Genomic DNA, 63,025 nt, shown 5'->3' with positions numbered 1-63,025 from the left:
AAGAAGAACAACACATTTTTTCTTGTACGTTCCTAACAGAAAGAACCACTAAAGAAGACACACAGCTCTTTCACATGGTATTGTGTAGTCCAACATGGTTAGGAGGCACTGATCTGATATAAAGGTGTCGAAATTAAGATTGAGCAAGGCTGCGCTGTGCCCTTTCTTTTAAAGAAAGAATGAATGAATACTTGTTTTTACATCGTACTTAACTATTTTTCAGTCATATGACGACGATATATTTTAAAAAGATAGACATAAAAGTATTATATTATCAAAGGCAAAGTTTAGACGTTTTACTTGAGTTTGCAAGTATCATGGTCAGAAATGGTTAACAACCACACTATCAACGCCCCCCCCCCCCCCCCCCCCCCCATCTCCCCATCCCCCAGTCATGCGCTCTGACTCACAAGAGACCTGGAATATGACAGCTTCAAAACACTTTTTAGAGTTACAAACTACGACCTTTTCTCTAGTAATATAGTAATGCCTTATATTGGGCCACCATTTTACTTTTCGTTGGCCCTTTATTTGTAATAATCAGTGACCAATAAAGATTATGGCAAAAAGAAAAAATAAGAAATATAATAAACATATCTAATCTAATGATTAAGATCCATGTGGCAAAGAGCGAAAACCAAATATCCTCAAATCTATATCCCGGCTTGTGTATAGTGCAGTATCAAACACGACACCACCCGAAAACAAATCCGGGGCTTAATGCCGCATCCGAATCAGGAAGAAGTGGATTCGAGTCTATAACCTTTTTGGTCAGGGACCTGTCTGGTTGTGCTTTGTTCGATTCAGCTTTTGAGGGGCATGCAATGCTCTAAATATAACCCGTATTTCATGTACCCATGGATAACCAGTTGGTATCTATTGGAATGCATGCTGTCAACAGCCATGCGCTGACTTCAACTGTTACATCGTTGTCATCTGCAGTAATTGTCAGAATATAGGCCTGAACGACTAGAGCCCATCTTTACATCGGAGTTAAACGTGCAGCGGAGTTTTCTTCCAGTGTGGGTAAAACTGTAAACTTCGTACGGCATAAACAGACGTACAACATAGAAACTAAAACCAGAGTAGCAACAATAGTTCGATAGCACATAAGCGGTGAAATACGTCCTCATGTCATTTTACCTCAGGGTTTTGTTCTAACTGTTCATGTAAATGCATGAAATATATCAACTTATCTGTTCCCTGGAACCATGACTCAAGCAGAATAAGTTAAATAAGGATGACATTTTGTTTGACAGTATTTAAAGGATTAGTGTCACAGTTCAGATTTTCAACCCTCTCTGGGTGAACGTGGTCTGGTGTTGTCTAGGCGTTAACCTTAAGGTTAAAGAAATGAACACGTTTCCACAAAAATGTCACAGTTGTGTCGGATAAGCTTGAGGAGATATCCCAAAGTGAAATGTTACTGATAAGAATTTGTCACCAGCGAAAGAAACCTAAATGTAAGATAATCCAAAACCACCTTTACCAAGCTGGTCATGATAACCCTATGTTTGGGAAGAGAAGGGTGGGAAAGGAGTCGCCAATTCAATGTTTTGGTACACACGCATCAAATCTGTAAATGTATATCTTTGAATTTTCCAGCATACGTTCTTTTCAGTTTGTTGGGCGTCATATGGAAGTGTTTTGTCATCATTTTTCAGTATAAGTTCTGTCACCATTTTCCAGCCATTGTGTGCTATTCATTGTGTTGGGGACTACGCGGATCTCTGAAGGTATGTATTCCAACAGGGCTTGGGCGCTATGTGGACCTCTGAAGGTATATATTCCAACATGTGTTTCGCTATCATTTTCCAGCCATTGTGTTCTGTTCATTGTGTTGGGGGCTATGTGGATTTCTGAAGGTATATATTCCAACGTGTGTTTTGCTATCATTTTCCAGCCATTGTGTTCTATTCATTGTGTTGGGGACTACGCGGATCTCTGATGGTGTATATTCCAACGTGTGTTTTGCTATCATTTTCCAGCCATTGTGTTCTATTCATTGTGTTGAGACTACGCGGATCTCTGAAGGTGTATATTTCAACATGTGTTTTGCTATCATTTTCCAGTCAAAGTTCTGTTGTCATTTCTCAGCATTGTTTCTGTACACTACTCCACATACAGCCTGACATAGGCGCTGTACTATGATACTGATGAATGAAAATTCGCTCTTGTATCTCCATGTTTGGTTTGCTTGAGGTTCGTTTCCAACAATGTGTAGGTCATATATAAATACATCCCTCTTTTGACAGGATGGTGTCACTAACCGGAGTAGATAGTGACCACTCGTTGTTAGGGTAGCGCTATGGAAACATAATTCATCCTGAAGAGCACACGTGACTCCTGTTAACACGTTACAGCTGCCATTATCTAATGCCACACTAGTGACAAGATGATAATCCTGATGGAATTTCTATAGTCGCTATCAGTATGATTGGACATTATTCGAGCGTGCAACACCCGTAAAAGCCAGGTGTTACTATATTTGCCTTCCTTATAATATAGAAAATTTTCCATTTCTACAAAAAGCGATTCTGTTGGTGAGCTGTAAACTTCTTCACAGTAAAGACGTTCAAGCTCTATGATTGTGAAAAATAGCACAGAGAGTAAAACCAGAGCAGCGAAGACAGTTTGAGAGTTAGTAAATGATAAAATACCAGTAAAATTGCTCAATCAAATATTCCCTTTTAACACCAATGAAATAAATAAATAAATCAGCATTAAATTAGCATTTAGCTATCAGACAAATTAATCGTTCAATGAAATAATAAATTCTTTATTCACGCACTTTCCATCCAATGTAAGAAAAGATGAGTCAGCTAATAACTAATTATGAACTGTATAGTGAATAACTGCCATGTTACTGAATACTTTCACAAGCTGGTATACTCACTCTCTGTAACTTAACACTCCACGGAAGAAAGGCAAACATGGCAGGCAATCAAGATGACAACTGTTCTGATAAACATTTTGACCTTTCGAAATCAAAGTTTTTCACTGTGGTAATATTACAAAATCTGCCAAAGGTAATCCACCAGTTTTCTCTCCCAGTCAGACCTTCTGGTATCAGATATTCATCGTAAAGTGGTCACCTCGTTGTGGTTTTTGCCCGACGCTCTGTTACCAAACGTTTACGCTATTATTGGTCTAACCTGACCCAACGTTGTCCCGCCTGGGACGTATTCTTGGGAGAGAGTCGACACTCCCTCTACCAGAAAGCACTGGGACTCGTCGATGTTATTATGAAGCACCGTGTTGTGGTGGCTGGTGTGACGAGGGATTAAGCTTTGACGCCCTCGTCTGTGTTGACCCGTTTAAGCGAGACGCTTTATTTAGAACTCTTTTTAATAACCCTGACATGGAAAACTCGCCCAGATTCTTTGAGTAAAACCGGTAGGGGTCTAGTCAGCCTAATAACTTTTTCGTATACAACCTGGAATTCATAAGAACTGACAGGCGCATTGTAGCGGTGCAGTAATTGCTCACAATACATCATTGCCCTCAGCTGGTATACCCTCAGCTGGTCAGATTGATACCAGCTACATAAAGTACTGTTCAAATATTAAACTTTTGGAGGTCAAGTCTCCATTGTATTACGTTTCCTTTGTAACTGAGGCCGAGTTGAAATTTTAATGTAAAAAGTAAGCATAATTCTCCTCTTGGTTGCTCGCCTTGTATGATTGCCGGTATGTTAAAAGTAGACGCACGGAATTCTTTCAGATTCGCTGTACAATTCTCGTTCACGGCAGCTTACCTTACGTCTTCTAATTCTGAACCAAAATATTAGTGTAAAATAATATTTTCCATATCTCCAGGTAATTTAATGCACATTGTCTATTTCATTTCAGTTAAAAGAGAAGCCGTTTATGGATAGATCAATTGCAAAAGGGGAGTTTCGAATTTGAACTCTTATCGTCAAAAAGGTCAAAAAAGTCCTGCTGTACGACATGACCTGTCAGAAATATTAGGTGGTTATTTTTGATTACATATACTACAACCTGAGGCGTGTGAAAAGTAATTTCGAACAGACCATCGATGGAGAAATTCGAAAAGCCGGGTGTTTGTGAACACCAGAAGTTCCCGAATGAGAGACGTGTTATTTATGATATAGTGAAATAGGTGAATGGTTAATTAAGGTCCTCAAAAGTTGCCTTACACCTTTGGCAAGTATGGTATAGTATGAATTCTTCTAACATTTAACATTTAAAACAGTTCACTCTCAAAACTGCCCTGTTGATTTTAAAAAACTGATATATTTTTTTATTTGATTGATGTTTTACGCCATACTCAAGAATATTTCACTTATATGACGGCGGCCAGCACTATGGTGGAAGGAAACCGGGAAGAGCCTCTGAAAAACCCACGACCATAAAGGTTGAAAAAATTATGTATGATCTTCATAAAAATATATGTCACTCTTCAGATGATAAGGCGTTTCTTAGCTTTACATTATAGGCAGTCATTTTTGTGGCACAATATGGGCGGGATCTAACATGAAGATTTGGCCTACATATGCTGTACGTTTCAAAAGCCCAAATGTCAAAAAAGCACAAAGTGTTTTGCTGTGTGTAGTTTATGGGTAGACATTCTTGAACAGTTTATGTTAGTTGTGTAGGCGTTGTTGGGTAAAATATTGTTGGGTAAAATATTTGTGGGAGCGGAGAAATTCGCGTTTCTTCAGAGTATGATAGCAACGCCTTTGATTTGTCTCCGGCAACATATAGACATATACACATACATTTGGCCAATATCATCCAAGAAACTAAAACGCATGATCCACTCAGCTCATACGCATCATCCACCCAGCCCACACCCATGATCCATCCAGCCCACACCCATGATCCACTTAACCCACACCCATGATCCAGTCAACCCACACCCATGATCCATCAGCCCATACTGATGATCCACTCAGCCTACACCAACCATCCACCCAGCCCACACCCTGATCCATCTGGCCCACACCCATTCTCTACCCATCCCACACCCATGATCCACCCAGCCCACACCCATGATCCACCCAGCCAATTCTGATGATCCACTCAACCTACACCATTATCCACCCAACCCACTCCCATGATCCACCCAGCCCAAGCCTATACACAACTTCTACCCAGCCCAAACTCATCGTCCACCTAGCCCACACCCGTGGTCCATCCAGTCCACACCCATCGTCTACCCAGCCCACACCCATCGTCTACTCAGCTCGTACCCATCATCCACCCAGCCCAAACCCATCGTCTACCCAACCCACACCCATTGTCTATTCAGCCCACATCCATGGTCTACCCAGCCCACACCATCGTTTACCCAGCCCACACCCATCGTCTACCCAACCCATACCCATCATTCACCCAGCACGCACCCACAATCCACCCAGCACACACCCATCATCCACCGTCATCCAAATTAACCTCCAGGTAACCGGGAAGTCCATGTGGGAAGCAATCATACCTCAAAATCAAACCAAGTGTCTGACAACCTGAACCACTGATCTGGCAGCTTGTTCCAACACACTACCACAGCGATGGACTAATGCTGGTCTCATTATACCTGTTTGTAAGCAGACACAGACGGTTTACATCAGTAATAGATCCATCAAATGCTTTTTTGCAAATAAATCGCACAGAAAACTCTAACTTAAATAATATATATTTCTCCACAGGACGAATTTGAATAACTTAAAGAACAGTTTTATACGAGAACATATTTCTTTCTCTCGTAGATAAAGAATCATAAACAGATTCTGTTAGAATCCAAACACTATGTGCTACTGTTAATTCCGCTTAAATGTAGATGCATGTATATAGTAATATTTACAGGATTCATCATGTACGGCATTAATTTCTTGAAAACCCCGCTGTTATAGTAAGGTGGTTACACTCCGTCAGTTCAGTGCAATTATGTGAGGGTCATTAGTGGGGTAACGGCGCTTATCTTCTTGTGGACTCACTGTAAATTCTGGTTCTCCATGTAACACTAAAACCCTGGTTTGCTATTTGTGGACTGTCTCTGTCGAGTTTTGATTCAGGAGCTTAACGGAGGGTTGTGTCATCTAGTTGATATACATGTATCTGGAGTATATATCAACTGAAGTTCTGGCTAAAGGCTTTTAACGTCAGTTTACCCTTAGTTAGTTCTGATTTATACCATATATGCTTTAGTACATGGGTCCGTTTCACAAAGTGATTTAGGCTTTAGTCTAAAATTGTAGTCCAAACTAAACTCTTTAATATATACATGACCTATAAAATGTTAAGCCCTGATTCTGTGTTAAGCCAGATTTGAGCATCCAGCACATCTGGTTGGAAAAATTAAACTTCTGCACTTATCCCAAAATGACATTGCGAAACAGACCCTGTAACATCTTTCATGTGTTCCCTGAGGACACAAGACACATGCTTTCCCTGAGGATACAAGGCACATGTTTTCCCTGAGGATACAAAACACGTGTTTTCCCTGAGGACACAAGACACATGCTTTCCCTGAGGATACAAGGCACATGCTTTCCCTGAGGATACAAGGCACATGTTTTCCCTGAGGATACAAAACACATGCTTTCCCTGAGGACACAAGACACATGCTTTCCCTGAGCATACAAGGCACATGTTTTCCCTGAGCATACAAGGCACATGCTTTGCCTCAGGACATAAGACACCTGCTTTCCCCGTGGATACAAGACACATGCTTTCCCTGAGAGCACAAGACACATGCTTTCCTTGAGGACACAAGGCACATGCTTTCCCTCAGGACATAAGACACATGCTTTCCTGTGGATACAAGACACATGCTCTCCCTGATGATACAAGACACATGCTTTCATAAGGATACAAGGCACATGCTCTCCCTGAGAACACAAGACACATGCTTTCCCTTAGGACACAAGACACATGTTTTCCCTGAGGTCACTAGACATACTTTCCCTGTGGACACAAGACACATGCTTTCCCTGTGGACACAAGACACATGCTTTCCTTGGGGATACAAGGCACATGCTTTCCCTGAGGATACAAGAGGCATGCTTTCCCTAAGGAGAACGCATGAAAAATACTTGATCTCACAAGCAAACAAACTCTTATGACAATCTTTCAGTCATATGAGGAGGAGGGGTCATTAGCTATGTGTCTGTATACTATATCTTCTCGTGGCTGTGCTGCCGCCACTGAAGTATCATGCCGAAGACACCAGACATGATTGCCATCAAGTTACACTATACTGACACCGGACCAACCACTCATGTTTCCTTGATTTAACCTCTCAGTGATTAGCGCAAAGGAAGGTAGCAACGAGTCTGGTATGACCCGACCCGGGTTAATCCAATGTTTCTTGAATTCAAGATGGACGCTCTAACCATTAGGCTACGGAAGCGGTCGAGACTATCAGAGAACAAGGCTGAACAAACAACAACATTACCTGGTAGAACCACAGAGGCAAGTAGATCGAAACTATATTAAATTTAATCCAGGCTTAAATTAATCTTAATAGCAGTTACATCCCAATACAAAGGTGATGGCACTTTAGTCCGGACTAATGTTAATACTGGGATTAAATGGGAGTTCCAATACGCTTTTGAACAACTCAGCTTAGCTGTTTAAGATCAGTAGCAAAAAAACAAAGGCGCTGATCAGATGACGATATGAATACATGTATACTGATACTGCCATATTGCTCATGAAAGATCTCCAGATGCGTGAAACATTTCACCATGTTTATTTTAGGCAGTTTCAATGTTTGCTGTGGCACTATTTTCAGATAAATCCAGGTCTTGGATGTCAAGTAATTTTGGGTCGGGTTGGTAAGATGAGCAGTCTCAGCAGGGGTTTGTTAGCCTTTTCTATAGTGCCAATCATCGCTTCTCCGCCACTTTTAATGTGTGAGCTTGACACCGCATGTCAATCATCAGCCTAACTTGATAAGAATGGTGCCCAGCAGTCCTAATGGTGATCCCCCGGATATCAGGCTGACGACAATATGAGCTGCAACGGAAAGTATTTAGTTAAGTACTTCAAATAGGAGACAATGTATCTTTGTGATAGAATGATTAGACCTCCAGGGTTCGTATTTACCAAAAACTTAACTTTAATCATAAATTGCACGTGCTTAAAAAAGACAAACTAAAAACCGGAAAAAAACTAATATTGTGTTTGGTGCATAGTTCTGCAGTAAATAATCAGTGTAAAAATATTGTACTTAATTCCTAGAGCAAAAATGTGAATTGTAGCAATGTTTGAATTTTTGACTTGAATTAAATATGGGTACTGTCTCGTAAAATTCAGTCTAAGGCTCAATAGAGGCTCAGTCTCAATGCAGTCAATAACAGTCTACGATACCGAAATATACTTTCAAGTTTTAAATATTTTTGGAACAGAATTACACGCATTAAAATATATGAATTTTAAAACAGGACTTGATGTCCACACATTTAATGCTGGTTATCCATAAAGTCACTAGAACTTTCTTAAATTTATGTTTGGCCATTCACAAAATTACTTTGTATCGAGTAACGTTTATTAATGCATGTAAAGATCTATCCTGAGCGTGCATACAGTGTTTAGAGGAACAAAAAGGAAACAATTTGGAACGTCATCGATGCTTAACACGGTCAAGATGACCCATAAAATAAATTTTAGAAATCAAATCCTGTGGATATTGGATACTTCCGAAAATGTTCTTAGACGAATATTCCTCAAATGCTCGTTGACCTTGTGTCAATCTGCTTCTGCTCCAGCAAGATTCCTTATCAGAGCATCGGTTACTTACTGCTGTCAGGAATCTCACGGTCCTCATTCAAGCCAGGTATCGGTTGTGACGTAGGTGATGAGGTGAAATTCGATACATAACCCCACGTAGAGACAGGCGTCGACTTTCTAGTGGTGACAGTTGGTAACGTTGGAGTCTCAGGGGTCAATGTTGTTGTTGTTTTAATTGTCGTCGTTGTTAGCGTTTTTGATGTTGGTGTTTTTGTTGTTGGCGTTTTCAACGTAGGTGTTTTTGTTGTTGCCGTCCTCGACACCTTGGTTGCAATGGTTGTTGTGGGACCTGTTTGGAGAAGACATCACTGGCAATCAAATATACTGGCTTTTTCACTTGAACAGTAAAAAAAAAGAAATGAGGTGATTAGGATTACCGCTTTAAAGAATGATCCTAGACGCATTTCTTTGCTTTTGTCATTATAGAAAACGATTTGTAGAATACAAGCCGCGTGAGGCTGAACTCTTGTGAACACTGAAAAATGTTGACCTAAAATCAAACTTCAGAGAGTCTTTTCCACGTGCAAACGTACAGACCGGTATTTTTAGCATGACTGACAACGACAGGGAAACATGGTAATTTTATAGCAGAATAAAAATGACAGAATACCTTCGTAACAGCTGTACCGGACAATACCGTAGGAACTTAAATATTGCATTCCATTGCAGAACATCACATAGCCTGTCAAATCTATAGACGAGCAGGCCGCTTTGTTGAGACAAATATTTCGCTGAATGCTCAATATTGGACCCGAGACTCGCTCTACGCAATCTGTGCCGTCTGCTCACACGGAACGGTTTTCGCTGCGTATTGGACTTCTATCACATTAATCAGTTGTCCCCTAGGGCAGGTCATATTAGCAGGCTCACAGTAAGTGCTGGCAACAGGCATGGCAGTGGCTACAATAGAACAGTGGTTTGAAAGTGATATTTTAGAGCGCTTAGGCAGATATATCAGATCTGAAAACTTTTCTGTCTTCAGAAGGCTATTATTTATTTATTTATTTATTTCATTAGTGTTTTGCCCCGTACTCAAGAATATTTCACTTATACGACGCCGGCCAGTATTATGGTGAGAGAAAACCGGGCAGAGCCCGAGGGAAACCCACGACCAGAAGGTGAATTAAACATATTTGTAGGCTTGTGTCACACGAAATCTCTAATAAACTCAAGAAGTGTGTTAATAGAAGAAAAAAACCCAAATCGATTCGAATCTGCAATTCACTGATATCTATAGGAAAAACAAAGCACTCGTAAAATGCGAAAACAAGATTAACAACTAACAATAAGCAGGTTTCAATTTTAACAGAAAAACACAGCTGAAACTCAGTTTTTAAATGACATACAGGTAGACACATATGTCCGCATATTTTAAGCAGAAATCAAACATGTCATTTGGCCTTTAAATAAAGCTGTTCATATACATACAGTGAAATTGCTACCCCTAAAAATACACAGGTACAAATCCCCCGTATAAACTGGATGTACGAAATTTTAGTAATGTGGCCTCTGCGCTTTGCTGATGGATGCGCCAGTTTGTGTAATTCTGAATATACTTGTCATTTGTCGTCCTAAATTTGACTTTAACCCGGGACATTTGCTCTATATCTAATTTCATATGTAATGGTTTTAATTGCATTTGTTGATTTAAAACAGTTTTACAACGTGACTTGGCTTCTGCCTGTGAAATTAAGAGCAGGAAACCGCCCAATAGCCCAAAGACTAACCAGTGAAACAACAGATATGGGACAAACCTCCTGACTATAAGCTGCTACTGAGTTAACGTTACCTGGATTAGAACTTCCGATCTCATTCATCAAGAGCTGTAGTTGTATAAATCGAGGCAATATAGGAGGCTCAACCATCGTTGGTAATTTCAGAATGACACGAATCAAAAATATTTGTTGTTAATTATTACTTGAAAGTGAATTATCAACTCACCTGTGAAATAAAGCAAATAATGAAGAGACATCGTAGTTTTGTTGCATTACGACTCTATAAATAACCCGACGAAAATTCGGCTATTGTCTTATAAAGTCTTGCGATGGGCATTCCATTGACTTTTTCATCTATTTCTGGATACCTCTCCGGTCGTAAGTGGGAAGGTCTTCCAGCAACCTGCGGATGGTCGTGGGTCTCCCCAGGGCTGTGCCCGGTTCCTCCCACCATAATACTGTCCGCCGTCGTATAAGTGAAAAATTCTTGAGTACGGTGTAAAACACCAATCAGAAAAATAAACATTTCTGGATATGTGAACGAATATTTGACGCAGACTTGTAAATATAAGCCATTAGTGTACGACAAAAACTGAATCACAAGAAACAGAAAGAAAACATAAATGCATACTCGCTCGTCTATAAAAATGATTTGCTTGTATGCTGTAACACTCGCTCTGCTAGCTCCACCCTCGACGTTAGCAAAGCTCTTCTGTTGTATACGTACTGAAGTTACAGCGGTAGATAATGATCCCAAATGTGGTAATGCCGCACTCTGTCTGATAACCGCTCACATCAATGATGTTACACACTTGCACACCGTTACACAGAGATTGCTGCATAGTCAGTATTATAACGTTCATGCGCACTTGGCAAGTACAGGACTTTCCGTGGGACAGTTGTGGTCTGTTGTCATGTACAACTCATCCACCGCGACCTCAAAGCCGACTGGGCACTTGGCGAGTTTGGACTGGCACGTGTATGTCCATTTCTCTAGATTTGCTGACCAAGTGAAAAAACACAATCATAAGGGTAATACTATAATATGTTTTTTGCGTATTACTTGTACATTTTTGTGTGTGTGTGTGGGGGGGGGGGGGAATACTCTTCATTTTCCTTGGTTTAAAATAAGCTGTGCGACTTCAATTTTCCCCCCCAAAAAATCGTCATTTCGTAAAAAGACTATGAAATGTGCCATAAATAGACCTATCATTAATACATAGGCCTACCATCATACGTAGGCCTATCATCAATACATGAGTGTATTCTTAAACATGATATTGCGAAATCCACGTGCCTATAATCATATGAATAAATGAGCGCATAAGTACGACGTGAGACTATGGGACATGAACCGTAACCCAGTCCATACAACACTGGACTGATATTACACAAACACTAGTCTATTTGTATGGGCATAAACGACAAGCCTTTTAGTCATACATTGGACTGTAATCACACAAACAGGAGCCAATTCGTTGTAGATGAAGCTATATCACACAAAACCACGCATCTTCTCGTACCACTTAGGACTATTGCGACTTACGGAAGCATTGATCTGTTTCTTTACAAGTGACACTGGTGTAATTGATACCATACACATGGTACAGATGTTTAGTGCACGATAAATACTAAGGTAAAAAAAAACTAATGGAATAATCGTCGACAATGTATATATGTAGTGAATGATAGATTCAGAATACTTGGCTGTTGTTCGACAGATTTGAGCACTCACCTGGTATCGTTGTTTGACCACTGCCACAAAGGAATGTCCAAGAAATCAGCAAAAGCACGATTGGACGCATGTTTCTGTCTAATATGCCCGTGTATACGCACGTGTGTATGTGTTAGATCTAACCGTCTGGAATCGCAACACTCGACAAGCCCTGAAAGTACAACCAATAAGCAACACGTTTAGCGAACATCGTCAAAAGAAGAACACACTTTTCTTTCTGGTTCAGTGGGTCGAAAAACTGCATCCTACTGACCTCAACAACAACAAACATGGAATTTCCCATGGTATATTTCTGGTTCAGTGGGTTGAAAAACTCTATCCTTCTGACCTCAACAACAACAAACATGGAATTTCCCCCATAACAGGCGAAACACGTTCATAACTACATATATCTTAACATAACTTTTTTCAGAATATATCGATCTGGATTATAAGGTTTATACTTTATGTACGAGAACTGGTTTATTCCTGTCACAGATTTGTCAATGACAATTTCGTCATTATAAAATAGGAACACATTCTTTCTTTCTTTCTTTAATCAGGTTTACCTGCAGAGGCATGTGAAAATACTTACAAACATATTAAACTTTTTTCTCCTCTTTTCTGAAACCATTCAAACAGGGCGAAAGCGTGATCCATACAAAGGAGTTCCGACTGTGTTAAATATTACTTTTACGATTTAACCATTGTTTTTTGAAACTTACCAGTCTCGAACCAACAAGTTCGCTCTTCTCAGGGTGGAGATGGCCAGACGGTCAAATTATCTATATTCAGTCCAGTTTAGTATAGGTTTTTTTTACCTATAGCTATGAGCATCACAGTTCCTACTTGCGTATTACTGTCAGTTTACGGATCTAGACAGTGCAATGCAGGTCTTCTATTCCCTATCACTTTTTGATGTCTTGTGAACCTTTTGTGAACCTAAACTGGAAAGACGATGGAATTTGATAGATTTAACACCTTTCAAAGATTAAAAAACTCAATGCATGCCTCGATTTAGAAAGCCTACAAAACGGGCGTGTCTCCTCCCGTGTTCGTTTAGCACAGATTATATACACCAGGGGGATATTGTCCGTTTGAAAGAGACACTGTATTACTGAACTCGAGCGTCAGGTTTAAACCGGATACCATATGTACTGTATAGGCCGTTTTATCTTCTTCTCGTGTAAATTGTTCGCTATTCTATGAGGTTAATAAATCTCAGGCCGCAACAAAGGCATAACGGTTGTATATATCATTGAAGATGTATATTTTTAGATGGTTATACGCTCCTCTTTGTAAAAATTAAATAGGTAGATACTCTTCGCGAATGATACCGTTTACTAATTCCGCCTTTTTTGTGACGTGATCAAATTGAAGGCAGGTATAGATTCCCTTATATGCCTTAGTTACAGCTGAAGGTCAGAGAAACCAGCCGTAGACTTCCCCTGAGAAATAAATATAATAGTACCACCTATGATACAACATAATTGGTGTTACGGATATCTCAAAAACGACTATCGATTTTTAAACATCTTTACAGTTTACAAGTGATACAGAAATATAGTCGTTTTGAAGATTGGATTTAAAATGAGCAGCTGTATAAGAAAACCGCATTTACAACTGTATTCGGGTAATAGCATACGCAACCAATTAATTAAACCAGTTTTGTCAGGTATTCAGACTATATATATATAATGTTCTGCCTGTCTTCTCGTGTGTCTCATTCTGATCTAAAGATCAATGTATCCATCAGTCTTCTCGTGTGTCTCATTCTGATCTAAAGATCAATGTATCCATGTACATGCATTCCAGCTGGTACACACCTGCATGTAGCATTGAAGGATTTCAGCGAATTCCAAGAGAGGCATGCTGTTGATCCACATTCGTCCACGAGTCATAAAATAATTGTCAATATTTATATGATCTTCGTGAAAGGGGATACTTCAGTTAAGATCTTCTGCCGTCTCAGGTCAGTATGATACTTCTGCATTGTTTTCTTTATTAAATTAAATGATAATTTAATACAGTGATGACAATACAGTATTTTGATCAATTCTACCCGAATGGCGTCTAATATATTGCAATGAACATCACTGCATACTTTTTACCTACCTGCTTAAGCCATGGTGCCAGGGGCTATACACGTTACTGCTTTTTAGGCATTTACACGAGCAATTAGAATAAAAACCTATCTGAGGATGATAAGTGATTGGATTTTACCGGTAACACGTGTAACCATTTGCCAGGTATCACATTGTAATCACTTTCTATGTTATTTTATTATATATTTGGTCTTTTATTGTATTTTATCACATTATACCATTTCTAAAGAATGGATATTTTTCTCTTAAGAATAAACGTGGGGCATCCGCCGGAACATTCATCTATAAAGCCTTTATCTCACCGCAACTTATGGGCCTGTGACCAATATGATCGCTGGATCGAATCCAAGTTTTGTTAGTTTGTCTTAACAGCGAATAGTCCATGGTGATTTACTAGGGACACGATATATTACTTTATTCATTTATTTATTTGATGAATTTTTTATGCCGTATTCAAAAATATTTCTGTTATATGACAACGGCCAACACTATGGTGGGAGGAAACCAGGCAGAGCCCGGGAGACACAAACGACCATCCGCAGGTTGCTGTCAGACCTTCCTATGCACGGCTGGAGAGAAAAACTTTTACTTTAACGGATTATATGTGATTCAGCCCCAAAGGTAGCATTATATATACACAGTTTGGAAGTTGTCTAAAAGCGTAAGAAAAACACGTTTTAAAGATTTGTAAGTATAAAAGAATTCATATCATCTATTGGCCATTAGAACTTCCCTGTCGACGTGGTAACAGTCAAAGTTTACAGCAGAGGTTCTATTCGGAATGGTAGTTCCCTGTAGTCAAAGCACACTATATTTTGTAATTCTAGCCAAACAAATTCATTCCGCATGACTGGTCTCATAAACTTCTACTATAGACTTATGTGTTACATCCTTAACAACCTGCTGACAAGAAAGAACTTTATAAAATGACACCATATGTGATGCTTCCATATATAATGCATTTTGTTTACATTCAGGAAGGATGAACATCGTCATTGTCAAGCCCTTTCAGGATTTCGATGATTCTCATTGTTGAACAAGTTGTATAATTGAATGCCATTTAAACATGAATTCATCGGGAAGAAACTCAAACTACGGAAGCCGAAAGTTTTCACCTCTACAGCGTGGTACACATTACCGTATTGCCCCAAAACGATACACAGAAGACACTACCCAGACTTCCGTATATTTAAACACAGATTCGTGCTCTTTATTCGGAGTAGTATTTGTATTTATAATCGACCGAGCTTGAATGCAGCCTGGCTAGAACATTCCTGTACTAGTTGCTTTTTCGTGATAAAAATAAATGACATAAGTGGCCCTCTCTTGTGTCACTTGCCAGCTGAGGAACACGTCTTCAAGCTGTTCACCAAGATTTTGGCCCATTTTTTGCTTGGTATAGATATCAAATTGTCCGCTGTTTCCAAATATCTTCCTTAATCGCCTCAATCAACCAATGAAGTAGCTTATCCCGTGTAATGTTGATTCGGGTCCAAGCTGAACAGGCCATTAGCTCTTTCACTTAATGAGTAATATGCTATCAAAACGTCATAGCAAAGACAGACAATGAATAATACCTTACACAGCTTGAGGTCTATTTACATTAAGTGAAAGGGTTCCCCATTAGTCCGGGGTTCAATTACGCATCCATCCATCATTAAACGAAACCATAGGTCAAAATTAGCTATAAAATGATTAAATTATGTGCATGTCGATGTTTTTTCTGCAGCTCATGCGTACTTAGTGAAAAGTTTTCTTCTAGGAATCGTGTGTGAAAATGTGCGTAGAACTGGCTCTAACGACCTATACAAAGGCTATTCCACTTTGTATAATCCACATAACACATATAACCGCTCATCTCTTTCGCACATAAAAAACATAACTTGATTTACCGGTTTAGTATCTTTTCACCGTTTCAGCCATTGTATGTATACAGGTGTACCGTCTAAATGCTTCTGTTATATAATGAATTGAACTTTTGTACAGTACTGTCAGGCATTTGGTATCTCAGACTGACGGTGTTTCTCTGCAAGGACTGGTACCCCTGAATGCTAATTCAATACATCAAAAAGTTTATAGCAACATCACATATTTTCAACATAAAACACAATCTGCATATGGCACTATTATCTACTATATAGCACTATATACATGTTCAGCAATATATACGCTTTACATAGCGAGAAATAGCGGGCATGAAGGAGAAAATAATAGCAAACATTGGATTAACCACATATTTTAACATCTAAACTACTATATATTTTGGTACTACTTCAAAAGCATAACCATCACATGCAGCAATAACTTCTATAGTCATTTATATACAGCAAAACATTATATATGTATAAGCACTTATTGAAACAACTGTTGATTTGGTCAAATGTACAAAACTTGACCGTCATCACATGGCATAAGGGACTATGGCACAATTATGTATATTTACACGTACTCCATCAATTCTGTTCTGGAATACTTACTAACACTAATTACAGAATACACAGCCCAGTGTTTGCCACATCGGACACGTTTACATTTCATCGATGTTTATACGGCATCCTCTACAACTTGTACCATGTACATTTAACATGACACAACACGATACTCCCCGACAGTTGCACAACAGTTTCGAACTGTTCTAGAACGCTTACCAGTATTAACCACAGAATGCCTAGTCCAGTGTTTGCCATCTTGGATATATTTACATTGGGTTCTCTGCTGGTTGAACCATGTACATGGAATATGACAAATCAAGAAAACAAGACAGAGTTGTCAAACTATTTCAAGCAATTCTGGAGCGTTTACCAACACTGACTGCAGGACAGACATTACAGTCTTTCCCATATATGACACATTTACATCTATTTCATCAGTATTTACATAGGGTCCTCTTTTAGTTGTACCCCTTGCTTATTGACCTTAGCGTACATTCCACTGATCACCTTGTCCCTGTCCTCGGAGAGACCCTCGCGCAGTGTGACCTGCTCAGAATGACCACCGTCCGGACTCCCTCTGCCGGTGTATTCGTCGTCGGGAGCAAATCTGACGCGATTTCCGCCAGGAGGAGAGTTTTTATCGGGATCGTGAGAACCCTCGTCATCACTGACGTCATCGGGGGTGAAAGCCACGTTGGTGTAGGTTGAACCCTCGTTGCTCAGCTTAGCTTTTTCATAGTTCTGTCTGATTAGAGGCTTTCCCGGAGACGTCTCGTTCTCGGGTGAGACTGTCTCGTAATGAGAAGGCGGTTGGGGCTCCTCCGTCTCTATGGTAACGACTGCCGCCTTAGCGCTCTTATGAGGAAGCGCGTAAAGGCCTTGAGGGTAGGATGGATTTTCTACTTGTCCATTGTCGTCAAAAGTGCTGGGGGTGAGATCAGGACGGTTCCAGTTGGAATCCTCTTTGAATCTGGGCGCTGTTTTCACCCTGTTGTCGTCACCTCTCTTGACGATGTTCACTTCTGTGACGCTCTCTTTCCTGACATCTGGACGATCTATACTCGTTTTGCCTCGGTTACGCCTGTGAAACAATAGGTATGTTGAAGCAACAGAACACGGCAAAGCAGTCGAATGCACACTAGAAAATAATCTGCTAAAATGACAGGCTATGTTTTCTGAGAGATGGCATATCGCTACAAACTATTATGTTTTACAGGTCTTGTTCTTTTGTCGATGCAAAGGATACTGCGTTGTCTGTAACATAATACTATGTTCAAATAACAATCTATTGTGAGGTCACTCAGAAAAAGCTTTATTTTAAATTTACGACATTAGTTTTTAGAATGTGGCAATCCTGGTTTGACAAAACATCGAAACACACTTAATGTTTTCAACAGTAAAAAGCACGACTTGAACTTCACCCCTAAAAGGACTCTTCCTGTTGACAATATTGGCACAGTTTTTGATTCATTGTTGCCGATAATATCTGTGCTCAGAATAAGCTCAGGAAAAATTCAAAAAAAAAAAAAAGAAAAAGACAAACATACAAAAACAAACAGCAACATACTGCAAAAAACACAACAAAGTAATAATATAAGGTTTAACATGCCGTAATTTCTTTCCACGGATGAAATGTATGCAAATGAAAACTGATATCAGAACTGATGTTCCCCTGGAATGAGATTAGCATGACAACTTCTACTGCGCTGCTTACCATATACAGCAGATTATAATACAGATGATTAGAATAAGTCCCAGAGTAGCTCCAGCCGCCACAGCGATCGGAACTGAAACAGCAAGGAATGAAGGGATCATTTGAGTTGAACACCACATTGGCCATACTTCAGCCATATTATGGTCATAAGGCCTAGGTACACTTGTACTTTTAATGATACTTGGGCAATAAACAACCCAGGAACAATGTCCCTCTGACCGTGTAACAGTGATGGATGGACGAACATAGGTGGGGATTGTCCAAAATGTGATTTAAAATGTGACAGAGGTATTATGTGCAAACTTGACAAAGTGTCAAGAAGCTCTTGCCCTCAGCAAGTTGACGAGCCATTATTTATTTATTAAATTTTCTGACTGTTATTTAAGGCCATGAACAAGATTTTTTCCCTGACGGGAGCCATTAACATGAAGATATTAACGTCTTAGACCCGATGTTAAGATTGGTGGGTGGAGGAATCAAGATTGGAATTTGTCGAAAAGGACAAACCGAAGTTTTAGACAACACTCTCGTACAAAGCCCACTCAGACTTATTTGGTATACTGAAACATGGATTACAGAATTTGATTGGTGTTATACGTCGAACGGACAAACATTTCACTTGTATGATGGCTTTCAAGTTACTGAATGAAGAAAGACTGGTGAATCCTGGAGAAAACCACCTGTGAAGAAATTGCAGGCGAATCAACCGGGCTTCTCATTGGTGGCCTTTCCAGAGGATCCATCAAATGAAGCGGTCACTTTCACACAAGTCGACAGACAGTAATCATCATTTGTTCTCTTTATTTAACGAATTTATATGGAAGTATCGCAAGACATTCAAAACTATACATATAAAGAGAGAAACTCACTGATGTATGGGAAGGGTTCTGTAGCAGAAGCGGCTGTTGTAGGCTGTGGGGATGCCGGGACTGTACTGTTTGGTGTCTTTGTTAACTGGGTAGTTGTAGGAGGATTCGGATCTGAGGGAAAATTAAAGATCAAAATAACATTGTTTTATCATCTGCTAACAGGCGTCATTGTCATCCTAATATTCATAAAGCCACCAAACACCATATGCTGAAAAGGCATCAGGTATTGATAAACGATAGTAAGAATGTTCGAATCAAAATGAAGTAGAGGAGCAACACGCAAAAATGTCTTGAAAGGAAAAGAGATAATACTTAATAAAAAGGAAAAAGAAAACATATACTGAAACGGCGGCAAACAATATTTTCTGGAAATACAGCAGACAAAACTGTACTTGTAATAACGAAGTGTTATCTGATTTAGCTAATTTTATTATTCTGATATTGTTATGCATGACACGTGAGACTGTCATTGTTACTATTATTTTAGATTTGGAACTTTCTATTTTCAATTAAAATGTGTTTTTCTTCCACATTTAGAACAGATAAATGTGCACAGTTTTGTAAGATGTTGAAAAGCACATTACTGGAAACCATGATATTAATTTTGTTGCATACAATGGAAGTCAGAAAATATTTTGTCTATATACTCACCATTGTAACATGTGTAACTGACGCCTAAAAATTTGGCCATAGTGGAAGTAGGACATTGTTTGGAGAACACTTGAGTCAAAGTCAAGGTCACAAAAACGACTACCGTTACACCGGAAGCGTGTGCCAGATATAAAAATCCCTTTTGCAGGGAAAGAATCAGCTATTATCAACACATTATTGGAGGCCATGGCATTAACTTTGTTGAGTAGAGTAGAAGTCAGAAAGTATATTGTATATATACTCACCATTGTAACATGTGTAACTGACGGCTAAAAAATTGGCCGTACTGGAAGTAGCACACATTTGGAGAATAGTTTGGTCAAAGCGAAGGTCACAAAAACGACTACCGTTACACCGGAAACGTGTGTTAGATACAAAATTCTCTTTTGCAGAGTAAGATTCATAACAATCAGCAACAGAATCCACCGGATCAGTGAGGTTACTGGGACAGAATTCTGCTTTATAAGCTACGGATGCATCGGTTATGTTGAAAAGGTGTCTCTCCGGACAGGCCACTGTCACTGCAGTGCTTAGGCATATATATGTCCATCTTGTGTCGTCTGTAAACATAAATAGAGTTTTGTTATAACCAAATAGAATACAAGGCACTTCAGATTTTGTGGAAGCGAAAGACGTACACTTGTGTACTGGATTTAAAGTTAACACCAATGTGCTGTTTCCACGGATTGGCAATTGCTTAGCGATTACTCGCACGATAATTCATAACATAAGGCACGCTGCGGTGTTTCTTTAACACACGCTGTAGTGCAGAGCCAATGAAATATGACCCATTTTAAAACATTGGGAAAGGATTTTGCTGGGGTGGTTTGATGAAGGTATTAGATTATACAGGGATGTACAGTCGTCAACGCAGAACAGTGACGAAAGAACAGTGACGAATGCGCTAAGCAATTGTATGTCCATAGAAACAGGGCTTTACTCAAGAGGTTTCATTTACACGACGGTTCTACGCTCGTTATTGCAATGGGCGGAAAGGAAAACCTGTTAGAACTTTGTTGTATGAAGCAGTTGAAGTCACAATTCAAAGCTAAATGATACTTTATTTCACCTTAAGTTTAGCTTTTCTCACGTGACACTTTTGCTTCATTCGTGATTGAAGTCTTGCCTTATAAGATCACTCAACGAATTGTTAATTTCTTATTGGCAAAACTTTGCATCGAAGGAATCAGTTACGGTGTTTATATGCAACCAAAAGTACATTTTTACATACCAAAATTTAGGTGAAATACAGTATTGTAAGACAGTGTAAGACAGATGGAAGTTTTACATGAGGACAGTTATGTTTCAAGAATATGACAGCATATTGACCGCCTCTTTAAGGTCAGATAGTTTTTGGCATAAAAAGAAATGATGAAATCTTACTCTGAGAAGCTACCAGTTTCGTCGACAGTCCCACTACCAGCAGCAGCGACAGCTTGTATATACCCAGGTGGTCCATTGCTTGGGGAAAACAGAAGTTTGTTTGTATGTGTTTGTGCCTACAACAGTCAGATGATTATGGCTAACATCCACGAACAGAGCTGAGCGTTACATGTCAGCACAAACACAAAAGTGAAACCTTTTACCAGGAAGTAGACGAGACTAGTATCCCTTGAAGAATAGATGTTAACACGACCTTTTTTCTGTGTAAGAGTTCAAAATCCTGTATCAATGGTCCTTCCTTGTGCCACCTTTCTTGTGCCAAGATGTCTTTCACAGGTGAGATGGTTATTTACTGCTGTCAACTGTACATTTCTTCGCTTTTGCACCAAACGTCTTTACTTCCTTGGAACGGTCTTCGTTGTAAGGTTAGCCCTTCTCTCAGCCTCTTTGCTGTCACATTAAGCCAAATGTCAACTGCCGGTTTAACCACGTTTTAAACGGCGTCAACAGCAACCGTGTCTCCCGAGTTCCTGTACGATTACAAACAGACTACAACACGTCATGTGGGCGAGGTTTTACGTCATCTGGTACCTGGAACTTTAAGCTCAATCTGCTTCAAACTTAAACACTCTAGCCGTCTACCGCTCTCTTCTGCATATTCTTACCACCCTTCACATGAGAGTTGTGACTTTAAAATAGTAATAAAACGGATTAAAACATGTAATACATACAATATTGACTAGTACAAATGACACAGGCTGGATCAGTTGTCCTACGTAAGACTTGGCCGTCTTAGTCACAGTACAGCTGAGAGAAGATCAGGGCTTGTATACCATTATACCCACATTCAGGTTTGCGACAACCTACCTGACCAAACGTAGACACGCTTTTGTGGCACCCAGTTGTGTGTGTTTTCAGTTATAAAGTCATTAATCAAAAAAGAGCTGAAAGGCCTTTGGAATTCTTCGCCAGTCCAGTGACAAAGGCGAGCAGCCAGTAAGGAACAAGTATGTTCGTGTGAGCGCAGGCGTGAAGAGTAAGTATAGGCCTAGATGTAGTAGAAGGAAATACAGTGTGACTGGTTCGCTATGAATACTATATATGGAAGGGTTTACCGAGCAAACTGTAAAAAAAAAAAATCTGGGTAAGTGTATGTATTTTGTGTGCATACTGTACCGAGTCTGTTTAATTTTAATGTACTAATTAATACACACGCATCTGGACTGGATGAACAAAATGTGGTCAAGATGGTTAAATGGGGCAGCAATTACCACGACGCGGTACTGGTTAAGAAAATTTGACATTAATCCCAAAGACAGGCCAATATCTGCGCAAGACACGTATACGGTGAAGTACAACCACTTTACATTATTATCTCCCTTGGTTTATTCTGCATGACCATGCATGACAAAGCGGAAGTTTAAAATTGTAAATGTCTTTCAGAAACATCGGAGACAAACTGTAGAAAACGTGTTTTGAACGTTCCTGTGACGCGTTATATGGAACTTTGAGATGAAGTTTATAATATATTCGTCAGTTGAATCAGGAGTTGAGATGACATATTATGTCGGATGTAACACTTTATGAACATTTACGTCATCGTCAAAACTCTTTATAACAGAAATTCACGTTTGTCAAAACACTACTGCGATGACCCAACAAACACAGTTCCAAATTTACGATCGAAATATTCCAACCTCCCCGAATTTACCGTTAAGCTCATCCTTTTTGCCCTTTCTGTGAACCCGAAAGCTGTGTTAATCGAGCACAGAATGATATATCGTTTGTATAACGATTGTCACAACAATTAACATTATGACCATTAGCTCCCGGTCAAACGATCGATAACATAAACAATCAACCAGTGAATGGCTTGTGAATTAAACAGTGTGATTTTTGCTGACCATAAAACACACTGCCCAATAACCTTATACCAAGAGGCTATTATACTCCAACGGAGTCAGTGTGGAAACACTAGCATGCCAAATTAATCACAGACGTCTAAATGATGCGGCGTCTGTATCAACGTCTATTGGCTTTTGAGCGCAAAGTGTCGCTGCTAAAACATCTAGGTAGCAAATTAATCAGTTTTCGGGATAAGTGTCAGCCGGCAGCATGTGGAAATATTATACTTGCAAAAGTGTACGTAGGCCTTGCATGGTGACTCGGTTAATATGTTGTTCTTGTCAAAGCGAGCCTGCTTATTAACAAATAAAAGCCAAAAGTTTCATGTTTCATTAAAAAAATTAAGAGGATAATTTCTGCATGCTCTAATCAATAGCATTATGTTCCAAAATATGACAGCCTTAGCAATGATTTAATTAGAGTTTAATCTATAAACTAATGCATGAGTTCAGATGATTGTTTTGATGGGTTGGTTTTGGTCGTGTGTAAAATAGGGACAATGATAGTCAAGTACAGATCTGTAAATTATCAGACAAATGCAGCATATGGACACCCTTAAAGTCTTTGCCTTTCCAGGTGATAGGTCACGCCAGATGTTCGTTCAGTCCCATTCTGACATTGAGGATTTTCGAGATTCCTCTGCTTCGAATATCGAATACGATTTTAAACAACAATCAGACCAAATCATGTCTTCGTGCAAATTAGACTAAATGACATTTAGCTCTGTCAACTTTTAAGACAGACAATCATGATTGGAGGATTTTCAGTGACTATCAGCACTCTACCACTTTAAATCAGACCTCTGGAGAATAATGAAAATCAGCTTTCCATTCTTACTGCATCTGTTTCCTGGAAAGATCCCCTCCTTCCCCTCTCCCCCAATAAAAAAGACAAAGAAAGACAACAAATTTTTGATATAATGTTGAACAGCAAACAACAACATTTGAGCAAAACGCGACGTATGTACAACATACTACTCACATATTATATCTTCCTAAAGTTATATTCAGCATTGTTAGGTAGAATGTAGGCCTACTTGTCACGATCTGAAGTCCGACATTGGTATAACACTCTCAAACCAAGAATAGAGTTTGAGACGATTATCACAAGATCCATGTCCAAAAATAACCTATAACACCAATTCCCAAACAAATACCAAAGAATTAATTATATAAATAGTAAACAAAACTGGTAACATGTAAGAGAAAAGAATTCTTCGATTTGATGGAAAAAGTATAATACATATTCTAGGCATGATATCTAGTCAATTTTAAACTCATAGTGGATAATGTACAGGTCGAATACCAATGCAGATATCACAGTCGCGCGTTGGTTTCAACTTTGGAGATACATGTCCATACATTTGATGTATTTGATGCAACTACAAAGTTGATACATTTATACAAAGGGGTTTAGTAACTGAGCGTGTTCATTATCCAAGATGTAAACATATGTGTTAAAGTACACGTTTAATCGTAATGCACATATATGCGCTGTGTGTTACCACCAAAATACACTAACGGAAAAATAGCAGATTGGAGCTGTCAAAAACAAGTTGTCCTTTCTCTCGATTCCATTGAAATCTAATTTGCAATTATGTTATCTGGCGCATTTTATTGTATAACACGGCTAGTTCTTTTTCCACAGTTGTTAAATAGGTTTAATCAAACGGTATAGCGAGATGCCCAAGATCAAGTTTGCACTAAGGTGGAACGAACACAGCTGTGACTGGGAATGGTCAGGTTTTATTTACGACCAGTGTAAATGCATTCCGCCACGCGTAAATTTAGGTGTCTACAACATCCGTGAGCCATTCTGGCATGATTGAAAACTGTTGATTTGGAAACTAGTCTTTGAATTAAAGATTTGAAACGTCCACAATGTTTTTGACAACAGGTATAAAGATGTCTGTGTTGACGCTTTGATCGGAACGTTTTATTATACCGTTTCACTCATAAACTGGTTAAGCACAAAACAACGAGGACACACAGGTGCAAACACACTGTTTGAAAGCTTGGAAACATATACAATTTTTACAACGTCAATTTATGTCCACATTAGAGGACAGGCCTTCATCGATAGTTCGTCACGTGTTCAGTGGTCTGGATTGTCTGGTTCCAGGAAGCAAACTGGATGCGATGCCCACAAGTCCCCGCTCTGCGTCCACTTTGTCCAGTCAATACCCTTCAGCGTTGACGTAATCAGGGGTGAAGGCCATACTGGTGTATGCCGACGTCTCGTTGCTGACGCTAATCTTCTCATAGTTGTGTTCTCTGAAAGGCATTTCATTCTGTGACGAGATGCCCTCGTAATCTGACGTAGGTTGGGGCTCCTCACTTTCTGTAGATATGGCTGGACTGTTCATGTTCAATTCAGAGTCACTCCGGCCTGGTGGGTTGGGCGAGTTATCTATTTGCACGTTGTAATACGTGACACTCTCTTCCTGGGCTTCCCGACGTTCAACACTCTTGTCCCCTCGGTTGCGTCTATAAAACACCAAACAGTACCCGTCATCAGGCTATATACAATGAAAGGGCCAGTGGAATGCACTTATATTTCAAACCATAATATTTCCAAGATATTAAGCTGTATGAACTTAAATAAATTAAGCTTGCCTGCAAGTTTGAGATACAAGAGGTGCCGGTGCAAATCCTGGAATGGACATGATACGAACCCACTCACTGTTTGTGTGGTCTTAGTGACGATAAGCGATCGACAACGCTTGCCAGGCCCATTGTGCAATCTAACGTCCATTAAAGACCGCTTGTCTTCCACCATTATGGTCAACATATATGTAGCGGTTCGTCACATGTTGGAAAGCTTTCCAAAGTTCTTAAGTATGGCGTGAAACACCAGTCAAATAAATAATAAATCTTTAATCATTCAAACTTGTCTACAACATTATAAGAAGCTCCGAGGCTTCTGTGGCCGAGGTTGTTACCGCGTCAGCGCGGTGCAATAACCCAAAATCCTCTCGCCAATGCGGTTGCTGTGAGTCATACTGGTTTCCTCTCCAGCCGTATGTGGGAAGGTCTGTCATTAACTTATGGATGGTTCTGGGTTTCCCCTGAACTATGCCCCGCTTCCTCCAACCATAATGCTGGCCACCGCCGTGAAAGTGAAATATTCTTGAATACTGTGTTGAGCATTAATCAAATGAATAAATAGATGTAACAAGCTCTACAGGTAACAAAGATGAACAACAGTATTTTAAATTTCTAATGTATAAATGATATCTTCAATTGTACCGCCCAATTTTTCAGGTTTACTGCCTTTTATATCCGTGCCTTTCCAAATCTCAACACAAATATAGAGGATTATCCCGCATCAGACAAAATACGCCACTTTCCATTAGACAGCATCGGTCACGTGGGCAACGATAATAATAATACATTGTAGACAACGGCATTTGTGTCTGCTGACTAGGTTATCTCCCTTTGTTCGGGTTTGAAAACAATTGTCACACGACTGAAGCAATTCACCTATACATCGATTTTTGACTCTTGATCCTTCGCAGCATAAATTCGTCACATGGTTACTTGATGATAGGATACGGAAATTATTTATCGGCTGATGCGTCAACCAATATGAGGGTTACTGACACCATGTATTTCCGTATCATGTCACTTAGTAACAATGTAAGCAATAAACTGTCGCAAACTATTTCATCGGATACAGATGCTAGGGCAAGACTTACCGTTTTCGGTAGATAGTGATAGATACGAGCAGGATGAGTCCCATCAGTACTGCTACAGTTACAACAGCGATCGGAACTGAAACAGACAGACAGATGTTAATAGATTCATATAACAGTATAGAGTACTTAACCTATGTTGTAGTGAATAGGTTTAGTGAGGAAGGAAACGGAATCATGAACTTTGTAGCCTTAAACACCTGAGCGCCATCGAGGGTCAAAATAGTAAACAATGCCAAAGACTGAAAGTATTTTCTAATTCGTAATGATCTGCACGGTAGAACAGAAATTGCTTGGTAGACCGCATAATTACAACACAATAATGTGTCTGACATTTCAAGTTCGCTGAACATCTCTCGTCGTCTAGACAACAAAGGGGGGGTAACATCAGGTGTTCCAAATACAGCGACTTGAATGAATTGGTGGTCGATGGGAAACCTCGAAACCACCTGGATTTTTGGATTGGTGTTTTACGCCGTACTCAAGAATATTTCACTTATACGACGGCGGCCAGCATTATGGTGGGTGGAAACCGGGCAGAGCCCGGGGGAAACCCACGACCATCCGTAGGTTGCTGTCAGACCTTCCCACTTACTGCCGGAGAGGAGGCCAGCATGAGCTGGACTTGAACTCACAGCGACCGCATTGGTGAGAGGCTCCTGGGTCATTACGCTGTGCTAGCGCGCTAACCGACTGAGCCACGGAGGCCCCCCGAAACCACCTGGAAGCCTGAGCTTTATATAAATTACGTCTAAAATAACAGCACATTTTTTTCGACGTCAGCGGAATGTCCCTTTAATACCAACGTAGTCCTGCACGAATCATAGAAAATTCGGTAACAAAAAGAATGAAGACACTAACTTATGGATGGTAAAGGCTCTGTAGCAGAAGCGGCTCTTGTAGTCTCTGAGAATGCCGGGACTGTACTGTTTGGAGTCGTTGTTGACTGGGTAGTTGTAGGGGGGTTCGGATCTGAGGGAAAATTGACGACCAAAAGAATATTGTGTTGTCATCTAGTAGGAAACGTTGCTGCCTTTCTAATATTCAGAAAGCCCCCAAACACCATATACTGAAAAGGCATCAGACATTACGTACCGATAGTCAAAATGCATTGGGGGGCCAGCAAGGAAAATATATTGAAAACACAAAGGATAATACCTAACAATTGGCAAACGATTGAAAATATGTACTGAAAAGGCCACAAACAATATTTTCTGGAAATTCACCAGACTGGGATGGCACTTGTAACAGCGGTGTTTTACATAATTTAACCGATTTTATGTTTAGAAATACCAGAAGCATACCATGGACATATTTCGGTTAGCCTACACAGGCGGTATTGTTATTGTTTTTTGGGGTTTTTTTTTAAAAAAACTTTTCGGTTGGTCAATGAACAAAGAAGCATATTTTGGCCACGAATTTAATTTAAACCACAGCTGAATAAGTGAGAGTTAGATTCGATGAACGGATTAATTATAGACTTGAACCTATCGGTAGCCAGGGGGGACGCTTTAGGAATGAGTCAGCAAGCAATATGAATCCGGGATTATAGCCATCGCCATTCAGGCAACTCAGAGCTGCTCAAAGGGAAGAATACTGTAATTCCCCGAGAAAACAGGAAGATATATTTAATACCGTTGTAACAGTACAATCGCACCAAGAAAGGAGTGAAAAGCCAGAAAAAAAAGTTTGCTCAAAATACAGATGTGATAATGCACTTCATATTTCTTGATAGGTCAGTTGCTCATTTGTAAATCAAAAACACTATAATGTCTTCTTTATCCCGTACTTGGAACAGTCAGTACTATATGCACATGTATTATACTAGCATTTATCAATGTATTTATTCATCCAGTAAAGTGGCCGGTTGCTTCCATTTCACAACGAAAAGAGGCAGTTCCCAAATCTTGACACGATGATACTGAGACAAGTTGACATAACTCACCCCGCTATAACACGTGTAACGGACGGCCAAAGAGTTGGCCATAGGGACAATGGTACATATCAGCATGACAGATCCTCCAAAGATAAGATTACAAGAACGTCTACCGTTACACAAGGAAGGTTTGTTAGATATAAAATCCTTTTTCCAGCATAAAATTCAAAACGATCAGCTAATATCAGCACATTATTGGAGGTCATAACATTAACTTTGTTGAGTAGAGTAGAAGTCAGAAAGTATATTGTATATATACTCACCATTGTAACATGTGTAAATGACGGCTAAAAAGTTGGCCGTACTGGAAGTAGCACACATTTGGAGAACAGTTTGGTCAAAGCGAAGGTCACAAAAACGACTACCGTTACACCGGGAACGTGTGTCAGATACAAAATTCTCTTTTGCAGCGTAAGATTCATAACAATCAGCAACAGAGTCCGCCGGATCAGTGAGGTTACTGGGACAGAATTCTGCTTTATAAGCTACGGATGCATCGGTTATGTTGAAAAGGTGTCTCTCCGGACAGGCCACCGTCACTGCGGTGCTTACGCAAATATATATCCATCTTGTGTCGGCTGTGAAAATAAAGGCAACATCAGTGGAGCAAAAATCAAATCTGGAAGATAAATCATAATAATAGGTTACCCTTACATTGGTGTATTCGCATATATGTACCCATCTTATAGAATTTGCAAAACTAGCAAAGACCGGTCGGCTATGGAATAGATGAAGCTGCTTCACCGTATTATTACGTTTGTCGTTTTATCCAAACTTGTCATCACTAAGTAAGCATTCTATAATACCGATGAAAGCTTACATCCAGATTGTCAATCCAAACATAGTAGTAGTAAAAAAAAAACTATTTATTTGTTTGACAGGGGTTTAATAATCCAAGGCTATTTGATTTTAGCAAGGTACATGGCAAATCTGATTTGAAGCTCCAGCCAAATGAAAGCCGCGTTTATATTAAAACAGTATACGAACCAATGAGAACAGAGTTGTGTCAGCTTTTTCTTTTACTCAAGAGCATTTGAGAGATCCAGCTTCCAGTTAACTCAGGTACTCAATAACACTACTTAATTGTCTGTTTACCTTGTGAAGCCACTAGTGTTGATAAAAGTCCAGCTACCAGGAGCAGGAATACCTTGCACATGTCCTGGTAGTCCATTGCTTGACAGAGTCGGAGAGGTTTGTGGAACAGTCACTTTGTCAACGTAACAACCCAGCAAAAAGCATGATTAGTTTTAGCTCTTGTGTGAAAATAGCAGGAAGTGGTTTGAATTAGTTCATTTATGGCCCCAGCGGCTTTCTATAGGCAATGGATCATATCTCCCTTCCATTGGCAGTAGTCAAAACTCGTGGCAAGTATATACACTTTGTGCATTTTTCAATATTGCAAATGTTCTGTATCAGTGCACATACCCCTGTGTAAGACATCTTAATTGGCTTCTACCGAATAACCTCCGATGTGAAACGTCCCAAGAGCACACCGACTGCTATATACAGGTCAGTCTTTACGTCATCTGAACCATTCCGGAGAATATAAGCAAAAGTGACCCAGCCACTGTTGTAAAACTCTAGTCTTCTGCTTCGCATATATGTAATACAAATCTGTCGCCTAGATGGATAATAGTTGGCACAGTTACTCTAGAATCCAGGACAGCTCACTCTGTCAAGGCGCTTCATGCATGACTCTTACATTTAAACCAGACCTATGTCTGTATTTCTCCGCCTCAGTTATGGAGGACTGTATTAACTTGTGTATCAAATTATCTTAATATGACTTACTTTGCATATTTGTGTGCAATGCGGGTCAAAGTTTCCTATTTTAATGCAGACTTTAATAAGTTTATACACACGTTTTTATAGATAATGCAATTTACATGCTGGGATGCTATTTTATATATGTAACTTTACTGACTACATCATCGACAGCTCTATTTCCATAAAGCGAAAGGGCATTAATTTAATGGTAATATGAACACGATGTAAAAAACAATCAAATGCTGGAAGATAAAAAAAAATTAATTACATTAAGAAAGGAAAACAGACTTGGTCTCTCTTTCCGAAACTGATCATTAATTTCCTCAGAATGGTTGAATACGTATTATCCACTGTATATATCACGAATGTAAAGTGTGTAAAACTATCACACAGGAAGTGCGACCTGACATGATTTATAGCACACATTAAACACGTATATCCACAACCAGTCAATGGAAGCCCTCAGCGCCGGTCGTTGTAGCGTTCAACATAGGCTGATGTAAGTCGTGATTTATGCTAAACACAACCGGATCTGTTGGTTTTGACCTGTTTTCTTCCAAAAACCAGGATCTATGGTAACCGATTAACTTTGTCACAAACACGTGTGTTTTCTTTCAAGAAAAATGCAATATGCATGGGTTTTCCGAACGGACAGTTTACACAATCATTGCATTGAAAGCAAAATATACATATCTATACCAGGCAGCTTTAAATAGAATATCTGTGCATTTGGTACTAAACTTGATATAATGGAGACAGACAGTACGGGAAAAGATATGTTGACCGTGAAATGGACCATGAAACTCTCTCTACAAACATGTTAATTGCAACGTATCTGTGGTTAATAGTCAAGCCACAGAAACGCACAGGAACACCTGATATTCAAACGACTCTGTAAGACTTGTCGAAATCCAAAAAAGATTAGTATAACAACGCGACATTTTGACGAGATTCCAGAGAGACTTCAGTCGAAATTCTCGTGCAAATTTCTCCTTGCGAACAGAATCTCGCGACTTTTTTCCTTTGAACCGATATATCTCGGCTACGCAACGTCACAAAGGCAAAAAGTTATGTTTTTTAAACTTTATGTGGGATTCTTTAATATCGATGCATCTTTTCTTTTAAACCCCCCTCAGCATGTCGCTTAACTTCTTAACCTTATCAAAATGTTACGGTATCCTCGAAAGGATTGATCTGATTCTCCAAGCTTTAATTGGAACTCATCTGACATCGACATTCGTGAAAAACTAATAAGAGAATCGGAAAAACAAGGCAAACTTCTAACACGATTAGGGCGCCATTTAGTCGAATATATCGTCCATGTGGTCTGGTTCGGCCCCTGCATGCATGGCAGCAAACCAAAACCAAAACGAGACAATTTACAAAACGTTGGTTTGGTTCTCAATTACATCTCAAAAATAGGTCATGCCACAACTTCTTGTAAATTCCTGCTGGAGGGATTATAGATCATAGAAATTATAGACAGTGAAAGATGGTCACATAGGCAATTCATAACAGAAAAAAAGACATCCAGTGGCCATTAAGGTGCCCTCACATGATATGATTTGTCGTATCAAGCCATCGATTCCATTAGTCCAACGGAAGGAGGATAGATCTTGTCATTCAATCTGTTAAATTCGATTCATCGCACCATGTAAAGCGCTCCGTGTGAACGCGACTTTTATGAGGTACACACTCTCTGAATCTCCCACTACGTCATATCACAAGTGATTGTGGCCAAAGACATGGAAGCGGTTGTCATGAACATCCAGTACGGCACTGGATATAGTAACATGGGGGGAAATGTGTTGTATGATGACTTTTAATAGCGTTAAGAAAAAAAAATACTAACTTTACCCATTATGTTTATTGCTTTTAACAGATATGATATTTATACAGGTTCCATATACCAACACCTTAGTCAAAATCCAAACATGTCACTGTGCTCGTTGACGAAAAAAGATGGCGCCCTTTGCTAACGCTTGTCCCAATGACCTGAGACGCTGTTGTCTTTTCCTCAGATTAATTTTGATATGTCTTCATGGTTCCTTTCATTTTACTGAACAGAGCATTGCTGCAGTGGCCCAAGCCATACAAGTGACGAGAACGTATGAAACTTAACAGGGGTTTGTATGTGTAATACAGCCATAACGACTTCCCAACATGTGTATATAGAGCTATATCTACATTGACCGATTCTAAACTCTTTTATTATACCACATGTCAATAAAATGATAATAAATCAAGTGACGTTTCTTTCAGTTTTACCATTTTCCATCCATGCACAGGTTGCTATGGGTTTTCTTAATCACGTGATCGAACAGAACCAATCGTAGTAGATTATATACAAAGTGGCCTGTCTTATAATCAGAACTCAATTACCTAGAAGTATGCAACTTCCCTATAGCTATTGCCTACGGCACTTTACACTTTTCTACGATTTCTAACACATTATGTGATATATCTCAGCAGCAATGCATTTTTTTTCTCTATTGCGCAGCAAACGTTTGAGAAATAGACTTTAAAAAATTACGACAACGGACAGTTTTGTAAAAGGGCAACAACCGTTTTTGATGGTAATGGTTTTAGAGTTTCGGTTTCAAGATATGGTCAGTTCTTGTAGCAGCCGTTTACATTAGATTTACATTACACTGTATTACATTAGATGCAGTTCACAATTTCCACCCAAGAGGTTGGCATATTTCTCCAGCAGGTGGCGCGAGCTTCTACAGTTGACGTAACATGTGTAACGTGCATTGGAGACTAGCTGAAGGGAAGTTGCATACTTCTTGGTAGTGGACTTTTTTTATAACCAAAATACAGGTATTACATACTCTATATAGATGGGGGCAATATGTAGCCGATTTTAAACGATAGTTACAAGTATATTGAATTCATAATGCACAATACGTGAAAATATTTGATATAATTAAAGGATTAGATTCCAGACTTATTCTTATTCCCTACAAACGGAAAGAGTGGAAGTGAAGGAAGTATCGGTATGAGCATTGTCACGCAATTGTTAACATTGCCACAGAGCTGTTACAGGAATAGTAAATGCAATAAGTCTTTCTTTTTTTGTCCATGTCTAATTTTTGCTCACCAGTTTCAGTCTGTATTGGACGTAACAGTATTAACATGCATGACACCTTACATATCAACCTTCAGCTAAAGTTGGGGTTGTGGAAAAGAACCCCGTTCGGCGTGCGATTTTTCACGAAGATAAGTGTGGCTATAGTTATGAAAGTTTTCGATATCATGTTTGCTTGTATGCACAGTGATATACAGCTACTTGATTACTACACATGTACTAAGTGGGCTTTCATGGGGCACATAAGTGGCGTAAGCCAGCACTGGGTTATCCCCCTTATTATTTCTGTGGGCAATGACGGACCGTATTTTCTTTGGCCTTGATACCAACTATGTACATATAAAATGCCTGGCTCAGTATAGCATTTCTGTACCAATAGTTGAGCTCAAATTGCTAAAAGCATCGTTTGTTTCGTCGGAATGATCGTTGCTTTGATGTGGTTGGAAGGCACTATTGGGGCTTGTGGGTATCGTCCAATTAGAAACTGGGTCATGATCAGGAATGATGCCAGAGTCGTAGCGTCGCCTTTGATCTGTTGGCTGGCGGAACTGAGGTCGCCTTAAGGCATCGTCGGGGCTGAGCGACGTTTGAAAGACTGCATCACGTTGTTGTTGAAATAATCTCTCCACGTCAAGCGCACCCTGTGGAGAATGATGGTGATGCGGCACGGGAGATGGACGAGGTGTCGCAGGGTTGGAGCTCAGCGCCGGTGAATACAGAGGTTGTGTCGGAGAATGTCGAACTGGCACTGGAGATGTGCGATGATTTGCCGCCAAATGACGAGCCGATGCTGGAGAATTGCGGTGATATGCCGCCATGCGGAGAGCCGGTGCCGGAGAATTTCGAACTGGTGCCGGAGAGCTGCGGTGATTTGCCGCCAAATGACGAGCCGATGCTGGAGAATTGCGGTGATATGCCGCCATGCGGAGAGCCGGTGCCGGAGAATTCCGAACTGGTGCCGGAGAACTGCGGTGAGGCGCCGGAGAATGACGATGTAGCGCCGGCGATTCCGCTGCTGGCGGGTCTTGAATTACAGGCAATATGTATCCGAGGTTATCTAGGCCACTGTCTGGGCTTTGTCTCGCTTGAGCAATAGAAAATATGCTGATATCAGGAAAGCCCAGGTCGTCCTCGAAGCCCAAGCTATCTAAATCTCTATCCCTCGCTGCCATCAGGAATCGCGCCCTACTCACTTTGTCGTCGTCTCTCCTCTTTTTATAAATATGATTCGGGCTTGACAGTGATGTCATCCAATTTGCCTGTTTCCATATGTTTCCGGTGGGCGCGTAGGAATACTGTGAGTGTAACTCGGAGTTTCCAAACTTTCGATAGTCGATATTGCTCTTTGACCATTTCGAGCCGTGTAGCCCTAATCCGTGCCCTGACAATCCCGTGTCCAGCTTGAACCTCGGCGCCGTCTTCACTCGGGCTTGTGATTTGTCCACCTTCATCCTAAGATGGGTGACAGAGGAAGGGGTTTTGTCGGCTTCTAGGAGGTCCTTATGCCCTCGATAATATCTGGAGGATAACATATGAAAATCAAATAACACATGAAAATCAAATAACTAGGTGCAAATATTAAACATAACTGAATAAATCTCTGAGAAAAATAGTAAAGTTGCTAGCAGTACTTAGCAAAAGAACATTTTTACACCTATGTCAGGATTTTGTTTAAAGGTAATATATAGCGTGTATAAAACCCTACATTAATTGCCATTTGTAGAAGGCTTTTCTAGCTTTTTCTGGGGACAATAGTGGGGGGTGGGGGTGTGGGGGGGGGGGGTGTTTAGTGACAATTGTTGATTGATGGTACTTGACTTTGAATACGTTCCACAATGGAGAGAATTTTTTGTTTATCTATTTGATTGGTATTTCATGCCGTACTCAAGAATATTTCATTTATACGACGGCGGCCAGCATTATGGTGGGAGTAAACCGGGCAGAGCCCTGGAACAACCCACGACGATCCGCAGGTTTGTGGCAGATCTACCCACATACGGCCGGAGAGGAAGCCACCATGAGCTGAACTTGAGGCTCCTGGGTCATTGCGCCGCGTTGGCGTGCTAACCATCTCGGCCACGAAGGCCACCCGAACAACAGACATAAATATCATAACGTTTTACTATGTGGTCAACAAAAACGTCGAAAGGAACGATGCCGTTTGTGGCCATGGGATGTATGCTTGAGATGATATTCGAGTAAAGCAGTTTAAATCATGGTTAGACGTCATGTTTTTCCATGTTAAGACTCACCTGTAGTAAATCACTAGCAAAATAATAACGACCAAAGCGAACACGACGACGATGGGGGCAATCAGTGCTGCAAGAACTACAGAAAATAGAGAACATACTTGTATACACTACACAAAAAAACTATACCACACTAAAAAAAAAATAATCTGCTAAATTGAACTGGAAGTCTGTTGTTTGAGTGATGCTAGAACGTATTTCCTTACTATAACATAATGTCCCATATAGTCTTATATACAGTTTTTATGTTGAATTAACACAATATGTGTGCTGTATTTGACACAAAATTCTGCTGGAGTGACAAAATACATTCTAGCCACACTCAAATCTGTTAAATCTAACAGATCAGTTTTCAACGATATGTACGGAGGTCTTATAGCTCAGTGTCATTTTCTTTTAAACAATAATGTATTTCGTTTGATGATTTGTTTTTAAATTCGGTTTCTAAATGTATGAAAAACACTGGTGATGATAATATTTACACACATCCAGTTTATCTCCACAGACAGACTAGCGGTAATTCATACTTTGCCTAAGGTTATTTAATATCCTTTTAATGAACTAGTTTTGTAAAAACTTTTGACACAAACTAGGCTCGTTTATGTCGCCTACCATAACGTCTTTCCAGAAAGTCCTACTGTTTACTTTGTACAAAGTTATCCCAGTTGAAATCTGATAGAAATACTTACGGTTTACTTCTGTTTTCTGGACTGCAGGTCGAGTTGGTGGAAGTGTTGTGCTAGGTAAAGTGGTAGGACCTGTAGTTAAAAGAAAATTAGCAACATATATTAACATTCTTATATTAAGGATTCAGATATAAAACGAATATTAACATAAGAAACGTAAAATACACGGCATGGAATGAATGAATGAATGAGTGATTATGGCTGAACGCCACATCGGCAATATTTCAGTCATATCGTGGCGATACGGCATGGAGTGTGAACACTTGTCTCCTTAGATCCAGGGTAAAACAAGTCAAAATGTCAAACCGAGTGTTTTCCTTACAGAGCAGTGATATTAGCACTTGAGCTTCCTACCATGATGTATCAATTTTGCATTTGACTATTTCTTAGTAACTATGAACTTCGGACATGTGATTGAGAGTGGAATATTATTCATGGCCTCTCAACATCGGTTGAAGGGGTTACTTCTTTGGCTGGTGCTCAGTATAAAGAAGCAGGTTAAGTGAGTGCGTTGTCAGGGTTGGGCATTGTGTCTGGTGTCATAAGCATGGCGTTCTAGTGAGGCAGCACCATAAAAGATGTAGGTATTTGGAAAATCTAGTTAAGAGACAAAAAGGCACCGTTGTAAAATTACAAAGGCACCGTGCTAAGCAACGTTAAATTTCAATCACACGAGATCAAACTAACTGTAACAATAATGTATACATTTACGCTCCTTTCTATATTTCTTTGCTAAGGGTGATTATGTTGGACGGGGAACCTGGTGCTGTTGGAAAATACTTCTTAAAATGTTTTATAGACTAGAAAACCACAATTCTGCCATTATATTGATGTATCATGTGGTATCCACTGTTAAAATTATAACTATTGTTATTTCAACTGTTGCTTTCAACACATGGAGTTACGCATGGTCTAATACACACATTTGTGGGCATATAAAGTACAGATCATGATAAACAGCTTTATAAGAGGACAAATAAAGAGTGAGCCTTTATCATGACAATCTACATTTTCAAGGTTTAAAAGCTGCCGTTTAGATTTCTGTGTTCTTGGTGTCTTGTCGTGAAATGGTACGTTAATGCGAACACAGTTCCGTACAACAGGGCCAATATTTCACAAGCTTCTTAATTAAAGCTAAGTCAAAAATCAAACACAGCTACAATCTAAGAAGTTAAAAATTTGCCCTCCGATTCCTAACCACAGAGCTATACAACAGCCACAATTTGAGATCTTTCCTGTCCTGAGGTGGCTTCTTAAGCACTAGTAATTTATGACGCAACTTAAGACTTACGTCATACATTGCAAGTCATTAAAAAGCCAAAATCCAAACAGTGTACAAATTTTAACCTTTCTAGAGCAAGGCTTTTCATTTGTGGCATTATTTGAGTTTTATACTTGTCTATAAAAAAACGTTAAATATGCGCCCTGATCTGTATGAACGTCGTCAAAGAAACGAAAACATAAGTCATTTCGTTTTGTATAAAATTCTGAGGCTATGCACGATAGTCACCTCTCAGTTGACTCACTTAACCTGCAAGACACCACTCAATTCAGCTCAGTTGGCGGTATGTACATGTTGTCGGTCCCACTCGCTGGTGACCATATAACTTTAAGGTTGGCCGGAATCCATGTAACGACTGGAGTAGAACTTCAGTTGAGTCTCGCATACACAGGTGCTTAGGACCCGACGCTGCAGTCGAGTTGAGTTGAGTTTGCTCTTAGGCTCCCATGTATGTCGAGCTTTAATGTCAATCCAAGATGTAAGTTTACAAGGTTTGCTATACAACTACAACTAACAACGAGTTAAAGGTATGGACAGATGAAAGCCTTTGAACGTTTGGTAGTAGTGCGGTTTGGGTGCGATTTGAGCTTGAGACACACAAAAAATCAATCTGTTAATTTTGACATAAATTCTGTTGCCTGAGTGGTGCTAGAATGTGTTCTGTTGTTACAACATAATGCTATGTGATATTCAACATAATATTCTGTTTGTCTAATAGAATCTTTATATTGAATGTATAAAATATGTGTTATATTTAACAGAATAATGTGTTTCAATAACATAATAGAATCTAGCATCCCTCAGACAACAAACTTTCTGTTAAAATTAACAGATTGATTTTTTTGAGTGTAAATATCAGTGTCTGGTGACTGAATATTCAAAATGTTGAACATGGAAAAGCTGTGAAGAAACTGGGCCGCAATCCTAGAATGACCCACATGTATTTGTATACGGTTCACTGGGAACACACTGTGTATAGGTAAAGAGATCACAACCTCCACCCCTCATTCAGTTGGAATATCAGTTCGCAAGATATATATTCAACTTATGTTTGCAAGCAAATGTTATGCTGACAGCATATAATGAACGGTTGGGAAAATCTCATAACATTATAAGAACATCCTTTGAGTACATTTTGTATTGGACCACTTCATCTGCAAAGAAATAGGCTGTATTTATTATGTCCGACGAACGCGTTTCTCCATGTAATACCGGCTTTGACACTTGCTGTATAAAAGTGGATGGGTCACGCCTCACCTGGCACTTTATAGCCCACTTTGTCGCATTATATTAGCAAAAGGTCAAATCTGGGTGTAATGAGGAATACTTTCTGAGCTGGGTTCTATTAACAACGCAATGATCTGGGTTTGAAAATATGTCACCCTATGTTTGTTAACAGCCCTTTCATCTGCGTTTGTAAACAATTACTACGTGTTCATTAACAAATACTTTGTCTGAGAATCTTAACAGGACCATAATCTGGTTTATGCTCGCTCTGGGTTTGTTAACAACTGTTCGTCAGGATTTGATAACAACTCCTTGCTCTGGGTTTGTTAACAGGACCTTGATCTGGGTTTGTTAACACGACTTTGATCTGGGTTTATTAACAGGACTTTGATCTGGGTTTGTTAACAAACTGCTCGTTCTAGGTTTGTGAACAACTGCTCGCTCTGGGTTGTTAATAACTGTGCGCTCTGGGGTTGTTAACAACTGCTCGCTTTGGATTTGTTAACAGGGCCTTGATCTGGATTTGTTAACAACGACTTGGTCTGCGTTTGTTAACAAAGATCTGGTCTGGATTTGTTAACAACGACTTGGTCTGGATTTGTTAAAAACGACTTGATCTGGGTTTGTTGACAAACTCTTGGTCTGGGTTTGTTGACAGCGACTTGATCTAGGTTTGCTATTAACGATTTGGTTTGGATTTCTCAACAACGACTCTACCTGGGTGTGTTAACAGCCATTCGATCTGGATTTGTTAACAACGGATCGGTATGGGTTTGTTACCAACGCTTAAATGTGAGCATATGAAGCTCAGGTACCTGGCCAAGGCCGGTGGTTGACTCTCCGACACTCCGGTTTCCACTACCCATAAAAAAATGAAACAACATATAGATGAAACGCGAGGGCGTTAAACACTAAGAAAATCAATAAATAAAGAAATCTGAGTTTGTTAATAACATTTTAACCAGGGTTTGTTAAGAACGACTTGATTTGGGTTTGGCAGCCCCACCTACATGTAAACCCGGGTAGGTTAACAGCAACTAAGTCTGGTTATGTGAACAAACCAAGATTTTTTCTTGACAGCCCGGTAATCTGGATTTGTAACAATTTCTTGGCCTACGTTTGCTTAGCATTGTGGTCTGGGTTTGTTAACAGCGCAATGACTTTAATTTGTTACGAAAGCCTTTGTCTGGGGTTTACCAACAGTTGCCTGGTTTGGTGATTGTTAACAGTTTCTTGGTTTGATCCTTGTTAACAGCGTCTTGGTTTGGAGTTTTGCTAACAGTGGCTTCTTTTGGGGTTTATTAACAGCGTTATGATTTAGTTATTAACAACGCTTTCGTTTTTATTCGATTCCTGGTTTAGATTTGTTAACAGCTCCTTAATCAAGGTTTGTTAATGGTGCCTTGGTGTAGGTTATGTGAGCGGTACCTCTGTTTGGGGTATGTTAACAGTGCCTTGGTTTAGGGTATGTGAGCAGAGCCTTGGTTAGGGGTATGTTAACAGTACCTTCGTTTGGATTCGTTATAAATGGTTTGGTTTAGGGTTTGTTAACAGTGCCTTGGTTTAGGGTATGTGAGCAGAGCCTTGGTTAGGGGTATGTTAACAGTACCTTCCTTTGGATTTGTTAAAAATGGTTTGGTGTGGGGTTTGTTAACAGTCCCTTGGTTTGTATTTGTTAATTTGCCTTAATTTGGGGTTTGTCAATAGCAACTTGGTTTGTGTCTTGTTAATAGTGCCTTTGTTTGGGGTTGTAAACAGTGTCTGGGTTAGGTGTTTGTTAGGAGCACCTTGGTTTGGTGTTTGTTAACAGCGCCTTGGCATGGGTTTCATTAATAGTGCTAAGGAATACATATTTATTAACAGTGCTTTGGTTTGGATTTGTTAAGAGTGTTCTGATTTGGAGTTTGTTCAAAGTGTCTTGGTTTGTGGTCGGTTAATAACGCCTTGGTTTGGGATTTGTTAACAGTGCCTTGGTCGTTGTGTGTTAACAGTGCTTTTCATTGTGGTGTGTTACCAGTGGCTTGACTGATTTCATTAACAGTGCCTTGGTTTGCGGTTTGTTAACAGCGCCATGGCTTGCGGTTAGTAGAGCCTTAGTTTGCGGTTTGTTAATATCGCCGTGGCTTGCGGTTAGTTGTGCCATGGTTTGAGGTTTGCTAACAGTTCCTTGGCTGAGAAATTGTTAACAGCGCCATGGTTTGAATTGTCAAGAGTACCTTAATCAGGGTTTATTAGGAGTGTCTTGATACAATGTGTGTATTCGTTTGTGGATATAACAGGTTCTCTGAACGTCAAGCACGACCACCCCTAGTCTCAATACTTGATTTACCCATATATATATATAATTATGGTGAATCTAATGAAACAAACTTCGAAGTCACCCTAGAGTAAGACCACTGCCACAAAAAATTTCCGTACTACTTACAAAGGGACAGTGATCAGCATTTCTGCCCTTTCTGTCGGGTGAAGGATCGTTCAAAAATTCATACATCCAAATTACCAGTAAAATTCAAAGAAGAAGAATGAGGACAAAATCAGATTAAAGAGCGTCAAAACTTATTTGCAAATAAGGTGTTTTTGATTTTTTTAGGAGAAAAGGGTATTTGAAAACATTTTTGATTGGTGGGTATTTGAAACCACCTTTTGTTATTCATTGTCACTGCATAATATTGTTCTAAGTAAGGATCTGATGCATGTCTAATAAATTTATTTGAATATAAATTTGCTGTTTACATCCAAACACATCCATTTAATCTGAATTGTGACAATATTTATGAATATATCAAAACATAAAACTGATCAAAATCCAGGCTGAAGACGTTTGCTAGCTGAAAAGACCAAAGTCTGGCGAAAAAATATATTTATTTATTTATATACTAACCATGTGATACGTCCTTATTTATAACATTATTAAACAAATATTATATATACCAAAAGTTGGCTGAACTTTAAACGAACTATTTCTTTGACAACGGGTCTTTGCACAAAATTTCATCAAAGTCGTTTGCGTAACTTTTTTTCCTTAAAACTGCTGACAGACAAAGAAGCAACTACAGAGACAAAAAATTAATATCTGAGAATAAAAAAGAAACCTTACCTCCGTATTGACACACGTAGGAGACAACCACATACTGGCTGATGGCACACCCTACCGATATTCCACCGGGTAAGTATATAGTACAAGTAGTTCGGTTTTCACACACCTGGCGCTGAAATCTTAACAACCCTGGTGTGGTGGGCTGGTAACAGTCCGTTGTCTCGTTGAAAGAGCAGCACTCTGGCTCAGTATTCGGACAGTGGTAGGTTTTGGCGCCATCCAGCTTCGACAATATCTCTATACTATGGTTGTACGGACATTCAATATCAATCTGACGACAGGTTGTGTTCATCCGGATTTCCAGTCCATCTAACAGATAGAAAAACAGGACAGGATTCTGTGAAAATGTACAGGTGAATACAAAAAAACATTACTTATGCATTTTTCTTTGATATTTTATTTATTTATCTCATTGTATTTTTACACCATACTCAAGTATATTTTATTTATTCCCATGGCGACCAGCATTATGGTGGGGGGGGGGAAATCGATCAGACCCGGGAGAAACCCATACTTTCACACGTACGACCGAAAAGGAAACAAGCATGAGTTGGAAACAAGATTCGTGGGTCTCTTACTGCTGGGTCATAGGCTAACGACTAGGCCACGGAGGCCTCATCTTCAACGACTTCGACAGACCATCATAACTAAAGTATCCTTTGTCAGAGATCAAATAATCGGAAGTCTTGACTAGGGTTTTACATTTGATAGTGCCTCCCATCTGTAAGCGGTAAGTTTTAATTTATACAAGACCTTCACACTTTCTGGGTATTTTTTTCACTCTTAAATTACATGCGTGACAACTTTATCATAATACAGAGTTAGGAAGAATCCGTATTTACAGGGAAGTCATAACATGAATTTCTTTCATGGCAGAATCAATAAACTACGCATTTGTTGGTATATATTGCACATGGCATATTGTAAGCATGATACGTCATAAAATGTACATAGGGCCCTGTAGGAATAGGCTGTTAAAGCGCTGGTCCGCTACTGCTGTCAGATCCTTGATCAATGAGGTCGCGTGTTCGAACCCGGATTCCATTCATTCGGCTGCGGCTTTGAATCAGTATGTTTGTCAAGTACCTATGGAATGACGATGGTTTAGTCCGGGCATTTCGCGTGCCTCAACGTATAGCCTTCATACCGACAACGCCATTTCATAATTCTTGAGTACGGAGATAAACATCAATCAAAAAGATATAAATGCGTGGTGCATATGGTAAATGTACAGGTTCATTCCCTCGCAAATTGTTTTCCATCAAGGGGTATACCAGTCACAGTGTTTCAGTAAATCCAAGTAATTAATTATATCCAGACTATTGGTGACTATTAATATTCACAGACATTATTAATTACATATATTTTAAACGAACAAAGACAAAGGCAGAGTATAGTAGACATTATGTCTAGCCTTGAACATCAAATCTATAACACACTCGATTACGGAAGCTCATAGAGAACATTTTGCTACGTCGAAGAGAGGTATAGAAGCAGCGAGACAGCGAGGTAGCGAGATTAACATAATTTCGCTACATTTGCACAGGGCGAGGCAGCGAGGCAGGGAAGTAAGCAGATAGCAAGGTAGCAAGGCTGTGAACTAGCGAGTCACCGAGGTAGTGAATCGACCTTGCTACCTTGCTACTTCACTGCCTCGTTACCTCTTTACCTAGCTCCGCTACTTCGCTGCCTCGCCTTGTATTAGAAAGGTATAGGTAGCGAGGCAACGAGATGTCCTCTATCGGCTTCCATATTATGAAAGCTTGAGGTAATCTATGCTGCCTAAGGATTTTATTAACCACATGCAGGGTTAGCTATCTTTAGGGCAACATGATTTATATTATATATTATAAGAATTTTTTCCACCTTTTTACTACAATGGTCATGCGGCTGACCTGATAAAGCCCCCCCCCAAAAAAAAAAAACAAAAACAACCGCATCTAGCCATGTAACTTAAGAATCTCCAGACATAAGGCTTCTGTTGAATCATCGGGTACTGGAATCACTTCAAATCATTCAAATCATTTTAAAATGTGCTTTTCCTAATGTGATTTGCAAAATGTCCTATGCAAAAGTATGCATAACACGTAGAATAATGCGATAGGAAACAAAGGCAGAAACAAATTAGTTTTCAAAATGTGCTATCCTAAATGTGATTTGTGAAGTGTGCTTTGCAAAAGTATGTATAACACGTAGAATGAAACAATAGGAAACGCAGGCAGAAACAATTTGGTTTTCAAAATGTGCTATTCTAAATGTGATTTGTGAAGTGTGCTTTGCCAAAGTATGCATAACACGTAGAATGAAACAATAGGAAACGAAGGCAGAAACAATTTAGTTTTCAAAATGTGCTACTCTAAATGTGATTTGCGAAGTGTGCTTTGCCAAAGTATGCATAACACGTAGAATGAAACAATAGGAAACGACATGTACAACGTATCGAGTGATGCAACATGGTACAAATACTGTGGAATGGATAGAACACATGTTGCTATATAGATTTCTTGTGAGGCAGAACATTGTGTTTAAACATGCATATAACATGAGAAATGTTAATGTGGACATCAGGCTTGAAAAAACGTGGGACTATTGTTATTAAACATTTTCCTCTAACGATTTACGGGTGTAAGCTAGCGAGGTTTATCTTACCTTCAATTGTTGACGTTTTGTTAAAATCCAGCATGTGGAAAGCAAAACAGTGTGCTCAAGAGATTATGTGTTTAATGTCCCTTATCTATTTTGAGAATTTTGACTTACCTGGTGTGTACTCCACGGCAGGTGTGACAACCAGTAAATCAGAAAACACCATGCCAAGAACAAGTATCCAAATGGAGAGCTGAGGATGCATAATTAGCAAGTCCGCGACACCATATGGTGTATCGAGGTGTCAAACTTGCTCAGGAAAATTCCCAGAAGTTTACCGTGAATGGATCAGAAGTCAACATTTGCTCATGTCGGCCTGATCTACATGTGTTGAAGTGATCTTGCACATGACAGCCACAAACAACTGTTTCATGTTCGATTAAAAATCTCTAACTGTCTCAGAAATCATTTGACAGCGTCACAGAAAGACGCAAAAAAAAAAAACATGCTTCTCCACGATACTCCAAATCGGGGCGGGGATATGTATATATATATATGCTACTCAAACTAAACCAAGGTCAAGGACGGGTGTTCTCATGTGTGAAAAAGCAGTCTTTTGTGGCCACATTTGCTTCACATACATTAATCCTTTCGCAAGCCGCCCAAATAGGCTATACTAAAACCTGTCCGGACTGACAAGCTAACTTTATTCGAGCAATAGATATTTATTGTCACTACAAGCATACTTCTACAACACGTATTAAGGCCTGTGCACTTTTAGCATATCGGAATAAAAGCCATCCAGTTTACTGTATAGAATGGAAACATCCCTTGGGCTATCTAGAGCACCCATTGATATTCAAGTTTTTGTATAGGCCGGGAAGCTTGCCAGTATATATACATTAGATCGTTACAAATATTACATGTATAATTGGGTGTATATGTTTTATCTTTAGATAACTTTGTCACATACGATCCACCATTCGTTGTTTTTTTTCTGGGCTAGACTTCTGTAGAATTGTTCATTACATGTATCATATTGATAAATAGTTGTTGGAGGGTGGTCAGGATTACGTGTACAAGGAACCGAAGGAAGGGGAAGAAACAACCGCGCCCCCTGACATGAAGCCGCAGACGACACAGAGCTAGTAATTCCGCAAAGTCCTGGCCAATAGGACGTAGGAGCCGACTATTTTAATTCAGTATCTCAAAATCATGATATATTTAGAGATGGGAACACTAACACAGTTTGATGAGTGGGCAACTGGTATCAGTTTCCTTTGGGTTACAAATAGATCAAAAGGCAAATCGTTAATTTGCTCTTGCTACCCTGACCATTGTAGGACTGTACTACGCATAAACGTTGTTGTGCTCTGTGGACCTTGTCAACCGAGGTCGGCGAAACACGTGATTCCACACACTTGTGTGACAATCGTTTTTACTTCACCTCTCTGCATACTCCAACGAGAGCTAGCTATATTATACTAAGCATGCGTTAACGCCGTCTATGATTTCCGTTAAAAGAACCGCGGGAGACATGGAATGTGTGACCTCTAGAGGTAAGCCAGGCGCCTGAGAGGGTTTAACGGGGAATCGCTTTTCTCGGACCTAAAAGAGTAGCTGTGATACTAGATACCTTATCATTAAATGACAGCATGACAAGCATCTCCCTGCTCGAAAAGAAAATATCCCACCGAAACACATGTTACGCACTGTTGCCAATTTATTGTTGCTGGGCACAAATCTCTGCCTTACAGTGTAACCCGGCCATATGAGTCATTGGAGCATTAGAAAAACAGACACTTCTTAGTAAATTTAGTGGACTATGTACTGAGAGGTCGCCAATGGTTAGAGAGATAAGGGCTTTGCATATTATGAGAATAAAGACCTTCAAGGTTCCACGCATGAAGTAGTTCAAGGTCGACAACCTTGTCAGCTGAGAGGAGGCCCGGCAAAATGCTTCACACAAGGACTCCTTTTCCAGGCTCATAATGAAGACATTATATTAAAGTCAGGACAACGTTAGAATGTAGAAACATTGTAGACATTTTAAAAAAAAGTACAACGAGTTTTTCACGTAACCATGGTTTCAGGTCCTACTTTACACGAGCGTCACCTTATGGGATTCAAAAATTTGCAGCCTCTCATTGGACGGATTCTTTCGCCGTCTCTCGACACTTCAGTTTCAGCCGTAAAGTACCCCTCAATGGCGGTTATTTTGTATTTCATGTTGTGATACCGTATAGCATGCGGATGATTTTTCCAGCCTAGAAATGACCTGGTTCAGTAAGGCGGAGAATTGGTCCAACAGTGGTTCGATAGGAAAGTGCAAATTTCAAAATCCCAGCATAATTTTGTAGAATTCAAAATCAGAAGTATAAAACTTGTTCTAATCGCACATAAAAGTTATATGGCCATAAAAGAGATGGTTGCTTAGTAATAGCCTGCAAAAAACGCAATGTTTTCGTTCAAACGCGGCACTGTGACTTTAACTATAGTATGAAGATCAACATTAACCAAAAAATATCTTTACTGAAACTTTCATGTGTGTATTTCTACTTGCTGTCAAGGTTTAGTGTTGGTTAACGTTTGTTTTCATGTGTAAAAATTATAATTTATAATGCGATCAGCTTTGTTACATTTTTGCAAGTTTAAAATCTGTACATCCTTCACACTAACGAAGTTACTATGGGCCACGAACTGCACCTCCAGGAACAGTGCGAAACTTTGCGATTTACTTTTTGGCAACACTATTTGATCAGCAGTGATTTTCCCCAGTCCACAGTGTCTAATACAAAAAACAAAAGATATTTCAGTGTGACTACCAGTTTTCGATTTTATGACCTATACATTGCTTCATTGCATGACTGGCGCTTTATAAGTCGCATGCTTGCCATATAACAGAGGAAAAAAGAGTAAAACAGAACTGAAAAAAGAAGTGTGTTAGCAGGTGTCACTCACAGCTATGGTCAGTTTCGCTTATTGGGGCGCACAGTTTCTTGCATTGGGGCCGATTCTCCGCCTTACCATACCAGGTCCTTTCGCTTTCGTGATGGTAAAATATCTATTCTTGAGGAGAAATATACCGAAATATATACTTCAGCTTTCAACAGCTGAATTTGATCTGTGTACATGCCTTCTTAAACATTTATCATGCGTTGTACACATGTAAATTATCGAAGAACACCGGTCTGTAACTGCAAACGACTTTTACTAGTCACTCATAACTATACAGTCTATATCATGCATCTCTATAGTCCGTTTCACATATAGATGTAACCACATTATATGACAACATTAGTCGCATTCTGTTAGTTATATGCGATCATTTCGACCAAATGACGGCAGAAGAACATGAAGAGGTAAGTATGCCACAGTGTTATATTGTCTTGTCTGTGCCCTTGTCCATCTGACTGGGCACTGGCGCGATGTTACTAAACTTAGTGAGATATTTAGCAATTGAGGTAAGTAATTCTTCCCGTTGTTTTGGAAACCGACGCTAAAACTCACTGAACTGTCTTGAACAAGAGGGCAAAGTTGACCTCTTTCGCAAGAGATTCAGTAGGCACAGACTGTTCTGAGTTTTATTCACGCTCAGTCATATTCATGTAAAATTTCGCACCAGATTGCATCATGGCATATTCGTCTGTAAATAGAGTTGTGTTAGCATTTTCTTCTGTGATTACATGCGATTAGAAATCATATACAGAGAGCGTGGCATACTTCTCTGAGCTAATTTTACTGATTTAAGGGAAAAGAAAACAATAGTAACAACTTTGCCCGCGTCATAAAAATGTCCGTGCATATGGCAAGGACGATGTTTACCACAGCAAACAAGCGAATATCACAAGCTAGATGAATTTCTTGGAATTTTGTGGAAGCAGTCATTATGCCAGTGGATTATCACCGATGGGCATTAACTCTGTAATGCTCCAGTTAAATTAAATGGCACATGACCGTTAACATATTACTTTCTCTTATAAATAGGCCTATGCTTATTTTTTCTAAAACTGGTTTTGGTTTTATTACTTGTAATATGAAGACCAGATTTTCCACAAACACTAAACAGTATTATTTATTTAAGTAATAGGCCTACAAAGACGATTCACGATTCCGCTGTTCGGTGGACCTTGGGGTAACGACAAGTGATCGACAACGCTTGTGTGGCTGTTTGCGGAGACTAACGTTCATTGAAGTTTACTTGTCTTCCACCAACATGCTGTGTGTTTATGTTCGTGCATTTATGTTCGATGTAGAATGGCCGCTTCTGCTGGATGATGACCTGTCGGAGATTTGGCTAGGCAAGACAAATGGATTGTAATGGGTTTACCCCAAGATCTGTCCGGTCTCCTCCCACCTTAATGCTTACCCAGGTCGTATAAGTGAAATATTCTTCTGTACGGCGTAAAACATCGATCAAATAAATTCGTTTTTGACTCAGCTGTGGTCACGTGGCTATGCTCTGGTGGCAAAAGCGTTAATAGTTTAAATGCAAGAACGTACCGCGTGGTTTCAAAGCAATGACATCAGGAAATGTTGATTGGCACATTCATTAGGAAATTGGCATACGTTGCGGAACAGAGAAGTGTATAACCGCAGACCATCTGATAGAGAGCTAATCAGCATTTGACACCTCTCACGTTAACTAGTGTTCCTCTTAGCCTTAAATTTTAGTATTATCCCTGAATTTCGATTTAAACGCAAACGTTAATTTTTCATGTGTTCAAGAAGAAAAATCTCAGTATTAAGGAAGAAATTCATAACAATAGTCAATATTTAAAAGTTAAGCTTGACTGAAGACCAAGACTTCTTCGTGGGGCCTGTTCTAGCTTCCTCTCGGTAAGACAATCCGATGAATTCCCGATAATAAGATACAGGATAAAGCTTTGCCGGATTACTTTTGCACCATTGCTGACGAAAGACTACAGAATTTAGAGTAAAACATGAGTAGTAACGACAGTATGATAGTTGGCAAATTTGCAAGAAACAATACTATAACCGGTTAATAACTTCACTGGGGTTATCATGTTGCGGGGAAGAACTTCCAACGTATATAAATTAGGTTTAGGTTTAAGAGTGGAGGAATCCGAGTGCGAGGAGGTAACTGACAAACCGCATGCCTCGACCGAAGTCAGTTCTCAAATATCTGCGCTTTATGAATTAAGGGGTGCAACTCTTACACGATTAGCCGTCAGTGTAAGAGGAGTGTAGATAAGTGTTGAGATGAATCTCTTTGTCGCTGCAAATAAAATTAAAGCCTACTAGTATACTGTTTTTTGAGACTTTCTTTCAAAACTCTTAGCCAATCTCTCCTGGCTATTATTTATTGATCACCTGACAAGTCGCATTGTACAGGGCTTTTTACCTTTAGCGATAAAAAGAGTTCCATGTCGAAAGTCACCGGTCAGAATTCATCTTCCCTTGATTCAGCTATACGTCAACTCATGACATCACTTATCATGTTATGAATGCATAATAAATTTATAGCAATGTAAATTTGTTGTTTATGTGTAAACATATTCTTTAAATCTGATTCATAATAATAATTAGAAAAATACTGAAAATATAAATATAATTAAAATTCAGTTTTAACACATCTGTAAGGTGATGTTTATTTATTTGATTGGTGTTTTACCCTGTACTCAAGAATACTTCACTTATACGACGGCGGCCAGCATTATGGTGGGAGGAAATCGGGCATAGCCCTACGGAAACCCAGGACCATCCGCAGGTTGCTGGCAGACCTTCCCACGTACAGCCCGAGAGGAAGCCAGCACTGGTGAGAGGCTCCTAGGTCATTACGCCGCGCTACTGTAAGGTGATAAGACTAAATTCAAAGCCAAGACAATTTATTCCAAATACAAAAATTATTTTCAAATGTCCTTTGCTCCTTAAAAAAATTGAAACAAACAAATAAAAAAACATTGAAAACAACTTTTCACATTCTTTCATCTAAGGTTTACTTACTTTTTCATTTTCTCCACCTTTGAATAAAAATAGATCATCCAGCATGTGTCCACGATGTTTTCCCGATAGGATGAAAGTTGTCAAATGCCTGGGGTTTTTTTTGGCAATCTCTTGAAAGTTATATGTTATATATAGCTTTAATATTATTAAATCTAACATTTTCGCAGTGTCGACAATGCTGAAGCATTTGTTTATTTATTGCATTTATTTGATTAGTGTTTTTACGCCGTACTCAAGAATACGTCACTTATACGACAGCGTTGTGATGGGATGAAACAGGCAGAGCCCGGGGGAAATCCACGACCATTTGCAGGTTGCTGGAGGACCTTCCCACTTACGACCGGAGAGGAAGCCAGCATGAGCTGGACTTGAACTCACACCGACCGCTTTGGTGAGAAATGCCTGGGTGCCTGGCTATAATAGTGGCAAGCAAAATAGTTGAAAACGTCTAAAGGGACGTCACTATGGGGGGGGGGGGGGCGGGCATCGTGAATGATCTCAAAGAGGCTGTGAATGATCAGGTAATGAGGCAAGTGAGTGCACTTAACGTCAAGCTTTGGCTACAGTTTTATTTTCTTTCTCGTGAAAAATATGTTACATCAAAGTGTGTGTGTGTGTGTATATATATATATATATATATATATATGTTTTGTTTGTGTAACTTTATATATGACTCTCATCAAAGTATTTGCATCCAAAATAAATCAACGTAATAACATAATAAATCATTCAAGGTCAAGATAGATATTAAGTACATTTTAACAGTGTCGGCGTACAAGTTGTAGGTTTAAGACTAGAAGAGATACCGCGCACCATGATAAACCTAATATAAGGCTCTTAAAAGCCTTGAATTTGTGTTAGGGGCCCCCATGGGTCAGTACTTCTACTTTCTGCACAAGTACACCATGTGGAATGGTCAGCTGCCACAGAAGCCCCGGGAAACACACAATTCCCATCCAGCCACTGAGGAACGCATACCCAAATCATGTGAAAAACCTAGTTGCCACCAAGATACTTGGAAAGGTCAAACTTCAACGAAGCCCGGTGGAACGCACAGCTCCCACCCAAGCCAATTAGAAAGTCAAGCCAGGTACAAAGAAGCCCTTGGAAAGTAGTATGGAGTGCCAATTTGAGACAATATCGCCATAGTGTAGTAATTTGTCTCAGAAGTCTGCCTTAACGTATGTGGAGCTTTACCAACCATACTGCATCAAGGAGACACACCCTCATACTAAGTTAGAAACAAAAGTGAACTGAAAGCAAGCAGTAAAATCATCAGGCTATATGATGAATCAATGAAACAATCCAAGTTATTTGAGACACTTCTAAGTTTCATCTACAGTTCCTTAAGGCACGCTGAACTGCGTGGTTAACGTGTCAGCGCGGCACAATAACCCAGGAGCCTTTCACAAATGGGGTCGCTGTGAGTTCAAGCCCAGCTCATGCTGGTTTCCTCTTTGACCGTACGTGGGAAGGTCTGTCAAGCAGCCTTCGGATGGTCGTGGGCATACCCGGGTCCTACCAATACGCCGGCCGCCATCGTCTAAGTGAAATATTATTGATCACTGCGTAAAGCACTAATCAAATAAATAAATAAATAAATAAATTTTTAGCCATATCGTGACTGTCTACAGGCCGCTATTCTTGCACAAGATAATGCGTTTCTCTGTACAAACTGCGTGGTGACAATTTTTTTTGCATGTTTATCGAGCTAATTTGTGTCAATGTAAATTGCCGAAATGTGATTGCCAAAACTTTTAACTGCGTCGAACGCCTTCCAAGCCGTGACATAGTATGTGTGTATAATACAGAATTTCTTGCTTATTCAAACGGAAATTTGACCCGGGTAAGTTTACTTTAGCAGAGCTTCCAATCAAATTAAACATTCTATAGGATTATCCCAGGGTATTTATCTTTATATCTGCCCAGGAGTGCATATCGGACTGTTCCTAATCTAGCTGTTTACTCCGTGGTATGTATATTAGAATATCTTGCAACCACATCACGTGATTCATCGTAATAGCATCCTGAAAAGAGATATACGAGCACAAGGTTAGCTGCCATGGAAAGACAAAAGTCGCTCTGTGCATGTTGCTTTAATGTTGCTGTTTTTTTAAAGTTTACCGCAATGCCAGTACAGCATTTTGCGTAAGTCTGGCTCAGAGATGTCTACTAATCTGCAATTAACAGCACTACCTTAATCTGCTTAAAGGAAAAGACCTCTAATAAATCGAAATATTCGTCATTCAATAGACCACTGAAAACTTTGTGCAAATATACTTTCATTTAATTTTTTACAATTTGTGAAAGGAGTTGAAGACGTTGAAACATTTGAATTCTAAGGTGGGCTTTATGGACCAAATTGTCAGAGTTTAGGAACCCTGACGTCACAGGAAATGTTTCCAACTTTAATCACGACACTCAATGCTGGAATAATTCTTTTTACACCATGAGTAAAGGATTACTGAAGTAATGTTCTCAAAAATTCCTTTTTTCTGGTGTACATCAGGAAAAAAAGTGAAGTGACGTCAGAGTTCCTAGATACCGTCATTATGGCTCAAAAAGTCCACCTTAGTATTTAAATATTTGAGTGCCTTTCAACACTGTAAAAACCTGAAAAAATAAATGAAAGCATTTTTACACATCGTTTTCAGTTGTCCGTACTTACTTCAAATTAGTTCATATTTTAGCTTTCTTTGACATTAAGCCATGGTGTTAAGAGGCATGTAAATCGTTGCCATTTGAAGCATTTACATGAAAGGTTAGGACAAAACCCAGGCTGAGGTAAAATGACAGAGGGTCGTACTTCACGGGTTACGTGTGATCATTTGCCAACTATCTCACTGTCGTCGCCGCTCTCTGTGCTGTAGTCTCATATATTACCATGTGGCAACTATTCTGTTAAATCAACTGAAGCGATGAATGCTTAACAATTAAGTATTTAAGTACATTAAACGTAAACTGTCATCATTTGCCGTTATAGACTAGATTATTCTCTCTTGTCTCATATATTCTTACAGATTTTTCTGGATATTGGTTGTTGGTTCACTGTTATAGCACACCATGCTCAAGACACATTCCCTTACAGCACTGTTATGATGGAAAACTGTTGACTCATACTAACAACAACACCCCTGACTTGCTTCTGTGCGTGTGATAGGGAGAGATTGCGGGCTATTGAATATGTACCATATTATATTTAATGTTAATGGAACTGAAATGATTTATTTATTTATTTATTTGAATGGTGAATATATTCGACGGCTACCAGCATTTTGGTGGGAGGAAATCGGGCAGATTCCGGGGGAAACCCACGCGAGTACGGCTGGAGAGGAAGCCAGCATGAACTGGACTTGAACTCACAACAACCGCATTGGTGAAAGGCTCCTGGATCATTGCGCCGCGCTGGCACGCTAACCATCTGGGCCACGGAGGCCCACTATAGCTGAATGAGTTGAAAGAGCAATGCACATGCGTACATATATATTAGCTAGAGTAACTGCACACCATGCATGTAACTGACGTATTAAAAGGCGGGGGCCTCCGTGGCTCAGTTAGTTAGCCAGAAGCCAGAATTAGACATGCATGATTTATTTATTTATTTGATTGGTGTTTTACGCCGTACTCAAGAATATTTCACTTATACGACGGCGGTCAGCATTATGGTGGGTGGAAACCGGGCAGGGGCCAGGGATAGACCTGATCGTCATGTAACAAATGAAATATTCTTAGGAACAGCGCTAAACTCCCATCATATAAATATATGTAAGGGATAAAAAAAAAATATATTACAACTTTCAGAAAGCTTGACCTAACAAAGTTCGACTTGACGGACTAGCGTCACCAATATAATAAACAAGGACATATGCACCTAAAAGGTACAACATCCCTTACATATATAAATAAGTAAATGACTGGCTAAATCTTCCCAATTTCGCTCTTTTTTAAATTTATTTTGTTTTTAATATTCATACGTTGAAAACCATATGTCATGCAAAGAAAATGTGCTATTTCCGTCGCAAGTAGTGAAAGACTCAAATCTATATTTGTAGAGACACTGTAATAAGTTAAAAACATTATTTGCACGCAGTAAATCGTTTCATAGTGCGCGGACTTATCCTGAACCATTCGATGCGACCTTGTTCTGAAAGTGTACGTGAGTCAACACAAGGCTGCATAATACAATGAAAGAGAGATGTCCAAGGAACCAGGATTCAGTGTATTCAGTGAAGATGTCTTTTGTAGGGTACTATTTCATCATAATGCCTTCAGCATAATTAGGTAGCACCTTGCGTGATTGGTTGATTCTGACGGTTTTGGGCGTACAATAACTGCGCAGGGATTGGATAGCAGGAATAGCCGTGTGCACTAAGTCATCTGGGGAAAGGCACTGGAAACAATGTTATCCAAGTGAGTATTAAGTATACAACAAAATATCTAGGTCATTTCTACATGCAATTCGGGAGCTGTGGCAAAAGCACACTGAGGACTGAGGACTGTATTTATACTTCCTCTCACGGTGTGTAGATGCAGAGCCGCCCACTAAGCTATCACTTATTCATCGACGAGCTCAGTGTGTGCATGTCACCAACAAGTAGCGATGGACTGTAGCGAGTGTCAGGCCTGCTTTCACTGAAGTCCGAAACATTGTAACTGTCACGTTGTCACTACTCACGGAGTAATCGCGTATATATATTACTTTTCCAATACGGAAAGACCATCCGCCCTGAAGTGACGTAATACTGTCATCATTATAGGGAGAGGTTAGGCTAGGAGTTACTTACCATACACAGCTCTTGATTTCTACCACATGCGGATTTACCTTCTGTCAGTATTCTGAAAGGTAAGTATATACGTGAGATTATTTTCTCCTCAGTAAACATCGCCTGAGCTGTAATTATGAATAAGGACTATAGCAGTCATTTTCAACAAGGCCATTTAATGTTAGCACATATATCCCCTGCTACATGTTGCTAATTTTACATGAGCTCGGTCTTATTTTAACATGAATGTAATTTTCTTTTTACATAGTCGTTTTGAGATTACGTGACACAGGTCGTAGGTAAATACATTTTGTGACAGCTGCCCAACCATGCACTATTGTAACGTGTATATAACGGTAACCGGTAGCTGTGTCTACCGTTGTTTACGGTTTCTTTATCCAAGGGGATGTAAAATCTGCCTATCTATATACCCCGTAGCTCTTAACGCTTTTCTGTAACGACCAAGCCCATGCAAATGAATAACCGTACCAGCAGATAAACGTATTTCATTCAACCAATCTTATAAGAATTCCTGTTAAAGTACATACATTTTTGAATATACATGTGTAGTTAGTTTCAGTTTCAGAGAAATTCAGTTTTTATGAAAATCTGTTTCATATGTCAGGTTAGCTTTTTATATCTTCCTGTATTAACTCTTATGACAAAACCTGTCGGAATTTGCCATATTTGTCATACACTGAAGCAATTAATGGGTACATAATTTAGAGTATTTTGGCTTAAACATATCTTATTCCTAATGGTGAATGTATTCTCGGCTTTATAAAATCTACATTATCTGCTTCATAAAATACACTGTAGATCTCGTCGTTTTATATATTATACTATACTATAGGTTTGCCATTGTACGATTTCTGATACATTCACATGCTGTATATATACATACATACATACAGAGAATGCAGGTGCTACATGTCTATGTACAATTCGCTTTGTATACTCTCTATGATTTACGGATATAATTCCGCACCCCGTATAGCTATATATGCGTGTGTAAACATCTTCATGCGCGCCTTTACATGCGTACAGACAGGACACAGTCTTGTCTGATATAATCGGAATGACAAATCTATAAATACCAGGCAGGTGCATTCATCGGGATAAGGTCAAAGGCGAATAACGCTGGCTGTATGGTGAAAGGCATGGCGAGGTTACATGTCGCCCATGTGCGTTTTGTGTGGGTTGTTTAACAGGGTTACTGTGTTCTTATTAGCTGTGTAGGTTGAGATTTACCGTGTTGATGTCTGCACTTGTGTCGCTCTGAATGTGTTAATTCCCATCAGGAAGCATGTCTAAGTGCTGACGACCAGAAACCGTGAGAGTAGAGGATAGGGTGGCGGTAGGCGAGGAGGGATGGGAGGGGGTGGTAATAGATCCTGGCTATACCCATAGTAATGATAAGGCGACAAACCTTTTCTTATTTCTTTTTTTTTTTTTTTCGAGTTTCCCTTTCATTTATATCTGCTGTACGCTATGGGATCTCCTGTACTAGACCATACACTAGGATAACTAGCCTAGTTGTGTGGGTCTGTGTTAATTTCGGCTGTGTTTATGCTCGTATAGTCTACTTAACCGCGTTTATACCAATTGTAATTAAGCTTTAGAATTACTATAATCATTGACCACGAACTTAGACCATACCATTCAATGTGGTATATAAACAGTTGTCCACTAGAGAATGGCATACATGATGACACGCCCATCTTCGTGAATGGTGTTACGCGCGCATTCCTTGCATGCACGATGAATAAAACTTTTCTGTACGGCAAAGTAACAATTCCGAGGGTACTGTTTACTGTTTACACAGCAAACAAGTTACTACGTGATTATAACAATTTCTAATACTATACTAGGTGACTAAGAGATGTCATGTTTATAAACGTTATGTGCTGGTGCAATGCATGTTAAATCTCGACCATTCATTTTATGCTGGTAGGCCCAGAGCTATTTCTGAGTACGATCGGAGTGTTGATTTAGTGAGGCATAATTTAAAAAGTTGTTTAAAAACTCACTCAAAAACCACCATATACATGAATGTTTAGTTCATAATTAAGACTCAGCATTTCTTACAGTTTTTGTTTTGCTGATTGTTTATTGGAGGTAATCCTACCTACCGGAGTGAGTGAGTGACATCGTACTTAACAATTTTTCAATCATACAACAAGGAAGGAATATTTAGAAAGCATGTAATGTGCCTACTTGTTGCAGGACGGATTTCCACCGCTCTTTTACCGGAGAAGCCCCGCCCGAGCCATTGTAATGATACGGGTCAACCAGTTGTTAACGCTATCCCCTTCATGCTGAACGTCAAAGTCTTTTAAAGTCTTAGGTGTGATTCGATTGAATCAATCCAGGATTGACCCTGGAACTACCGCTCCCGAAGCGGACGCTCTACCAACTCTACCAACTATCGGGACCGGTACCTACCCACTGGAAAGGCATCATGTGCATAAACGTTTTATAACTATAAATCAGCATTAAATTTTTTAATTTTCTAACGTTTTTTACGCCTGGGATTTTGCTGCATGTGTGGCAGGTAAAGCTGCATTAATTAGGTTGGGAATTAATTTAGAAACTAGATACACAATTCATCCTTCAGAAAAAGAAAAGAAAATGCTTTTAAAACATTTAGCCGATGTAAACCTATACTGACACAAAGTTAACAAGCAAACAACTTAATAATTTTGGCCTTGCGGACGGAGCGTCACGAGACTTGCATCACTACGGATCTACTACCTTAGATCCCATCAAACAAACTGTCTGTTTGAATATATTCAAGTCTAACCGTTTTACACAGAAGCCGTTATTTACACAGTGGCTTTGCGTTAATTAAAAAAACCGGAAAGTTTGTGGAAGAGTTTTTTGTATGCGCATATCTGATGTGTATATGTGCGTAGGGTCTTGTCATGTAGGCCCATCCGGCGCTGAACAATTCAGCTGCTGACCTTCACAAGCACGTGACTTCTCTGTAGTAGTTAAATTCAGCCTCCTGCATGTTGTGACATAGGGCCAAAGCTGCTACCAGCTGCCTTAAGCATTGGGAGGAGGGTCGGAGGAGGGTCGGAGAAAGAGGGAGGAAAAAAAACACATTTTTCTTTAAACTATATATGCCACTTAATAAATTAGATATTTCATATCTAATGCGTCATGGAAAGTTAAAAGTATCTAGACGGTATCGCATATTAAGCCAAAAGAGCTCTGTGCCTGCCTGTATAGTGGTATTTAGTATATGGGTATACCCATTCCAAGCGTGTTATCTTATACACCCGTGCACAAACATGTAGTGATGACTTCATCTGTATTTTATTATTTGGCACTCACTGATTATGACACTGAATGATGTAGTGGAAATCAGCCGTGTGGAACGATTTTTTCTCCCTCACACAGAGGGAACTGCTCATTAGATATAATAGGGCAATTAACGGGTTGTATATGTAAACAGTGAGTATTATACTGGTATTGTAACTAGCACAGCTGCAATACCAACCATGACTATAACATGGACTATAGTCTATATCATGGATACAGAAGATATAGCTTGTACATGTATACTGCGTTACGTTTATATAACTACCCGATGTCATGGACACAGAAGATAAAGCTTATACATGTATACAGCGTTACGTTTATATAACTACCCCAGCAACCAGAGCATTACGTTTATATAACTACCCGATATCATGGATACAGAAGATAAAGCTTATACATGTATACAACGTTACGTTTATATAACTACCGTAGCAACCAGAGCGTTACGTTTATATAACTACCGGATATCATGGATACAGAAGATAAAGCTTATACAAGTATACAACTTTACGTTTATATAACTACCCCAGCAACCAGAGCTTTACGTTTATATAGCTACCCGATATCATGGATACAGAAGATAAAGCTTATACATGTATACAACGTTACGTTTATATAGCTACCCCAGCAACCAGAGCGTTATGTTTATATAACTACTCGATATCATGGATACAGAAGATAAAGCTTAAACATGTATACTGCGTTACGTTTATATAACTACCCGATGTCATGGACACAGAAGATAAAGCTTATACATGTATACAGCGTTACGTTTATATAACTACCCCAGCAACCAGAGCATTACGTTTATATAACTACCCGATATCATGGATACAGAAGATAAAGCTTATACATGTATACAACGTTACGTTTATATAACTACCGTAGCAACCAGAGCGTTACGTTTATATAACTACCGGATATCATGGATACAGAAGATAAAGCTTATACATGTATACAACTTTACGTTTATATAACTACCCCAGCAACCAGAGCGTTACGTTTATATAACTAACCGATATCATGGATACACAAGATAAAGCTTATACAGGTACACAGCGTTACGTTTATGTAACTACCACAGCAACTAGAGCGTTACATTTATATATCTACCCCATATCATGGATACAGAACATAAAGCTTATACATGTATACAATGTTACGTTTATATAACTACCATCATGGTTCTATGTCATTACGTTGCTGTGGTATAGTTACCTTTATACCCATAACCGAGATATCGCGGTTTAATCTAAATTAAATCGCTTACTTTACGAAAATCTAAAGTAATGCCATGTTATCAGATTTAACCAGTGGTACGCGAATTATTCCTGTGACGTCAGCTGGTTACCCTGGCGTCACTCGAACCATGCATCGTCTTAAAACAATATGATCCTGAGTGTAAGGTACCAGTGTCGCGACGTCGCGTATCCGGTTTCTCTAACATGGCGTATCCCATCGCTTCGTAAGAATCTCAGATTAAAACTTGGTTCATACCAAGTTACCAACCATGTCAGAATAAAATGGCTCTAGCCATTTAGACCTGTTTTCACCCTTCTTGTGAAATAACTAAGGTTATAGAAATTTTTGTCTTTTCTTTGAAATCTGTTCATATATGTAGGTGTGCAGTTGAAGTATCAAGTCCACCACCAGAGTTATATTACACGATGCCCACGTGGAATTACATGCAAATAAGCGTGCATAGAAAAAATGCTGCATTTGTGAACGTGATGGTATAATTTAGAGCTAACTTTTCTGGTAGGAGAAAACTGAACAGAAAACGTGACAAACCACCACACTTCCTGTACTTTACAAACCTTCAGACATAAGCCCACAACAAAACACCATGCAGCGTTTTGGAACAAGCCGTACAAGTGACAGGAACTATAAGCCTTTCTGTGGTGAGAACGTAGAAAAATCTGCTGTCTAGAACCATGGAACATAATGTCTTAAATATCTTATGTTTAGCTCATATATATACCGTGTTTGTCACTCGGTCGGGAATTCTATCTTTTAACATGGGCCGTTCAGAGGAGACGACATCAACTCTTTGCGGGATGTCACATGCGGCGAATTTGCGCTCGTTTTATGAAATTTTGTGTCAAATGTTTGCCTTCAACTCTGTTAAACATAGAAGTACAGCCTGTAGACATTGAGTCTTAAGGGCATCTTAGTACGGCTTAACGGCTCTTCTATGTAACGCAATGGTGGTCTTCCCTGCATCACTGTTATATGAACATGGCCTTTATTGGGATCTTTGTCCATTAGTTTAATTGAGGTCAGGCCAGTGATCAGAGAATGCACATCGATTGACACAGAACTCGCACAGATGCAGCTGAAGTTAGCCTTGAGCGAAGCCAAACTGAGATATAATAAATCACTGACAATTCGACGCACGCGAAGCACCTGGGTAGTCGTGGGAGAGTTTGTTGCACACTGGCACAAACCAAAATGTAATCTGTTAAGTTTAACAGAAAGTCTGTTGTGAAGCCAGAATGTATTCTGTTATTATCACATAATATACTGTGTCATATTCAACATAATATCCTGTTATAGTCTGATGCCATCTTTATGTTGATTTACCCGAATATTTATGCTATATTTAAAGAAAGAATCTGCTGCAAGAACAGAATGGGCCTACATTGTAGCATCAATCAGATGACAGACTTTTGATAAATGCATGTAACAGATTACTATTTAAGAACAGAGGGCAAAATGTTAGTATTGAACGTACTGATTCTGATGAATCAAGCTTAATAAATACTACTTTTAAAGGGAAAATAGTGAGTTAGCATAGCACGACTAGGTATTATTAAAAATGGACCATTTCTTGTTACATTGGGTTTATTGGTCGACAGCCAGATTTAATATTGTTCAGTATAAACGGTACGTATAATATTCCACACAGTCCGATCTGTGGCAAAAAATGTTCATGTATATCGCTCGAAACTCTGGTTTCATTGACGTAATCCAAAAATAAAGAAAACTGTCGGTAACCGGACCATAAGGTGTTGTAAGCTATTAATGTTGAATAGACTGACACAGAGCATATATAATTTCTTAATTGCTGCCCATAAAAGCCGGCTTAAATACTTTTGAATTTGGCTGGTAGGTCAAGCCTGGAAATAATTTTAAAGTTGGTGCAGGTCATATTGGCAAATCTTACAGCAATTCAAATTATTACAAAAGTTACAATGTTATTTATACATGGCCCCTGTCAGAATAATATTGGGCGCAATGTCTTTGTCCTGCTGTTTATTTCCAGGCATGGCATATGCTATTGAAAGACAATTTCTGCCCATAATTTTGACCTTGTCTTCTTGACATCGTTACAAATCTGCTCACTTTAACTCAGCTCATTAACTCTCTATACGTCAATGAATTTCTACCCTGTTGTTTCTCCTTGGCATTACCCAAGGAGATTTGTCTTTTTTCCCCACTTAAAACGTCATTATAGTGCAGGTGAGGTTCGCCTTATGGAGATGCCTGGAACTATTCAGCTTATATCCAGTCAGATGTTAAAAATCATATGAGTAAACGCTGTGAATTTACAAAGAATACAACTCTTAGAGCATGAACCAAATCGTTATAACGGAACGAATGGGAGAAAACAGTCTTTTATGTAGGCCTTTGATACTTGGGAACTCGACTGACCACCATACCCTGGATGCGTCTGTTTAAAGCAATAAGCATATGTTTACTAAGGTTATAATCACGGGTATTCACAATGTGAACCAAACCGGAACAACATCTCATGTCATACTTCCGGTCCCAGGCCAGCGCTTTGGTTCCCTAGGAAGTGGTATTACTCTCACCCCGGGCCAACCTGTTTGTTTCAGATTATATACTGTACAGTTAGTTGTCTAACTAAGACAAAGGATACCTAATACAAGTGTACGCTCTGATTCTTACCGAAATATTTAGCAAAAAGGCGGACGATTCAGTCTGGATATAAAACAATACATGGTAAGCTTTAACTGGTTTTATGCCTAATTACCTTTTCAGAAGGAAATGTCTGTGTGGACTGATGGAGGTTGAAGGCGACAATCATAGGCCACGACACTGAGGTTCAGTAAACATCCATTGTCTTTAGACAGCGTTTACTGAATCTGTCA

At 39.5% G+C, this 63,025-nt stretch overlaps 4 protein-coding genes across 5 annotated transcripts in view; 1 reads left to right on the top strand and 3 right to left on the bottom strand.

The window, feature by feature from the left end:
• Window positions 1-16,340: 16,340 nt before the first annotated feature.
• Window positions 16,341-21,412, bottom strand: LOC135461702 (uncharacterized). Its single transcript, XM_064738905.1, has 4 exons — window positions 21,337-21,412; window positions 19,303-19,413; window positions 18,434-18,506; window positions 16,341-17,800 (listed from the first exon to the last, which is right to left on the bottom strand). Exons 1-4 carry the CDS (start codon window positions 21,410-21,412, stop codon window positions 17,161-17,163), a joined length of 900 nt encoding a protein of 299 aa, XP_064594975.1. The 3' UTR covers window positions 16,341-17,160.
• Window positions 21,413-25,159: 3,747 nt separating this feature from the next.
• Window positions 25,160-27,999, bottom strand: LOC135462077 (uncharacterized). Its single transcript, XM_064739428.1, has 3 exons — window positions 27,797-27,999; window positions 26,939-27,014; window positions 25,160-25,727 (listed from the first exon to the last, which is right to left on the bottom strand). Exons 2-3 carry the CDS (start codon window positions 26,980-26,982, stop codon window positions 25,418-25,420), a joined length of 354 nt encoding a protein of 117 aa, XP_064595498.1. The 5' UTR covers window positions 26,983-27,014; window positions 27,797-27,999; the 3' UTR covers window positions 25,160-25,417.
• Window positions 28,000-34,082: 6,083 nt separating this feature from the next.
• Window positions 34,083-45,137, bottom strand: LOC135461693 (uncharacterized). The gene is made up of 5 exons (XM_064738894.1): window positions 45,028-45,137; window positions 42,271-42,579; window positions 36,668-36,736; window positions 35,982-36,057; window positions 34,083-35,247 (listed from the first exon to the last, which is right to left on the bottom strand). The coding sequence occupies exons 1-5, from the start codon at window positions 45,116-45,118 to the stop codon at window positions 34,083-34,085; spliced, it is 1,710 nt and encodes a 569-aa protein (XP_064594964.1). The 5' UTR covers window positions 45,119-45,137.
• Window positions 45,138-55,335: 10,198 nt separating this feature from the next.
• The window catches only part of LOC135480607 (uncharacterized), an 11,629-nt gene continuing 3,939 nt past the window's right edge, over window positions 55,336-63,025 (top strand). Inside the window, exon 1 of one of the 2 annotated variants that reach the window (XM_064760499.1) lies at window positions 55,336-55,663. Coding sequence is in view for 1 of the 2 variants with exons in the window: in XM_064760492.1 (XP_064616562.1) it covers window positions 62,874-62,876 (3 nt within the window). In the remaining variant the exon portion in view is untranslated. Of the gene's footprint in view, window positions 55,664-62,470; window positions 62,877-63,025 lie in introns of those variants that run through there. The other variant, XM_064760492.1, reaches the window with a different exon arrangement.

This window comes from Liolophura sinensis, chromosome 1 (genome assembly GCF_032854445.1).
Source record: "Liolophura sinensis isolate JHLJ2023 chromosome 1, CUHK_Ljap_v2, whole genome shotgun sequence".
NCBI classification, from domain to species: Eukaryota; Metazoa; Mollusca; class Polyplacophora; order Chitonida; family Chitonidae; genus Liolophura; species Liolophura sinensis.
The sequence above is the reverse complement of the archived record's forward strand: the minus strand, read 5'-3'. Positions and strand labels throughout refer to the sequence as shown.

Excerpts from the sequence above, each read along its gene's own strand:
- LOC135461693 (XM_064738894.1), bottom strand. The coding sequence starts at position 45,118 with ATGCATCCTCAGCTCTCCATTTGGATACTTGTTCTTGGCATGGTGTTT. Across the intron at positions 36,737-42,270 it reads CTACGTGTGTCAATACGGAG|GTCCTACCACTTTACCTAGC; the intron begins GTAAGGTTTCTT and ends TTTTAACTACAG. Across the intron at positions 35,248-35,981 it reads TTGCTAGTGATTTACTACAG|ATATTATCGAGGGCATAAGG; the intron begins GTGAGTCTTAAC and ends GTTATCCTCCAG.
- LOC135461702 (XM_064738905.1), bottom strand. The coding sequence starts at position 21,412 with ATGGACCACCTGGGTATATACAAGCTGTCGCTGCTGCTGGTAGTGGGA. Across the intron at positions 19,414-21,336 it reads GAAACTGGTAGCTTCTCAGA|ATCCGAATCCTCCTACAACT; the intron begins GTAAGATTTCAT and ends ATTTTCCCTCAG. Across the intron at positions 18,507-19,302 it reads AGAACCCTTCCCATACATCA|TTCCGATCGCTGTGGCGGCT; the intron begins GTGAGTTTCTCT and ends TTGCTGTTTCAG.
- LOC135462077 (XM_064739428.1), bottom strand. The coding sequence starts at position 26,982 with ATGGGACTCATCCTGCTCGTATCTATCACTATCTACCGAAAACG. Across the intron at positions 25,728-26,938 it reads ATCACTATCTACCGAAAACG|ACGCAACCGAGGGGACAAGA; the intron begins GTAAGTCTTGCC and ends GGTGTTTTATAG.